General features: G+C 43.2%; 2 protein-coding genes across 2 annotated transcripts; both read left to right on the forward strand.

The window, feature by feature from the left end:
* Window positions 1-24,393: 24,393 nt before the first annotated feature.
* LOC147449421 (uncharacterized) lies at window positions 24,394-48,709 on the forward strand. The gene is made up of 7 exons (XM_086521868.1): window positions 24,394-24,701; window positions 47,279-47,335; window positions 47,416-47,502; window positions 47,636-47,716; window positions 47,839-47,951; window positions 48,344-48,393; window positions 48,489-48,709. The coding sequence occupies exons 1-7, from the start codon at window positions 24,492-24,494 to the stop codon at window positions 48,554-48,556; spliced, it is 666 nt and encodes a 221-aa protein (XP_086377994.1). The 5' UTR covers window positions 24,394-24,491; the 3' UTR covers window positions 48,557-48,709.
* A 267-nt stretch (window positions 48,710-48,976) lies between these two features.
* On the forward strand, window positions 48,977-51,945 carry LOC147449422 (uncharacterized). The gene is made up of 3 exons (XM_086521869.1): window positions 48,977-50,761; window positions 50,869-51,152; window positions 51,250-51,945. Exons 2-3 carry the CDS (start codon window positions 51,024-51,026, stop codon window positions 51,469-51,471), a joined length of 351 nt encoding a protein of 116 aa, XP_086377995.1. The 5' UTR covers window positions 48,977-50,761; window positions 50,869-51,023; the 3' UTR covers window positions 51,472-51,945.
* Window positions 51,946-72,089: the final 20,144 nt, after the last annotated feature.

A 72,089-nucleotide genomic window follows, 5' to 3' on the forward strand; every position in this document is an offset into this window, starting at 1 on the left:
CATGGGACTTGGTTGAATTGCCAGAAGGCAAGCCTGCCTTACCTTGCAAATCGGTTCACAAGAATAAGTTTACATGTAATGATTCTAAGCCTAAGTACAAGGCTAGATTGGTTGCTAAGGGATTCAAGCAGCAAAAGGGAGTTGATTTTGACAAAATCTTCTCACCAGTGGTCACGATGACTACATTGTGGACATTGCTTGGCCTAGTAGCCATAGAGGACATGGAGATTGTCTAAATCAATGGGAAGATAGCTTTTCTTCACGAGGATCTAGAAGAGGATGTTTACATGAAGCAACCTGACGGTTTTGAACAGCCTAGTAGGGAGGAGCTTGTATGCAAACTCAAGAAAGCACTTTTTGACTTGAAACAGGGTTCAAGGCAATGGTAGCAAAAGTTTGACGCTTTTATGTGGTCCCAGACTTTTAGGAGTCAAGAGGTTCACTGCTTGTGTACAAAGAAACTGAGTGATGGTTCTTTGGTCGTTCTCATTTTATAGGTAGATCACATGCTCATTGGAGAAAAGTTCATTGAGGAGATTGCCAAATTGAAGCAAATGTTGAGCAAAAACTTTGTTATGAAAGGTTTGGGCGAAAGCAAATCATGTTCTTTGTATGCATATCAAGAGAGACCGAAAAAGAGGCATTCTTGAGTTATCTTAGGTATCCTATATCCACCAAGTCTTGCAACGTTTCAATATGCAGGAGGGGAAAGCAGTGAGTACCCCACTATCGTCGTATTTGAAACTTAGCAAGGAAGATTCCCTCAAGTCAAATGCTGAGAGAGCAAAAATGGAAAGTGTACCATACTCTTTGGCTGTAGAAAGTCTTATTGCTACCATATACATGTGGTAGTGATGTGTGTGAACACACTTAGGACCACCGAGGCATTTTTTCCCTCACTAGGAGGTTTTTTTCCCCCGTGCGTTGTATATACGCCCAATCATTCTAGGGTTATCCATCTTTCCATAGCACACTAAGTAATACACTCTCTGTTGTGTGCCTTGAGCTTCCTTCATCTTCTCCAAGCTGTGTGTTTTCCTGCAACCCTAATTCCAAAAATTTGTATCAAAGCAGGTTACGTCCTCATGGGCTTAGTCACTAGCAGCTCCAACACACACATGCTCACTTTCTTTAATTTCTGTGAGATTTGGCGAGCGTTCACAGATTTTTGATTTGGGCTTATTTTTGGCCTGCTCAGATTTCTGATTTGGGCTTATTTCGGCCTTCGTTTCCCCTACATGTAGTATTGCACATGCTATTTCATCATTTTATGCAAAAATTTTGTCAGTGTCGTTTTTTGCATTACAGCTCCTTACGGTCTTCTACAGTTTGTGCTTTATATCACGTGTTGTTCCCGCTTTCCTTCTCCTCTTTTTAGGCAATTTTCATATCAAGTGCAACATTTACCATGGTTGACAACAACACAGATGTGTTCAAAAATGTTTGCTACTGAGGACAGATTGGATGGGGACAATTACCCTATGTGGGCTTATATGATGCAACATGTTCTTGTGTTAAAGGGCGTTTGGAACATTGTGCAGGGCATTGATGTACGTCCTAATTATGAGGATACAGGCAATGTTGAGGATATTGCAGGTCTTGCTCCAAGGATTGCTGCTATTAGAGTTGTTTTGCCTATGACAGAACAAGCTTGTTGGGATGTAAAGGATGTGCAGGCTCATGTGTTGATTGAGTTGTCTATGAAGCGCACCATTACTCCTCACATTCATTCAACAAAAACTGCAAAACAGGCTTGGGATATTTTGACTGGTCTTAATGCAAGCCGCAATGAGGCAAAAATTGCTTTGCTGCATAAAGACCTGGAGTCGAAGATTAGGCATGAGGAAGATGATATGGACAATTTCCTTACTGGTGTCAAGGATATCAATTAGCAACTTATTTCTGTAGGTGAAGTCATTTCAGACAGTTCCCTTGTGCAAACTGTCCTTGACGCCTTGCCAAACTCTTACCAGACTTTTGCTAGTACTTGGAGACTTATTACCCAAGGAAATTGTGAAGTTGTCAAGTTTGATGCATTGTGCACATTGTTGTTGCAAGATTTTCTTTCCAAAAAAAACAGGACTAGACAACGTGCACTTGAACAGGATTTTATTGCTACTCAAAGAAAGGGTGGTAACAACAATGCAGCCACTTCTTATGGTTCTTCTGCGAGTGGAAAAGCACATGTTATTAATGCTTCTGATGGTAGAAATTTGTCTGGAAATTCTAGTGATAAGGACAAAAAGAAGATGCGTTTCCATTATTGTAAAGCTAATGATCACTTGATCAAGCAGTGTCCTAAGTTGAAGGCCAAAGAGGCTAAGAAGAAAGAGGGTGGTTCCACTGCAAATGCTGGATCCACTACAAATGCAGCTATTGTTGAATCTTTTGTCAAAGGAGATTGTGATGTGGATGTTGATGCAGAATGGGCTTTTACTGCATAGTGTACTTATAATCGTGTTGTCCATGATGCATGCATGTCAATTGCTGTAGATTCACGTGTGTGGTATTTGGACAGTGGTGCTACAAAGCACATTACCTCACATTGTGATTTGTTCACCTCTCTTGAGTCTGTCCCTCATGACAATTCAATTACTTTTGCCAACAATGCATGTTACCCGATTCAAGGAGTTAGAAAGATTGTGCTTACTGCTACAAATGGCAGTTATTTCACACTTGTGATGCTTTTTATGTACCTAGGATCAAGAAGAATATTTTGTCTATATCTGCACTTGCTAGACTTGGTCTTGTAGTCAAATTTATCGAGGACAGATGTACAAAAAATGATCTCAGTTTCGGTGATGAAATTGCTGCATATGGCATTTTATGCCGTGGGCTGTATAAGCTCACTTTGTATGATAAGTGTGGGCAGAATTTTGCAAATGCAGTTGTGGATTCAAAGGCTATTTCATATGCAAAACTTTGGCATGCACGTTTTGGTCATTTGAATTTTTCCAATTTGCTGCGTTTGGAGAAATCTAATATGGTTGCTTCTTTGCCGCCTCTTGAAGCACCTATCAAACATGTTTGTGAAGGTTGTATTTTGGGTAAGATGCAACATTCAAAGTTTCCAAAGGATGGTTCAATTAGGGCCACATGCAAGTTGCAGCTTGTGCATAGTGATTTGTGGGCCCATGCAAACTCCGTCCTTGGGCAGTTACCTTTACTTTGTGACTTTCATTGGTGATTACTCCAGGCATTCACGGGTATTTCCGCTTAAACAAAGTCTGAAGTATTTATGTGCTTCAAACAATTCTTGGCTCTGGCTGAAAATGTCTCGACAGGTACTATGGGCACCCTCCATTCCGATCGAGGGGGGGAGTATATGTCTCATGCATTTAATGCATTTTTGGCTAGTCATGGGGTAAAACACCAATGTACAGTGCCTTATACGCCTCAACAAAATGGTGTTGCTGAGAGGAAAAACGGGTCACTTAACGGAATGGCACGATGTATGGTCAAAAGTCAAGCTTTGCCGCATTGTTTTTGGCTTGAGGCCATCATGTGTGCCGCTTATGTACTAAACAAGTGTCCTACGAAAGCTTTCCAGTCTATTACTCCATATGAAGCATGGCATGATAGAAAGCCTTCTATTGAGCACATGCGGGTTTTTGGTTGTTTGGCATATGCTTTGCTGCCACAAACACAACGCAAAAAAATGGATGATAAGGTTGTCAAATGTATTTTTGTTGGTTATAGTGCTGAAAGCAAAGGTTACAGGTTGTATCATCCACAAAAAAAGCGTATTCTGGTTTCTCTAGATGTTTTGTTTGTGGAAGATTCTGTTCAGCCCTTGCTGTCATTTACTAGAGATAGTAATGTAAGCTCACAGGACATTTATGACACTTTGTTGCCTCTTTTGGTGGTGGAAGCACGAATGTAAATTCCAATGAGGCAAATGCACAGCCTATGGGGGTTTCTAAAAATGTTTCAGATCAGCCTATTGCTGGTGCATATGTACATGATGTACTTGATGTGGAAAGGGCTGAGAATGAGCAGGCTAGAGGTATGACTAAATGGCTGGTGCATACTTTGCGTGACAGTAAATTGGATGCACCATTGTCTAGTCGTACTCGTTCAGGTTCTCGCCATGCATCTTATGCATCAGATTGTTATGCTTTGGTTGTGTCTAGCTTACATGATGTTGAGGAACCTTTGTCTTTTGATGAAGCACAGAATTCAGAAAATTGGATGGCTACCATGCAATCAGAATATGATGCACTTATAGAAAATGACACATGGACTTTATGTGATTTGTCTCTTGGCAAAAAGGCCATTGGTACAAAGTGGGTTTACAATTGAAACGCAAGCCGGATGGTGAGATTGATCGCTATAAGGCTTGACTTGTTGCAAAGGGTTATACACACCAAAAAGGCATAGATTATGAAGAGACTTTTGCTCCCACTTGTCGTATGACTACTGTGCATTTTCTATATGCATTGGCACCTTATTTTGGTTGGGATGTACATCAATCAGACATTGTTACTGCTTTCTTGAATGATGACATATTTGAGGAAGTTTATGTAACGCAGCCTCGCGGTTTTGTCAAGAAAGGTATAAGAGGATAAGGTGTGAAAATGTAACAAAGCTTTGTATGGGCTGAAGCAATCTCCTCGTGCTTGGTATGAGAAGGCTGACACTCATTTGGTCAAATGAGGCTTTCGTAACAGTCCAACAGAAAGCACATTGTATGTAAAACATGAGGGTGATGTACTTCTCATTGTGGTTCTTTATGTAGATGATTTGCTGATCACTAGACCAAATGAGAGACATATTGTTGAATTTAAGGCTAATTTGAATGCTACTTTCCAGATGAAATATTTGGGGCTGTTGCATCATTACTTGGGTATACAATTTAAGCAGTGTGATGGTGGTATTGCCTTGTGTCAAAAAAGTTACATAGAGACACTGCTATGTAAGTTTGGACTTGAGGATTGCAAACCTATTGCCACTCCCATGGAAACAGGTTTGAAATTGAGTCTTAATGATGCTGGTGATCCTACAGATGTCACTCTTTACCAAACTGCTATTGGATGCCTCATTTATGTATGCAACACGAGGCCGGATATTTAGTTTGCAATCTCACAGGCCAACAAATTTATGCATAGCCTAGGGTCTAAGCATTGGCAGGCAGTCAAGAGGATTTTTCACTACTTGAGTGACACTTTACATCTTGGCTTGTTTTATCCCAAGGGAGGATCATTGTCGCCAAATTTACATGCTTTTTCAGACTCATATTGGGCTGGTTGTTTTGACACGCGAGTGTCCACAAGTGGTTTTATTTTCATGCTTGGTAGTTCATGTATATCAGGTTGAGCAAGAAGCAACCTACTATGACCACTTCTAGTTGTAAGACTGAGTACAGGGCATAGCTACGATTGAGTGTATATGGCTCAAATGCCTTATGGCTGATTCGGGTGTTGGACAAGACACTACCAACACTATCTACACTGACATTCAGAGCACATTGGCAGTTGCGAGGAACCGAGTTTTTCATGCTCGCACAAAGCACATTGAGGTGCATTACCACTATGTCAGGGAGAGGCTCTCAACATGAGAGATCAACTTGGCTTATGTCCAACACAGGAAAACCTTGCAGATCTTTTCACAAAGGCATTGTCTCATGAGAAGTTTGAAGCTTTCTGCAAAGATTTGGGCTTACTCCCCTTTGTGGATTGGTCATGTCCTCAGGGCATGGCACTTCCCTCTACTCATGTGCCAGCTCTCGTTCACCGCATCACTCCAAGGGGGGAATTGTTACCATATACATGTGGTCGTGATGTGTGTGAACACACCTAGGACCGCCGGGGTATTTTTTTCCTCACTAGGAGGTTTTTTCCCCCCCGTGCATTGTATATACACCCATTCATTCTAGGGCTATCCATCTTTCCATAGCACACTAAGTAATACACTCTCTGTTGTGGGCCTTGAGCTTCCTTTGTCTTCTCCAAGCTATGTGTGTTTTCCTACAACCCTAATTCCAACACTTATGTATGCTATGGTAGCTACAAGGCCAAGCATTGCATTTGCAATGGAGTGGTTAGTCGATATATGGCTAATCCTGGCAAGCAGCATTGCAAAGCAGTGAAAATACATCCTTAGATATTTGAAGGGTACAATAAGAAGGTGTTTATGCTTCGATAACAATGATGCATCTATTGTTGGTTACACAGATGCATATTATGTGAGTTGCAGAGACAATAGGAGATCTACATCTGGCTATATTTTCATATTTGCACGAGGAGGCATTTCTTGGAGATCATCTCTCCAAGATTGTACGTCTTCTTCCACTATAGATGTTGAGTATGAAAGGAATCCCGTCTTTCCTACCAAGTCGAAACACATTGAGGTGAGGTATCATCTTATTCAGGATGCGTTGACGGATAAGCGCTTGGAGCTTGTCAAGGTACACACTAATGACAACCCTATAGATGCTCGTACAAAGAGGTTAGGTATGGAGCGGTTTGCACATTGCATCGAGTTAATGGGTGTAGGGTGAACATGTTTCTGTCGTGCTTCATGGTCGTACATACCTACTAGTTTTAATCGCCACTTACGACCACATCGGCCTTTAAGTGGGCGATTGTTGGGGGTAAAGGCCATGTGGATGGCCTCCCAGACACTTTCCCTACACTTGCTAACTCACTAACCCTTATTGTCATATACAAAAGAAATAAAGAGACACACACAAAGTATTCTTGACAGTGCTGTGTGTTTCCCCAAAGCTTGTGCCTACTCTCCTCTTCTCCTTCCTCCTTCCTTGCACACACGCGCATGACGATACATGCCTCACAGTTTGCCTACCATAAGATTTTTTTTGTAAATCCATGCAAACGATGGGTGCAAGCAATGCCGAAATGCGACAATAAAAGAGGTAGTTTTTTGTAGATTGCAATGATGAGTAGATCACCAAGCAAAGCTATAGTAGTTAATTGCATCCTAAAATCACTTAAATCCAGTAAAAAAATGCGAGCATTGAAGCATTGTAGGCACAAGGGTTTTTCTCATTGCAATGTGGAAGGAGAAGATGGATGCATATGAAATTTGGTGAGCTTTTTATTGACAATGTAGCTGCAAAAGTACCACTCTTTCCATTGGGCGAATATGTAGAAAAGATAAAAAGTAATAAGGCCATATAGATGACGCATATTCATCTACCTCCAAAATTAATGAAGTTTCACATGACATATATCTTTCTCTGTATGGAGTTGCATTCAATTTCCAAGATCTTTTGACCCTCAACGTCTCCCAAGTTTGCCTAGGGTAAATTCTTCTTGCAAGTGGTTGTCCCACATGTTTAGAAATAACTTAGGTAGCTATGTGATTGTAAAAGGATAATGAAAACGAGTATTGTTTTAGATGAGCAACACAATGATTATATAGAAAGGAAACTTTAAACTAGTGCAACAGATTAGTAAAGATAATTGCAACTATTTCCTAGCTATGTGGTTCAAGACGAAGGTTACATAGTTCTTGTGATGACAACTACTTTAGAATGTAGCTTGTACCATCTTTTTCGCACTTATTTTTTGTTCTAGTTGCACGAACATGGAGATAACTTGCTGAATTCCATCACCCACCTAGGCAAGGAGTAACATCGACACTGCAATCATAGCCTTAAATTCTTGCGATCAATGCTTGACGTTGGGATGGCAAGGTTGCCAAGCCATGTGGTTTGACACCATTTTGTTGGTATAATGGAATCTTTAAACCTACTAGGAACTTTTTGGACGTGAATGGACTATGTTTGAAGGTGCTTACAATAAGGCCCGTGTCACACACGGGCGCCTGGACAAAGGGTCTTGCTTTTCAGCGGGTGACAGCCCAAACACCTCAATGAGCTGGGTAGTGAGAAAAACTGTCACACGCGGGCGGACAGCCTATGGCCAATTCATGGCGCCAACCATATATCACTCTCAGTTGAAGAGCATTAGAAAGCAAAAACGAGATCCTGCTTTGCACAGAAACAGTTATCTACTTGCTGATCTTGAAGAGGGGAGAGAGAGAGAGAGAAAGAGAGAGAGAGAAAGAAGAAGGAGAGAGAAAGAAGAAGACGTGGTAGCTAAACACAAAGAGAGATATAGCGTGAAGGAGAAGCCCCTCACCAGCTCTAAAACAGAGAGAAAAGCTGAAGAAAGAGACACACATAATGGCTAACGGAACATGCCTTCTGGTGTACTCTTTCCACATCGACCTTGAACAATTGAGCTAAGCAACAACAGATACCAGGACAAGAATTAAATCTTAACAGATATTTATTTTCAAAAAATAGATTCGTCCCAACAATCTGACTCAACATCACTGCGGGATTAAAACTCAAAGGATTTAGATCTATTATCAACATAAAGAGACATGAGTACCAACATCATCAGTAAAACACGACCCAGACATACCAACACACTCACTCGACAACCAACTACCGTCTCCAAGCTCAAGAGGAGAAGTTTACTGTTGTCGTGACGACTGCATTAGTCCTCACCAATTTGCATGATTGCAACAAACAATCACATTGACTCGACGACCTTAAACCCGCCTAGACAGACATCTGTCGCAACCCTGACATACATGAACAGCTATAACAGAACCATAAAAATAAATAACTCGCATACATTGTTTGCATTTAAATACCAGAATGTGTGTCTACCCTGCAATCAAACATCGACTTCACAAAATCAGAAAAAAAAACGCAGATACCAGAATGTGTATCATCCAAGTTACCCTGCAATCAAACCTTGACTTTGCAAAATCTGAAAACAAAAAGCAGACAAGAGTTTCTCAACTATTAAGCAGCCAAAAATACATCAAATTCTGATTGGCCAACCCACACTATGCGAAATGCTGGCTACCATACATATATTATTTTTAGCTACTAGACATCTCCTCGTCATCGGATGAGCTCTCTGTTTGTGTTGATGGAGTCTCTGAGTCAGCTCCAAACACAACTGCCACATTCTTGCACGTATACTCCTTGAGTAACGCTTTAGCCAGGTTGTCTGGTTTGCTTGCACCACTGGTCTTGCGCTTTTGGCGATCTACACCCTGAGACTGCTCATATGAGTTTTCCATGTTTACATCTCCATCCCTAGATGCCACTACCAAATCCCCATCATCATCTACATCATCACCGCCCTGACCACAAGCAATACACTCATCATCTGTCAGTGGTCTAATAGCTTGCAACTCAACGAGACTTGTAGAAGCAGTTCTTCTACTTTCTTCCAGGTCACCTATCCTCCAGAGTTCATCTTCTGCCTCAGAAACCCAAGCACTATCAAAGCTCTCTTTATGCACTAGGCAGATGTTGTGCAATACCAAGCAGGCTACAATTGTGTTTGGGACATTCTCAAGATTCATGTCGCACCGCTTCAGCAAGATCCAGAAACGAGCTTTTAGCATCCCAAAAGCTCTCTCCACAGGCATACGGGTACTTGATTGGATGAAGTTCCAATGTCTTTAGGTAGGCCGTCCTTGCTCCCTTTGAAGGGGACCAACATGTACGACTGTGCCGAGTAGGCACAATCCCCTACGAGGTAGTAATTTCCCAAAACTCCACTTTCACACCACCTACCAAGCATGCTTCTCGAGAAATTGTTGGAGTCATGCATTGACCCTGCCCAACCCTTCGCTCGAGAGGCACTACATTACGCATGTTTGTGTCCTGTCTTCTCATTTGTGGAGCAACCATTTGGCAAATGTAATCAAAAGTCTCCCGACTAATTCGCAACCTGCTTCTGAACATTGCGCTTGACCACGATCCATTTAGAAAACCTTCCAAGTAATTCTGTGGTCGTGCATATGCCCAACATGCTCGTTGCTCATTACCTCAACGACGAGCAGATACTCTGCTTAGAAATGAATGAGCATGTCTTGCAGACTTTGCCAGTTGAAGCCACGCTTGAGCAATGGAGGCATTGATTCGCAATTATCCAGCCAATTCAAGCATGAGCAACACACACAAGACTGCCAAAGCTCTCTTCTCCTTGCTATGCATGGTTGGCCTGCAGGTATTTCATAAACCAGCATGAACACTCGAGATTAAGAACAAAATTGCAGGACCTCGTACCAGCCCTGAATCGAAATTTGAACAGTTGCAAAAAAGGCAGAGCTATTGAATCACATAATTGTAACATGGCATGCAAGAACAACCTAAATTTAAAACAAGGAAGCTGATTGCTTTTAAATGAGTTCTATCAGAACATGCAAAATTCTATCAGAACGTGCTCCTTTTAAAGTGGAGCATGTTGATATTTTACTAGAATCTGATAGAAAATAACCCCAAAGATAACTAGATGACTTTACAAAAAAAAAAAGCAGACTTTTTCCACCCACAAAATAGCAAGTTGAAAAACGCCACATGTAGACGGCTGGATAATCACCATGCGGGAACGTGTTCTTAGAAGATGGGCAGCAAATTACTTAGTAATTACTAGAGTAATTACTACAGTAAAACCGAAGTGTATAAATAGGGCCCATTACATTATTATCGGGTTGGCAATTGTTATCACTTGTATTAGCGCTTTGAGCGACAATTGTACTTGAGCATCAGTGGCAGTATTGTCGGCTATACTTTCTCTCTGTAATCATATTCGCTGTAATCTCAATCATGGTATATATTTCAGTGATACTTACTTCTTGACCAGTCTTCTGAATCTGAATCTGAATCTGAATCTTATTCCAGTCTATAAGTCTGATTCTTATTTCAGTATCCACATGTCAGTATAGTCTCTGATTTCTGTCTAGTCTGCTGTCTGAAATCTTCCCACACTAGTAGCTGAAATCCTTCAACACTGGAATTAGATGTCTCAAGAGATCAGCTCCAATTCCATTTTGGCGATCACGGTGGCTAGAGTTGAAGCTCGTTGACTGAAAGACTCTTCTCCCAGTTGAAGTTTTCAGCAATGGCACCAAAGTCCAATCGTGGCCGAAAATCTACCAATCGTGTGGACCCCATTCCTGACGAGTCAGGAAGAGAGTCTGACCCCAAGCAAGAGAAAATGATTGACACTGAGGCTCAGGAGGAGCATAGTCAGACTGAGGAGGCGCAGGACTCACAACACTCCAGTCATTCTCGACGCAGACGGGCAGAACGGGAAGCACGAAAGGCAAAGAGTTCCAAGAGTTCTCAGTCTCGCCAGGGAGATGAGCATATCAAGGGCAGAAAGGGAAGTCACCGTCCTTCTAGCAGACAAAACAGAGAAGATATTGATACTGAGACAAAGAGAGATTGATTGGGATGCTGACACTAACAATTGCAAGAAGGCTCCCAAGCGTCATTCTGAAGCCAAGAAGCGAAGTGGTGGGATTAGCAGTAATCGAAATGATTACACCGCTTCCCTGAAGATTTCCTTTCCCATATTCAAAGGAGGGAAAAAGGATGATGCAGATGTTCACATACAAGCTTTCGAGCAGCATGCTGAACTAAAAAACATTGATGAAAATGATTGGGGGGAATATTTTCCACAAACCTTGAAGGAAGCAGCGAGGAAATGGTATTACCATTACCCTACATGCGAGATGAGATCATATAACAAATTACTTAAGGCCTTCAAGTTGGAATATTCCGACAATCGAGGCGACGAGGATATTCTCTGTGAATTGGATCAGATCAAACAGAGGAATTTGTCAGTCCGCAGCTATGTCGAAAAGATAAAAGAACTGACCAGGCAGTTGCAAGAACCGCCGTCTGAGAAGAGATTGAGGGCATGGTTTCTGAATGGGTTCAGAAGCAAAAAGCTTAGAGAACAAGAAGTACCAGCCCTTACAAAGAAATTCAATGATCTAGTGCAGAGAGCATTAAAACTGGAACAGCAGGCTAAGAAAGAAAAGAGCCACAAGAAGCGAAGGACCAGTAGCAGTAGTTCGGCTACTGACGCTTCTGATTCCAGTGCAACGTCTAGCAGCTCCGAGAGCAGCTCCAATGAACGGACAAAGGAGAAATCAAAAAAGGAATCATGGACCAAGAAAATTGAAGAAATGGCTAGGCAGATTGCAGAAATTAGCCACACAAGACAGCCGGCCCGGAAGATGGAGACTTGGTGTTCAAGATGTAAATCCAAGGACCACATCTCCACTAAATGTCCACAATGTACCTACTGCAAGGCCTTTGGTCACCTATGGAATAATTGTGGCATCAGAATTCACCATTTTAAGAAAGGAAAGGATCTATCAGTGGTTGCCTACACTGAACCAGTGAAGGCAGAACCAATCAAAGTAGCTCAAGAAGAGAGACCAGGTACCAGTGGTACTGGTCAAGGACGTGGCGGATACCAACCAAGAATGGGCAGAGGAAGAGGAAGAGGCAACTTCCAGACCAGGAGCATGAATTGCTATACCTGTGGGAAGTATGGTCATTTTGCAGCCCAATGTCCAGATGCACCGGTAACGACTGCTATTGAAGCTAAGGCACCAGAGCCAGTCCCAGTCAGAGTAGTTACCAGGAGCAAGGGAGTGATCATTGAAGAAATTCCAGACATTTCAGAAGTACCAGTTAATCCTAACAGCACCAAGTGGGCCCAACAAAGGGAAGTTTGGAAGGCCAAAGGTAAAGAAAAGGTGGTAGATGAGTGGCAAGAGCAGCGGGAACTAGCAGCTAAAATCACAGAGGATTTAGCTAAAAAGTTGCCAGAGCAGACAGAAAGTTCCGAAGCTAGAGTCATTCAGAAGATACCAGCCCAATTGACTGATAAAGATCAGTCAGTACCGGCCATGACAGAGACCATGCTAGCTGTAGTACATGGACTAGCTGATGAAATGGGAGTGGAAGGAAAGAGTAGTATTGCTAAAGAAGAATGGCAATGTGAAGACACTAATTCTTCAAGCTCTGACAATCAGTCTGACCAGGAGCGAGAGTAAATTTAGGTGAAAATTTGTGATAGAATCCAGAAACTGACTGTAGAGCTGGACGATATAAGAAAGACCTTACCTGAGGTGACCAACTTTATCAGACAACGTAGGAAGACTGAGGCAGAGGCCAAAACAGTGGACCTGACGGTTGTCCGGGATGATGAAGTTCCACTTATTCAAGTAGACTACAAGGTCAGGAAGTAGTGGGAACCTCTCTCAAGCGTCATACTGGATGGAGGAGCAGGAGTCAACATAATGGGAGCCCATCTTTATTTCAAACACACTACACAAAGGTGTTGGGTTCAATTCGTTGGATACCTCAGAACGGGTGAGACACGTAGCCAATCGTGCACACAGCGGTAGTAGGCGGAAGGGTAAAAGTCACAAAAGTGACTGCCCTTTCGTCGAAACGCACAACACTCTTTGGTCTAGAGAGATTGTTTTATTTCAAACACACTACACAAAGAATGGGTATCACTAACATGAAACCAGCACCATTCAAAGTAAGAATGGTAGATCATCGAGTCGTACAAGCGACGGGTATGATTGAAAACATGCAGATAAGAGTTGGGAAGGAGAAATTCAAAACCAGTTTCCTAGTCTTGGATGTGCAGGGAGCATATGGAATGCTACTAGGCCGCCCATGGTTAAGAACAACACATGCTGTTCATGACTACGCAAACCAAACTTTAACCATAGAAGGGGCTAGTGGCAGAATCAAAATCCAGACCAACAACACCAAGATCTGGAAAAAGGAACTGAGGCCAAAGGAGTTGTGTCATAAATACCGAGCTAAGAAAATTGAGCGAATGCTAGCAGCTATGAACATATTTCCTTTGGCAGAAATTGATTTGAATGCAGTCCTGCTAAACAAAGAGCAATCTGACAAGCAGAAGAGACAATTCCCTGATCAGTTTACTGACAGTTTACTGAAGTCAATATAGTGGACAGAACAGTTCAGCTAACTGGAAGAATGGAGGAACCAGCTGATACTGGTATAATGGAAGAACCAGTATGTTCTAAAGAGTACCCACTTGATCAGAATAATGATTCAGAAATGAATGGACCTTCTTGAGACTACGCTGAAGAATCGACCAAACAAAAAGGAGGCGGACCAAACAGGTTTCTTCCAGATGATCAGGAAGTAGAGGATTGGAACCTGGGATCATAGGAAAATCCCAGAATGATCAAAGTCAACAAGAACCTGAAACCGGCAATGAAGGAAAAAGCACGGAAAATGTTCCAGAACTATAAATATGTATTTGCATGGGAACATACAGATTTAAAGGGAGTAGATCCTGAAGTCTGTCAGCACCGAATACCACTGAAACCGGATGTTAGGCCAGTGAGATTGCAAAGATACCGGATGAACCCCAACTATGCAAAGAAGGTCAAGGAGGAGATTGATAATCTTCTCAAGGCTGGGTTCATTACGGAAGTAGCAAGCAGTGATTGGTTATTTCCCATAGTCGTCATTCCTAAGAAGAATGGAAAATTAAGAGTGTGTGTAGACTATAGGAAACTAAATGCCCAGACCATTAAGGATCCATTTCCCTTACCTTTTACTGATATGTTGCTTGATGAGATCGCAGGATATGAGATGTATAGCTTCATGGATGGTTATAACGGCTATAACCAGTTACAGATTGCTCTGAAGATAGGGCTAAGACCACTTTCATCACTGAGTGGGGAGCATTCATGTATCTGGTGATGCCTTTTGGCCTGTGCAATGCACTAGCTACTTTTCAGCGGTGTATGATGGAGATGTTTAATGAATTTCTTCATCGGTTCCTCACCATTTTCATGGATGACTTCACTGTCTATTCAGATGAGGAACAACATCTTCTATTCCTAGAGATGGTTTTTAAACGCTGTCAGGAGAAAAGGATTTGTTTGAATCCATTCAAATCTGTATTTCTGGTTTGGAAGGGACAGCTACTGGGACATGTGGTTTCCCGCAATGGAATAGAAATGACCAATGACAAAATACAATGTGTACAGCAAGCTAAAGCACCCAGAACTGCTTCTGAGTTGAGTTCTTTCTTGGGGTATGTGAATTTCTATAGAAGATTTGTACACAAGTTTGCTTCTCAAGCAGTACCACTATATGAGCTTACAAAGAAGACTAGTAAGTTCAATTGGACTGCTGAGTGTGAGGAGAGTTTCCAAAATTTGAAAAAATCCATTACCAGTAAACCAGTTCTTAGGCAGCCGAATTGGGATATTATTTTCCATGTACATGTAGATGCTCCAGGATTGGCAATGGGGGCAATATTAGCTCAGCTAGATGGCATAACAGACTATCCGGTCTATTTTGCTAGTCGGAGATTCAGTCAGGCTGAACAAGGCTATACGACTACTGAAAGAGAGGCCCTCAGAATGGTTTTTAGCGCTACAAAGTTCAGGCATTACCTATTGGGGAAGTTATTCCATTTTTATGTGGATCATCAAGCTCTTCTGTTTCTGATTAACAAAGTTATTATTCAAGGCAGGCTGATAAGATGGATGATGTTCCTTATGGAATTTGAATTCAGAATTTTCCATAAGCCTGGCCGAAACCACTGTGGAGCTGACTTTCTCTCCAGAAGTACAGAAGGATATTCAGAATCACCTCTGAGAGATGAGCCAATGGATGCTGATTTATTTCAGTTAGAAGCAGAAGAATCAGTGGATCCTGAATGGTATGATGTTTATCAATTCCTTTCCCAAGGTGCTTTCCAGAGGATTGGAAATAGAATCAGAAGAAAGCTCTGATCATAAAAAGTCTGAAATTTACCATCATCGGAGGCGTACTTTATCGATTAGGTGTGGATGGTATACTTCGAAGATGTGTCCCTATGGAAGGAAGAATGCAAGTTATTTCAGAAGCGCATAATGGCGAGTCTGGTGGACACTTTTCCAACGAAGTGACCTACAAGAAGATTGTGCAAGCAGGTCAGTGGTGGAAAACAATGATTGCTGATGTCAGAAGCTTTTGTAAAACTTGTGACATATGCCAAAGAATGGGCCGACCAACAGCTGCAAACATGACTCCCTTAATGCCGATACAACCATTAGGAGTATTCATGAAATGGGGACTGGATTTTATGGGACCTTTTAAGAAGGTGACTCCTAAGAAGAACAAGTACATTGTGATGGCTACTTGTTATGTTACCAAGTGGGTTGAAGCTAAGGCTCTTCCTGACAACACAACCAAGTCAACTGCAAGGTTTCTGTTTGAGAATATTGTCTGCCGATATGGATGTCTAGTGAAAATTGTGACCGATCAAGGGACACATTTTATCAATGATACTATGGAAATCCTATTGGATATGCTTTCAGTCAAGCATCGGAAATCTACTCCTTACTATCCCAGATGCAATGGATAGGCTGAAAGTAGCAATAAGACAATTAAGAATATTCTCACTAAGGTGGTGCAAAAGAAACCAGACCAGTGGGATTTGAAGCTTCAGACTGCTCTATGGGCTTATAGGACAACTTTTAAGGTGACTACTGGAATGACACCATTCAGAATGGTGTATGGTACTGAAGTTGTGGTTCCTATGGAGTTTGTAATCCCCTGTCTGAGAATGGCTGTGAAGTATGGATTAGACTTCAACCATAATCTTAAGAAAATACTGAATGAACTGATGCAGTTAGATGAACTCAAGAAAAGAGCTATATTGGAACAGGAGATTGTTCAACAAAGAAGGAAGCACTGGCATGATCACCGAATTAAAGTCCAAGAATTCCAAAAAGGAGACTTAGTGCTTCTATATCAATCTAAATTGTGTCCAAAGAAGCCAAATTTGAAGATTGCCTGGGCAAGACCTTTTGAGGTCGATTGGGTCTTCTCCAATGGCACAGTCAGATTGAAAGATTTATCTGGACTGATGTTGCTAGGAATATATAATGGAGCAAAGATCAAACTTTATTATTCAGAGACTAGAGAAACTGGGTTGGAACAAGGTACTAAGGAACTGGAGGTTGTTGATCAAGAGATACCGGAATCAGACATTTTTGGTCTTTTCCATGTGCAACCATTTCCAACTTCAGAACCAGTACCAGAAGAACTAGATCAGGCTGACCTGAGAACCAGTACCAGTATGGTCCAGCCAAAGTGGGAGTCCGTTCAGAATCAGTAAGGACACACTTTCCAAATTTTAAGTGGCCAACGGTCAAGTGGTATGCCAGTGGTAATTATTACAAGGATAGGTTGCAGTCTTGTCCAATGCATGTTTGCCATGACAGCAACGGCGCACACAAGTCTAGGAGCGGCGAGTGGTGGAGCTTTTATGGCGCGAACACGTATAACAGTAAGGAGAGTTAGCATTTTTCCTCATAAATCTCCTGCGCGACGCTTTCCTCCTGTCAACCATTCGCCATCGCCGAGCTCTGAGGTTTCTTCACTACAGCCACAAACTTCTACCTTTGACGAGACAGCTGACGGTCAGACAGCCTTACCAGCAACACCAGGAAACGGCTTTGACACAAGTAAATCCTCTTCGCCTTCGCCTGTTTCATCGTCGTTGACCTCACAGTGTATGGGTAGAAGGAAACGCTTAGAGAAGATGCAAGACACTCTTGAAGAAACCCAGGCTATAGTTTCTGAGGCAAAGGCAAGCCTTCCTGTTCTTCCATATAGTAAAATCCAGCGATATATCTTTACTAATCAAGCAATGACTCTGCTACAACTCTGGGATCTGCGAGTTGTGTTGCAAGCTACAAGGATTGCTTTTGATGCAGATATCATTAAGCAAGTTCTTGATTCCTTTGATGCTGAAACTAGCAGTGCTATGATAAAGAATAGGAAGGTGTCAGTGACACCAGAAGCTATTGCATTTGCATTTCGGATGCCTAATGAGCCCAAACCGTCTGTGGCGACTGTGCAGCAAATAAGTATTGCTCTAAAGGAGGATGAAACAGCTAGAAAGAAGCGCAAGGCAAGTGCTCAAGGAGTTCCAGTAGCAGGACTGGAAGCCTCCGCTGCTTACAGGTTTGTAGCTGGAGCAGTCAGTCTTAAGAATAACCCAATGTATGTGTTAGAGAAATTATTTGCTATGCTGTTGGCCAAGATACTGGATCCACAAGTCCATATCAACCTTTGTCAAGTACTCTCGCATAATGTACTCCAACAAACTGCCAAGCTGAAATTTCAAACTGTTTTCAAGGCATGGTATGTCTGGAAATTCCTGTATTGGGCTACTGCTACAGATGTTAATGAGAAGGTAAAGCAGGCTTGGAGTGAGCAACCCATTTCTGAACCAAAGAAGATTGAATTTTCCTCAGACGACGAGGAAACAAACAGTCAAACGATTTCCAATGACCTGAAAAGGAAAGCCACTGCAGAGGAAGCTGGCAGTTCAAAGAAGCCAAGAATTACACTGACAAAAAGCAGTGAGTTCTTGAAACAAATAGAAAGCCAGGTTAAGTCAGTAAGCACTGAGAAAGCTGAGAAAAGTAAAACTGAGCAGCAACTTGTTCAGAAAACTGTGCCGGATCAGTCAGTTGTCAAACATACAGTTGCTACTGGTTCTGGGAAAGATCATGTAAAGTCAGCCACTAAGGAGAAGGTACCAGACCAGTCAGGGGACAAAGGCAAGAGTCAAATGGACAAAGGGAAAGGTCCAACGTCCTCGACTTTGTCTGGAGAAGTTCCTGTCATTTTTGGAAACCCTCTGCAACTGGTTAAAAAGGATAAGTTGCAGCAAATGCAAACCCAAAAATTGAGAGGGCATCTTTTGCTCAGCACAACTGATTATGCTACTTTACCCTACGTGGCTCCTGTGGCAATATATGAACCTGTTGATTCTGATCCAACCACGGTCAAAGACAGGTGTTCAGTACTGATACAGTCTTCTTGGAATACCATTGTCAGTTGTATGGGACAATTGGTGGAGGCTGCTGGATCAGAAGACAAAGTCAAAAAGCTTAAAGCTGACTTGGCAGAAGCACATCATCAGATTGCAACACTCCAGAAAGCCCAGAAAGTGCAGAACATACAACACAGGGTACTAGAAGCTCAATCAGACAGGGCTCAGGAGTTGTTGAACAAAAAGTTAGCTAAGGCTGAGTCTGAAATTATGATCATGAAGAGTCAAAGGAATGAAGCACTGAGAGCTACTGAGCGAGTTGAAACGATGCTCAGAATGAAGCGGGCAAAATTCAGAAAGCTGCTATTGCACCATACAGCTCTGAAGCGTTCGCTGACTGACAGATACATCTACAATAGCTTGTCTGAAATTTTAAACCCCGCAGGCAATGCTGTTTTTTACTTAGAAAATTTAAAGTCCTTGATGGAAAGTTTGCAGAGCAATTTGTAGGACAAGATGGGTGAGTTCAATAATGCTCTGATGAACCAAGCTATAATGGATTATATTGAGCAACAGACTTCCCTGGATGAAGATGAAGAAGATGAAGCTGATCAGGAGGAGGATGATCAAGAAACTGGGCATACAAAGGATGATGATGATGCCCCACCACCATCTCCACCTCCAGGACCTGGTATTGGTGGGACAGGGCCAGATGACGGAGGCCAGTCAGACCAGCCAGACCAGCCAGACCAGAATGAGGGTCAGCAGGAAGGATAGGATAAAGAGCACCAGTCGGGTCATTAGCAGACTGAAGAGCAGCAGCCCAGTAACACTTGGAATCATCCAGCTGATCAGTCCCATCACATCAGAGAGGCTAAAGGGAAAATGAAGGTTCAGGATGAGGGACCAGTGATTGATCATCAGTATTCACTACAGCTCATTACTTTGAATAAGCAGCTGAGACATCAACAGGCCTCCATCACCAGACAGTATCTAGAGGATGATGCTCTCTGGACTGATTTAGAAAGATTTCAAAGACTATGTGGGCGCCAGGGAAATGGTAGAACATTGAAAATCCGCTGCTTTCCATGATAAAGAAGCTTGTAGACTCCCTGTGCATCCCAGTACAGTTCAGCTGTTGAAACGAGTTCCGAAATGGATACTCACTGCTGATGAGAAAGTAGCAAACCCGCGCTGGCAAAGACAGTCTACTGTAGATTGTCCGTCTTTAGCTCTAGAACTGGAACTTCTGCTGGGTAACAAACCAACTTACCGCTGTATGAAGGATGTTAGGGTCCAACTCAAGGAAGTTCTGGTACAACTGCAAGCTTCCAGAGGTGTTTTGGATCAGAGAGTGAAAGCCATTCTTGAGGACCAGACAGCCACTAGCAGAGGACCTCAAACGAGAATGTCAGTAGGAGCACATGCAACTGCTCTCCGAACCTTATTTCAGCTAGTGAGAATCACTAGGAAGATGATGCAACAAGAGAACCAGGCTGTTCTCAATTTCTTGAAATTTGTGCCTGATTCTCTAGTTCTCTTGTACTGTTCCAGCAAGAGAAACTGAGCTGCCAAGATTCTTTCCAGTGTTGTATCCTCAACACCAAGAACCAGTTGATCGACTCACATATTTCAAAATAACTGATGAGCTTCAGGATTGGTATGAGCGATCAACTGTGGAATGGAAAACTTGGCAGACATTGCTCAATGATGCTCTTCAAATCAATGACATTCAGGCAATGAAAGAAGAACTACATAGGATTCAAACTGTGCATGGGCCAGTGGAAGATTCAGGTCAGAGGATTGACTAGGATTACTAATCAGTTGCTACAGCTTACGGTCGAATCTTCCAAATTGCCTGAGAAAGACATTGCACCAAAGCAGGGTCTAGCACCGCAGTACAGAGAGATGGCTGAGATTCTTTTTGCAGCTCGCGTCAAAACAAATCAGCCTCTTCTAGAAGGATGGATCCATACTGCTTCGCATTGTCATAAGCTAGCCAAAACCAGACTGACCAAGGGCAGGCGTACACTCTATGATCCTGACACCAAAACCTATCATTCTCTCACACCTTATGAGGTAGAGATGACCACAGACCGGCGGGATCAGCTTGAGCAGGAGGCCATTTACCGACTGATTCAGAAGGAGAATGCTGCTGCTGGGACTTCTCAGGCACCATCTCGATCAAAGAGCAAAGGCAAAAGGAAGACGGTCCAATGGAAGGATACTAGGTAGTTCCATCTCAGAATTCAGTGGCGACTTTTCTTCTCAACAGGCAGGGAGAGATGACAATTCTACCTTGGCCTGATGACAACTCCACCTTGGCCTAGTGAGAGCTCCACCTTGGCCTTTTCCGCTGCCTCCCGTAATCTTGGTCCTTCTTGAACTCCTGCATGCCAACACCAGAACCAGACAATGGATTTTTCAGTTCCACACCAGAACCAGACGATGTATTTTTCAGTATCACATCCGCATTCGACGGAAATTTTTCAGAAATTTTGGAATCTTGCCAAAATTCAAGAAAGAAGGGAAGGATGTAGACAGCTGGATAATCACCATGCAGGAACGTTTTGTTAGAAGATGGGCAGCGAACTACTTAGTAATTACTAGAGTAATTACTACAGTAAAACCGAAGTGTATAAATAGGGCTCATTACATTATTATCGGGTTGGCAATTGTTATCACTTGTATTAGCGCTTTGAGCTACAATTGTACTTGAGCATCAGTGTCAATATTGTCGGCTATACTTTCTCTCTGTAATCATATTCGCTGTAATCTCAATCATGGTATATATTTCAGTGATACTTACTTCTTGACGAGTCTTCTGAATCTGAATCTTAATCCAGTCTATAAGTCTGATTCTTATTTCAGTATCCACATGTCAGTATAGTCTCTGATTTCTGTCTAGTCTGCTGTCTGAAATCTTCCCACACTAGTAGCTAAAATCCTTCAACACTGGAATTAGCTGTCTCAAGAGATCAGCTCCAATTCCACCACAGTTCTGAACATTAGAAATAAAGTAGAGGACTGAACCCAAAATTAGCTGACTACTTTCAGCCAAAAAAACAACGGCTAAACATAAACCAACATACGTTGTTCTTTTTCTACCAAAACATGACAAAAAAAAAGAGGAATCTGTATTTTATCGTACTGATGACAAACAAAGGTCAAAGTTTTCAGCAAATAACAGCCAGCTGAATTTATTCCAGGACATATCGACAAAGCGAAAGTAATGACTACAAAGAACTGAACCTAAGTTGTGTCACTCCCTCCCATCTACGATAAGGTCAGCTAGATTCTTTTCCAATGCCGAAAAAATGTCCAGATTTCGTGTTTCAATTGCTTCCATCTTCTCCCTAGACAATACGAGCTCCTTGACCAAGTCCTTACCACACTCAACTAGGTGTATCAAAGAGTTGTCCGGAGCTTTCCGAAGTCTGCCTGGGCGTGAGGTCGACGAGGAGCCCACTTCATTGCTTGCGAGATTAGGATCTTCACCTGTACCAGCCGGATTTGTTGGTAAAGCAGATGCATGGCTCATGCAAGACACATGAGCCCTGCTATGCATGTACTCATCAATGATGTCGTACCACTTACAAGTCTTCCGTCTATCATTACCGGAAATGTTGTTGTGGGCCTTGTCTGCCTTGTAGTCATCGTAAACACGTCCCCACTTCTTTCTACATGCTTCACTGTCCTTGTCAAAGTTAGTGAACATAGAGGCGAGCTTCAAGGCAACCTTGCTCTAGAGGTTGACTCCCTGCTTAGATGGCTTGTTGAAGTCCTCGTGCATGGCAGCTCTAATATGAACCAAGTGTTCGACCCAATAGTCCTGCCACTTTGACTTTAAATCCTTAGCAGCCGTCACCTCATTCGAATCGCCATCATTGATTGTATTTAGCACCTTCTTGCCCTGCTTCGGTGCCACTCCTTGCGATGAACCATCCTCCCCAGTAGCAGGCTTCTTTGTCTTACTTCCTCTACGAGGCTTGGGTGGCTTTGTCGGGACCGATGGCGGACCTCTAGGGGTAGGTGTTGGAGTCGAAGCTTGTTGTGTTTGGTTAGCTTGGAGAGGAGAAGGCGGGGCTCCGTGTGAAATTGGTATCTGAGTGCCGAGAGTAGCTTGAAGTTTGCATGATTGTGTAGACATTGACGAGCATAGGCATCCCACCCTTGGACCAGCATGAGGAAAATGCGGTTGGAAGTACATTGGAGAGCCAGGTGAAGACAAGATTGCCTGATATCGTCCAAGAGGTACCATTCCTCCTATTGGTGCGCTTGTAGGTGTCCCGAAGAAGTATGACGGTTGATCTTGTCCTCCTTGAGATGCCACATAAGCTTCATTGTCACGTTGGGAGAATGCTTGGGAGTCCATAGTGGCAAGGACCTACAAGAAACAAACCCTAAATACTCCAGCAAGACATCAAGACAAAACAACCAGCTTCTCTTTTCATTAAACTCATATTGAATCTTTAATTCCAATCAATGAAGTTGCACAATCCACTAAAACCAACGCATGACATGCATCAACATCAGCCGCCTACCAAGATGTCCAAGCATATACAACATACAATCTTCAAAATCAATTTTTTCTTCATTACAAATAAAGCACCAGCCAAAGCTGAGAAAATTCTGAGGAGAAACATTCTTTCCCAGCTGTGTGTATGGTTAGTATATGGTAAAACATGATCGATCAATAAACAAGAACCTATCCTTGCAGTGGTCAGCAACAGCAACAGAAGAAGTGGAGTTGTCCACAACCCAAGAATCCAGCACCCCCAAGTCTTCTTGCCACTCATAAATGCTATATGGGCATGAACATGAATGAAAATGCCTAGTGCTACAATTCTTCACACAGATTTTCTGTTGAACATCAAGAGCTGAACATGGCAGGGATTGAATGTTGAACACAAGAATTCATACTGCAATACTTCCTGCATTCTTTCTACGTACTTCCTACTTGTGGAAAGAATAATGCATACTTCTTGCATACTTCCAATTGACTACAGAGAGGAGAAGAGTAGATGAGAATTTACCTGTGAGTTGTGTTGGCTGTCTCTTGATGATTGCGCAATGCGAGCAGGTGTAATGGTGGAGCACCGCAATGGCGGGAGTTTCATATAAGAATTGCAATGTTGGCTGTGCTTGAAAACTATTGGAGAGCTCCGAAAGGTACGCGTGTAGGCGGGCTTGACCCCTCGGACGATCTACAGTTGATCGCGGCAGTGACGAGGCAAGCCACGTCTGTTTGTTGCCCGAGTTTCCACCGCTCTGTGTGACAGCTTAAAATTGAGGCTCAAATTTTGATTGGCCGAAATGCCCTTTTGAGATGGTCAGGCACCCGTGTGTGACACGGACCTAAATCTCTCTCAATTTTGTAGTTTTTCAATTTAAAATTTTAAGGTAAATTTCAAACTTCATAGACAAGATGGCAATAAGCCCAGGTTCTTAGGAGTAATTTGGAACCTTTAGAAGATACAAGCTCTATCTACTAACATAATATGGTGGAAGGGAGAGCCCTTTCCACGTGTCGCAATCTACGACTTGAAGGCTAAAGTCCAAAACTAAGAAAGCCCCTTTGCACGCGATAAAGAGGGAGAGAGAGAGAGGCCGCCTTCGCGGCCGGACTATACGAATAATTTTGAAGCTTGTGAATTTCCTAGCCAAAGCTTGGTTTTAGCATTCTTAAATGCATCTTGCTCATTGGAAGGCCTCGTGATTTTATCACTTGCCTTGGTAATTCATTTTGCTTAAATGCAATTCAACAATCAACGCTTGGTTTGTGTAGCTGAACTGGTTTTCAATCCTCAGAACGAGGATCAAAGGCGAAGGCATTAGAGGATTTCTTCCGACCTTATGGCTATGGCGGCCGGCTCTGCTACGGTCCTCCCCTCCTCGTCTTATTCAACATCCTCTGCAGCAAGTCTTCAGGCCTCTGGGCTTCGCCATTCTTGTCTCGCCCTTTCCAGCTCACACACCCTCTTTTGCTCTCAGCTTCGCTTCACATACTCTGCCTCCCTCTCCCACCAATGCGGGCGCCTCACCCCCATTGTGCGAGCATCACAGGTACATGCTTACCCTTATGCAAACACATACTTGTACACACATTACCCACGCACATCTTGCACACACACATCTGTGTGTGTGTGTGTGTGAGAGAGAGAGAGAGAGAGAGAGAGAGAGAGAGAGAGAGAGAGAGAGAGAGAGAGAGAGAGAGAGAGAGAGAGAGAGAGAGAGAGAGAGAGAGAGAGAGAGAGAGATTGATTCTCTCTAGATCTATCACCTAACATACTTACATTATCTGCCACGGTCAATGCCCCACTCTTTCACATTCCTTTGCAGCGCTTGAATGATTTCAACCCATGGTGTGCGTGTTTCACATTCAAGAGCTCTTTGATACTGCTGCTGATAAGGCCAATCTTTAGGAAATATGTAATTACAGTGCACCTTCATAGATGGGATTCCCCTATAATGATGAGCATTGTTTTAGAAGGACAATCTACTTTCCTTCGGTCATGCTTCCTAGGCATGCCTCTTTGCTGGGCACCCCGTACATGTGTTGTTGTGCCTTTGATCCTCCCAATACCAGAAAACTTACACTAAGGTTGGTCAAGCCAATTGCTTTGATAACATCTCTACAGTTTAGATTCTAGCCTCTAGTCTCTACATATGTTTCGGATTCAAGAGCCTACACTCCTTCAGGTTTTTGGCTTGCTTTTATGGTCCTTTTTGCTTGGAGTCTACTTCATTACTTTGAGGCTCCATCTCTCCACTTTTTGTCCTTTGTCTACATGCCTTTGGGCCTTGGCCAGTCACATTTGTCTAGTTATGAATCATGATAGTCATTGATTGATTGGTGTACCGTGTGAGTTTGAGCAGTGATCTAGTCTCTAAATTCTCATTTCTAAAGTTTCTATGGTTTTGTGTTCAAGTTTTAAACATGGTGGCGTAGTATGTAGGCTCTCAAGCATCCTATGTAGTAGGCTATCTAACGTGTTTTGATCCATACTTATTCGGTACTTTCGTACCCGTGTGCATCCAATGTGTGGTTGACATGTGGAAAAACATTGTCACTGACTTGGCTGAAAATTTCATCTTGTTGTGCTTTACTGTGGTGATTTGGTGCCCTATTGGGAGCGGAGATCCAAAAATGAGGGGAATTTAACGATCTTTAGTTCGAACAGGGAGCAATACACGAGAAGGGGGTTCTTCAAAACAATCGGGATACTAGTGTGATTGACAGAAAGTGGAACAGGCTCATGAGAAGAAGTATAATTTGCATAGATCATGTACGCAAAAAGAGGTTTTTTCATAAATTTCTTAGTTGAACAAGCGGATTCAATGAGAACTAATTCTCCGCAAAACTTCATATCAACTTTAAGTTGTGTTTCTATGAGTAAGAAGTATCTTTATCACAAGAGCGAAGGAGGGAATCATAGTTATGGGACCATGGCATCCCCAACAAAACATCGCAACCAGCTAAATCCACGATATATGAGTCAAGAAATCCATGAACATGGACTTGGAGTGAGCCCACCAATAGTGTAGTAGGACCATATGTGCCATTCGCCATCTGAACTTCAACCAAGTCGCCCTTCGCGTATTCGTTGATGCCTAGCTTTGTGGCAAGGTCAGTGGAGATGAAGTTTTTGGTAGATTCTGGATCGAAGAAGATGAAAGCACCCTTGTCACGAACTCATTCACAAGCTCTGCATGGTATCACTTGATGCATCATGTCTAGGCTCTCCTACGAGATTTGGAATCAATCTCGCAGAAGAGCAAGGCCTCTTGTTGTTGTTGTTTTCATGGTTGTTAGGTCGCTTGATAGGAATATTATTCAGTGGGGTAGGGTGAGTGTTTCGATTACATTCTTTGAAGGTGTGGCTAGTGTGGCCACAAATAACACCTCCCTTGAGCTGTGTACTCAAGTCTCAGCCATCTGTTGAGGGGTTGATTAGAAATGCCGAGTTGGTGTATACAAAGGTCCGGAGATTTGCTACCTTTGAGTTGAAGAGGTGTTGGTGCAGGAAGCGACATTTTGTTGTGGAGTTGTGGTTTGAAAAACCAATTCCTTTCTCATGACGTGGTAGCCTACTTTGGCAGGTGACATCAGTTGACGCATATTTGAAACCACTTTTCCTATGCAGTATTCCCACAATGGAAAAGGCAAACCCACTATGTACTTAATTCGGTCTACAAAAGTAATGTGGCAGAAGGTGGGATTAGGTAGATAAGCATCCCAAAAGAGTTGGCTGTATGTGGCAAGGGTGTCTGAGGGGTACATCTTGAGGCTAGACCAAGCTGAAAGTATGTCTATCTCAAAGGTTTTATTAAGGAAGCTCGGTAAGAAGGCGAACTTAAAGTCACACCAAGTTTTGGGACTGTCAGGTTTCTTGGTTAGTGTAGCCCACCATGTCAAGGCACTATCTTTGAGAAAAGAGGTGACTTGCACTTTCCTTTAAGGGTGAATCTGGGCTTATCCTAGATTCATCTAGGTACATATTTTAGTCGTATAGCGGACATGCAGACTTCATATTGTGAAGTTTTCATTTGAGTTACGATTAGTTGATATTGTTATCTTTTGTGGTGCGTATGCCCTATCAACTACCTCATTTTTGTGCTAATTTTTTCGATTTAATGCTTCTTTTAGTGCTAGGCTTCATTATGGCTGAGTCTGCCCTTGATCTCCGGAGTCGTGACAAAAACTCAGTACGTTGAACTTTGTGTTGATGTATGCTCATGTGTGTGCGTGTGGTGTGTGTTGTGTTTGGGAGCATATGTTGGTACCTAGTTCTACACCCACTATTGGGCACTGACGACGTTAGTGGGGATGTCGTGGTGTTTAGTCAATACTATGCATGATGGAGCTGATGGTTATATTGTCTTGTGGGTGACTACCATGGGTCTATACCTTGCACTTTCCTTTAAGGGTGAATCTGGGCTTATCATGGATTCATCTAGGTATATTTTTAGTCGTATAGCGGACATGCAGACTTCACATTGCGAAGTTTTTGTCCAAGTTACGACCAGTTGATATTGTGCTAATTCTTTCTATCTTTTGTGGTGCGTATGCCCTATCAACTACCTCATTTTTGTGCTAATTTTTTGATTTAATGCTTCTTTTAGTGCTAGGCTTCATTATGGCCGAGTCTGCCCTTGATCTTTGGAGTCATGACAGAAACTCGATACGCTGAACTTTGTGTTGATGTATGCTCATGTGTGTGCGCGTGTGGTGTGTGTTGTCTTTGGGAGCATATGTTGGTACCTAGTTCTACACCCACTATTGGTCACTGACGACGTTAGTGGGGATGTTGTGGTATTTAGTCAATACTATGCATGATGGAGCTGATGGTTATATTGTCTTGTGGGTGACTACCATGGGTCTATACCTTGCACTTTCCTTAAGGGTGAATCTGGGCTTATCCTGGATTCATGTAGGTATATTTTTTAGTCGTATAGTGGCCGTGCAGACTTCACATTGTGAAGTTTTTGTTCGAGTTACGACCAGTTGATATTGTGCTAATACTTTCTATCTTTTGTGGTGCGTATGCCCTATCAACTACCTCATTTTTGTGCTAATTTTTTCGATTTAATGCTTCTTTTAGTGCTAGTCTTCATTATGGCTGAGTCTGCCCTTGATCTCCGGAGTCATGAAAGAAACTCAGTATGTTGAACTTTGTGTTGATGTATGCTCACGTGTGTGTGCGTGTGGTGTGTTGTGTTTGGGAGCATATTTTGGTACCTAGTTCTACACCCACTATTGGGCATTGAGGACGTTAGTGGGGATGTCGTGGTATTTAGTCAATACTATGCATGATGGAGCTAATGGTTATATTGTCTTGTGGGTGACTACCCATGGGTCTATACCTTGCACTTTCCTTTAGGGTGAATCTGGGCTCATCCTGGATTCATCTAGGTATATAGAGAGGTGACTTGCATCAACTTGGATTTCTCCATAAAGTTATCGTTATTGAACAAAACATTGAATTGTTGTAGAAACTTGAGAGCATTGTGAGAATCTTTGACGCCTGAGAAGGTGAAAAACTTAACTGTAGCACCACCATCCTTGAAGGGTTTGGGACCAGAATCCGCGGCCGCGGGTGTTGAATAATAGTAGTATGATGGTGCTCATGAGATGAATAAGAAGGCAGAGGAGGAGCAATTGGTGGTGGTGGTGGAACATAGGATGGAGGAGTAGAAGGCAATGGTGGTGGGACTTCAGAGGTGACGTGTGAATGTACTCACGAAGCCACATGCTTGAAGATACCTCCCAAGAACTGAGAAACATCTCCAGAGATTTGACACAAAGAAGCAACAAGGGGATTATGTCACAAAGTGATGACGTGGCGGACAACAGAAACCCTAATTTTTGCCAGAAACCCTAATTTCCGGAAATCGCGGAGGCGGAATATTTTATTTATTTATTTATTTTTTTGAGAAATTTTGAGCGACGCAAATCTCAGCTTTTCGCTTTGATTTGGGAGAAAGAAAGAGAAAAAGAGAACTTGCTTTTTACTGACTCTCATTGAGAGAGAGAGAGAGAATTTGCTTTTGCTTTGAAGCTTTTGGGGCTCTGCTTTTGGGCATCCCTTGTAACCTTTAAATTAGTGGTGAGGGCCTCACTTCTCAGAGCATCTGGACGCAGAGTCTGAGAGTGAAACCCTAACCGCTCTCTTGTACTTTGATGATTGATTTATACAAAAAGAAATACCGAAAGGGGCGCCAGTCTTTGGGGCCAATATCTATAGGCACGGAACTCCGCCGGGCCAGTGCAAATCTATTGTGATCTGTGAATTGTTTTGAAGTGGTTATTTGGTGCTGTCGCGGTTGATTCTTGACTTGGAGTGTCCAAGTCTGTTACAGTGGTATGAGAGCACGGCCGATTTCTCTTCTACGGGAAATCCGATCCCCGAATTTTTTTTCCGCGCCACCTATGGCTTCAAGCAATGATCAGTCGACTCCCTCTGCATCTGGAGATGCGGGCTGAGATCACAACGAAGATTCAGGCAGAGAGTATGGCCCGCCTCGGCCTACTTAGGCGGAGAGACAAGAGATGGAGCGTCGTCAATTAATCGGCGATGCAACGAAGATGATGCTCAATTTTGCCAAGGACCCGAAGATGGCAAAATATATGAACCAGACCTCTTTGGAAGAGGTACAGATGGAGTGGTAGAGAACCACAACACCACTCCCGAAACCCGCTCTCAAGAAGCCTTCTGCCTCCAAGAATATACGGAGAAAGAACTAGAGAACGTGGTTGATGCACGGATTGCTCAGCTTTTCGACGCGCGAAAGAAAGGCAAAAAGCACCACAAAAAGCAGAAGAAAGGCACAGACTTCCCAGGATATTTGGGTCGTCGGTCGACATTTGACAAGGCAAAGAAACAGAAGAAGCATGTTCGATTTGAAGGAGTATCCGGTTCTTCTTCTTCTTCTTCTTTCGACAATTCTTCTAGCTCTTCAGATTCGAGCCAAGAAGACAGAAAAGGTGAAAAGCGAAGCAAGAAGGAACGCTTCGGAAAGGGCAAGAAAAAGGCAAGGAAGTCTAAGTCTCGCCCAGTGACTGACAGTTCTATTGCGGACTGGTCTACAGACAGCTCAGATTCCGATGACGGAAACTTTTATGCGAACAAGAAGAATTTCTACAAAGCCAACCAGTATGACTTTCTCGAAGATAAAAGCAAGAAAGTCCGAGAGTTTAAGGAAGGTGGCCACTCGATCAAGTTTGATACTTTTCAGGATACTCAGATGCTTCGAAGGCTTTGTCTTTTATACAGTAGTTTGACATCGCTTTCGCGGGAGGACGCTATTCAGAGCACTCCAAGATTCGGAGAGCTGCCTCTTATTTTAAGGGGAATGCTCGCACTTGGTGGTCCACGCTTCTATTAAGCAAGACTGTGCCAGTTACATGGCTGAAATTCAAGAGGCTTTTTATTTCTTCTTGGTTGACTCAAGAGTTTGAGCGAGATATACGAACTGCTTGGAATCATCTTCGGATGACCAAGAAAGATACAATCAATGCTTATTGTGAAAGATTCTGGAGCTCTTTTCTACCCGCCTCTTCATTCAAGAAGATCTCGTTCAGAGAACAGATTGAGCGGTTTACCTTGGGTCTACCTACAGAGATCCGAGATCACTGCTTGGAACAGAAGTCATCTTCTATTCAGGAGTTGATGAGTCATGCGAAGCGGGGCTTTGCCATTCACTTTGGCAGTCTAACCTACCCCACAGATGAGGCCATGACACAACGAGCCGAACAGACGTCTGGGAATGAAAGTAGAAAGAAAAAGAGCAACCCAGAGAAAAATGATGCACGACCCAAGCTTACTCTTGAGGAGAGAGCTCGCTTCATCAGAGAGGGGAAGTGCTTTGGATGCGGGGAACATGGACATATCTCCGCGAAGTGCCCTAACAAGACACAGAAAGAACAGAATGATAAGAACGAAGACAGGCCTGAGAGTTCGAGAGCAGTTGAGGAACGTGGCAGAAAAGGCAGATAGAAAAGCAGAACTGGTACCACATGGCGTGGGACTTGCACCGAATCAAATGAATGAAAGTACAAACTTTGCTGCTTTTGGGGCAAAGTGCAGGATCAGGAAGCTCTTTTGAAGGAGCCAAGGCCAACTTCTTTTCACTTGGAATTGGCGGCTCGATTTGGAACTACGCCCGACAGACTGACGCCACATGCGGAGGTAGTTCGACTGGCACCCGGATGGGATATTGCCATTACACCGAGCATTGGCAAACTTTGTTTGCAATGACAGGGGTGTTCAGGGCACGCGAGTGACGTTCTACTCAGAATCCCTTGGTACCACAAGAACTACGCCGTGGTGGACTACCGGGCCGAGAAAGCGACTTTGATAAATGAAGGGCTTAGAGATTGTACTTGATGAACTTCAGTTTTCTTACTCATTCTTTTGGGAGAACTGAACGATGGATAAAGGTTGAATATGTTTTGACCTGAAGAAAAGAACGCCAAGATTTTTTCTCCACACTCATGCCGATTGCTTTTGAGAGGGCCTGAAGATAAAACCATTGATCTGATACTTGGAAGCACGCCACCGAATCGGCCACCTTACCGTGTGAGCTGAGTACAGAATGAAAAGATTATGAACCCAATGAAAGACCTCTTGGAAAAGAGTCTTGTCCAACCTAGTACTTCACCGTATTGCTCTCCAGTGTTGTTGGTTTTGAAGAAAGACGGATCTTGGAGAATGTGCATCGATTATAGCACTCTCAACGAAATCACCATCAAGAACAGATTTCCGATTCCTAGGAACGATGATATACTCGACAAGTTACAAGGATCCTTGTGCTTTAGCAAGATTGACTTGAAGAGTGGATATCATCAGATCAGGATAGCGCCAGGAGATGTCTACAAGACAGCCTTTCGGACGACTTTTGATTTATTTGAGATTTTGGTGATGCCTTTTGGCTTAACCAAGGCTCCTGCGACATTTAACTGGATGATGGACAGGATTTTTCGAGAGTACAGGCTATTTGTTGGCACTTTCTTTGACGACATCATTGTTTTCTCCAAGGATGAGGCAGAACACAGAGATCATCTGCTTCAAGTCTTTCAGGCATTACGAGATCACACGCTAGTGATTAATGCAAAGAAAAGTGAATTTTTCCTACCAGAGATACACTTTTTGGGACACATTGTGTCAGCAGTAGGAGTGCAAAACTATTCGTGATTGGCCCGATTTGAGGAATGTCCATGAAGCTAGAAGCTTCTTGGGACCGTGTTCGTACTACAGGCGGTTCATACGAAAGTTTGCAGAGGTTGCTTCCCCTTTGCATACCTTGACACAGAAAGGAGTACCTTTTTCGTGGGGATCCACAGAGGTGACTGCCTTTCGGACATTGAAAGAGAAATTGACTACGGGACCTATTTTGACTTTGTAGGACTTGCAGAAGTCATTTGAAGTATATTGTGATGCTTGTGGTCGTAGTCTGGGTGCGGTGTTGATGCAAGAAGGCCATGTCATAGCTTACGAGAGCCGTTTGTTCTCTAGGCCGGAGATGACAGCACAGATCTATGAGAAAGAGCTTTTGGCGGTTATCCATGCTCTTACTCAGTGGCGGCATTACCTACTCGGAGCGGATTTCACTGTCTTTACAGACCATCAGAGTTGGCGCTACTTCTTGTCACAGAAGCAGCTTTCGGAAAAGCAGATGCGGTGGGCGAACATCTTGTCACAGTTTCACTTCCAGATTGTCCATGTGCAGGGACAGAAGAATGTGGTGGCAGATGCTTTGTCTCGGAAACCGTTGGTTCTGGCTATTTCCGCGATACATCATAGGAGCTTCGAGGATATGGTCGATCAGTATGCCACAGACACAGACTTTGCAGATATTTTCACACGGCTACGGGATGGGGAGACAATAGCTGGATACTCCCTTCGGGAAGGCTACTTGATGAAAATGACTATGTTGTGCGTTACACAACCGTTGAGGGATAAGGTTATGACTGAATGCCACTGTCCACCTTTTACGGGTCACCGCGGCATTGCTACCACCATGAAGGGGGTAGAGAGATACTTCTTTGGACTGAGACTCAAAAAGGATGTGGAAGAATTTGTGCGCAGTTGCTTGGTATGCCAGAAGGTCAAGTTTGACATGCATAAGGCACAGGGATTGTTACAGCCTTTACCCATGCCCACCCACCCCTGGGAAAGTATTGCAATGGATTTCATTTTTGATCTCCCGAGAACATAGAATGATCACAATGATTTTTCGATTACATGGCACGTCTGAGACGTTTGTCTCCGGCAGAGACCCCAGATTTATGAGTTTGTTTTGGAAGGCAATTTGGGAGAACATTGGCACGCAGTTGTAGTTCTCGTCATTGTTCCACTTGCAGACTGACGTGCAATTTGAGATTGCCAATTCAGTGATTTTAGATTTATTGAAGTCTTGTATCTCGGATCAGAAGACTCAATGGGAAAAGAACTTACTTTTGGTGGAATTTGCCTACAATAACACGATACACTCTTCGACGGGGAAGACGTCATGTGAGATTGTTGAAAGTGCTGCGAAGGTTCCATCCTTCCTGAGCACGAAAGATTAGATATTTGAAGCGGATGAATATTCGCGAGATTTGGATACGGCTTTTGCCAAGGTTTGCGAGACTTTGCAGAAGTCTCAAGAACGACAGAAAAAGGCAGCGGATCGCCATCGTCGCGACATGAAATTGAAGGAGGATGATTGGGTGCTCTTACTTTTGAGAAGGCACGCCTAAGAAAGAAAAAGGGAAAGGAGAGGCTTTTTCCAAAGCTTAGTATGTGATACTACGGACCTTTCTAGATTATTGAAAAGATAAATGATGTCTCCTTCCGATTGAAACTGCCAGATACTTGGAAGATTCACAATGCATTGCATGTGAGTCTCTTGAACCCTGTTAAGGGTGATGTGCCTGATGATGGGGAGCATGATGAGCAACCCGCAGTGGAAGAAAACGAGGAGATCATTGTTCCTGAACAGATTTTGGCACATAATGATACGAAGAAAGGTAAAGTCCGAAGGCGGTTCTTGGTTTAGTTCAAGAACTTTCCTGCATTTGATGTGAAGTGGATGGAGGAGGAGGACCTAGCAGATACTCCTCGGATTGTGAAACTTTACCTCGACGTTTTGGTTTAGCATAGTCTACTCCAAATGGAACCCAAAATTCAGCTTGGCCGGAGATCTGGTGCAGTGGGATGCACAAGAGGGGAGTCACTCCATTCCTTTGTCAACAGATGCCTTGATTTTGATACTAAAGTCACTGATGTCTCTTTGAGCTTTAGGGATACTGGGAGCTGATAGTATATTGCTTGATGACTTTATGAAATGGAATTCCTGATTATGATACTGATTTGTTCTTGACTTCTTGTGAGTGCAGGAACTGATAGACGAAATGACTGCAGCATTTTGGTCTACTTGATCTCGAATAGACATGGTTGCAATAGGGGTTAGTCAATCGGACATCGATGAGGTCCCGATTGGACCTAGATGTGATTGCTAGCTACATTACCGATAAATCATGGTCTAAGATCCGAATGAATGTTGGATGTCATGTGATGTCCTGTGATGTCTGGTGATGTCCTGTGATGTCATGTGATGTGACTGTCGATTTTGTATATGTGCTAGATGTGTGTTCCTAGTACGTAGGTACTAACAGTCAGTGTCTGCTAAGACGGTTTATGGCTTTTGTCGGTTTTGCAGGCGTAATCGCGGTCGATTACAATGCTTTCAAGAGGGGGGTATGTCACAAAGTGATGATGTAGCAGACAACAGAAACCCTAATTTCCGGAAATCGCGGAGGTGGATTTTTTTTATTTTTTTTTTTGAGAAATTTTGAGCGACGCAAATCTTAGCTTTTCGCTTTGATTTGGGAGAAAGAAAGAGAAAAAGAGAACTTGCTTTTTACTGACTCTCATTGAGAGAGAGAGAGAATCTGCTTTTGCTTTGAAGCTTTTGGGCATCCCTTGTAACCTTTAAATTAGTGGTGAGGGCCTCACTTCTCAGAGTATCTGGACGCAGAGTCTGAGAGTGAAACCCTAACCGCTCTCTTGTACTTTGATGATTGATTAATACAAAAAGAAATACCGAAAGGGACGCTAGTCTTTGGGGCCAATATCTCTAGGCACGGAACTCCGCCGGGCCAGTGCAAATCTATTGTGATCTATGAATTGTTTTGAAGTGGTTATTTGGTGCTGTCGCGGTTGATTCTTGACTTGGAGTGTCCAAGTCTGTTACAGATTATGAGAAAGGGTAGGAGGAAGACAAGAGTAGATATGAGAAGGTTGTTGAGGGATAGCAGTAGTAGGAGGAGGATTGAGAGAGCCCAAAGATTTGTGCAAAGTTTCCAAATCAATGCAATCATCCATTGGGTTCTACTTTTGCTCGGCCAGGTACACCAATTGTTGAACCATGTGTTGAGCATGTCTCTCCTTTGGATGCTTTTGGGTGGAAGGACTCAGTGGATTTCTGCCTTGTCCGTTGTGATCTCCATGTTCTCCGTCCATGTTGTTAGGATTGTGCTTCGATTTGCAGAGGGCAAGGAAGCAAGCTAATGTTTTGATTCCACTGTAATCACTTCTAACGAGCGATCAAACGGAAACATAGAGGTGACTAAACTTTGCTATACTCTGTAACACTTATCATTTGAAAACAACTTGAATAACTGAATTGAGAGTGTCATAAACTGCTGACGTGTCAAGTCACTGAAGAGCAAAGCCAACCTTCAAATCATGGCCGAGGGGCCTAAACCCTAAGAAGAACAAGCAACATCAGAAGAAGAAATCCTACCAACTTATGGGACCCCGTCTGATAAGGCCCAAGTGACATAAAGGAAATAAAATAAAGCTGGATCCTCACACACACACACACACACACACACACACACACACAAAAGACAACGTAGAAATTGGTGATGTGGCAGCTGTACGGACAGCCCGGAAATAGCACTGACATGCTAATGTGGCAGCTTGTACGGATTTTCGCGATTTGCGCTGGTAACGTGGCAGTTGTACGGATTTCCGTAAATCACGCTGGCAACTTTTGGGCATTGCTTTTGGACCAGATGCTTGTGAGTTTGAAGGCTTTTCATGTAAATTGCTTTTGGGCCTAGGGCCTTTAAATATGAGGCCATGGGCTCATTCTCTGGCATGCTTCGTCGAGAAGGTGCAGAATCTGGAGTACCGGCTTGTACTGTGTTGATGCAATATAAAGAAATACCGAAAGGGGCGCCAAGGTTTGGGGCGAATACTCTCGGGGGTGAAATTCCGCCACTCCATGTCGCGTGTGCTCTCTCTCTTTTAGTTCAACAGTTATTGAAGTGCTAAAAGTCTGTTCAATCTGTTCTTTTCTATTGGCACGTGGTGCCGGTCTTGTGACAGTGGTATCAGAGCATCAGGCGTGTGCTTTTTTGAAAGCATACCAGTCCTACAAAAGAGCAGACAGACCTATTGCAATTTTACTTGAAGTATCTTCAGATCCCGACCTCGGACTTATTAGCCACTCCCACCCTTCATACATCGCGCATGGAGCGCACTCGCGTCTTCACCGCTCATGTCTTACAAGGTATAAGCCATAAAGATCACTTGCAAAGAAGGATCCAAGATTTGTTTCGAGTTGTTGTTTTTCTCAAATGCAGTATCACGTAGTGGTGGAAGTCTATATAGCTACCAAGCTGCTCACTTCAACGACTTGGGAAACTTTCAAGAAAATTTTTTCCCGAAGTTATATTGTTTCTAACAACTTCCTTCGGAGTGCAACTTTTGGCAGAGTGGGGTATCCTGAAATGTTTGCCATGGAAACCCTAGCAGATTATAACTTGAAATTTCTTGACATCTCTCAGTAGGTGTGTTACAAACTGGTGACGTTGCTACAGTACATACACACACACATTGCAGGAAATTACCCGCGCTGTAGTTGCTGACGTGGCACTGTCGTACGGATAGGCTGCCGTACTGTTGACGTGGCATCCCGTAAAATGCGGTGCAATTTGTGGCAGCAAAAGCAAGGCAGTTTGGCGGCAACTTTGCTTTTTAGCTGGCTACGCAATTGGCAAGATAGAGGGAGAGAGAGCTTTTTATTTTTAAGCCTTGCTTTATTCTCTCAAGAGAGAGAGCTAGGGAGAGAGGAACAGCTTTTGATTTTTAGCTTTTGGCCTCTACTTTTAGCATCCCTTGTAGACATTTAAATATGTGGGCAGGGCCTCCCAACTCAGAGCATCTGGACGCAGAGTCTGAGAGTGAACGCCTACCTACTCTCTTGTATTTTGAACACAGATTAATACAAAAAGAAATACCGAAAGGGGCGCTAGTCTTTGGGGCCAATATCTCTAGGCACGGAACTCCCCCGGGCCAGTGTCGAATCAATTGTGAATTGTGAACTGTTTTGAAGTGGTTATTTGTGGTGTCGTGGTAGATTCTCGACTTGGAGTGTCCAAGTCTGTTACAGTGGTAACAACCGATTTCTCTTCTACGGGAAATCCGATCCTTTTTACGCGGCACTTATGGCTTCAGGCAGAGATCGGTCGACTTCCTCTACATTCGGAGATGCGGGAAGAGATCACAAGGAAGATTTACGCGAGGAGTACGGCCCGCCTCGGCCTACTCAGGCGGAGCTCGAAGAGATGGAGTTGGTGATGCAACAAAGATGATGCTTAATTTTGTGAAGGACTCGAAATTTGCAAAATATATGAGCCAGACTTCTTTCGATGAGGTGCATGCACAGTGGCGGCAGACCACAGAGCAACCCCTCAAACCGGCCGTGAAGGAACCTCCTACTTCGAGGATGTACACAGAGCAGAATTAGAAGAGGTGGTTGATGCACGAATTGCTCAGCTTTTTGACGCGCAGAACAAAGCTAGAAAGCACGATAAAAAGCAAAAGAAATCCCGGGTTATTTGGGTCGTCAGTCTACATTGAATCGGCAAGAAAGTAGAAGAAGCGTGTTCGATTTGAAGGAGTACTTAGTTCTTCTTCTTCTTCTTCTTCTGAGAGTTCTTCTAGCTCCTCTGACTCGAGCGAAGAAGACAGAAAAGGCAAAAAGCGAAGCAAAAAGCAACGGTTCGAAAAGGGTAAGAAAAAGGCAAAGAAGCCTAAATCTCTCCTCGTGGTTGACAGTTCTACAAGGACTCGTCTTCAAACAGTTCGGACTCTGACAACAACTACTTTTATGCAAAGAAGAAGAATTTTGAAAAAGCCAACCAGTATGACTTTCTGGAAGACAAAAGCAAGAAAGTGCGAGAGTTTAAGGAAGGTGGACAGTCAATTAAATTTGACACGTTTTCTGGTTATAGAGATGCTTCGAAGGCTTTGTCTTTTATACAGCAGTTTGACATAACTTTCTTAGGAGGGCGTTACTCAGAGCACTCTAAGATTCGCAAAGCTGCCTCTTACTGAAATGCTCGAACTTGGTGGTCCATGCTTCTATTAAACAAGACAGCGCCAGTTAAATGGCTGAAATTCAAAAGGCTTTTTATTTCTTGTTGGCTGACTCGAGAGTATGAACGCGACATACGAACTGCTTGGAACCATCTTCGGATGACCAAGAAAGATACAATGGACGCTTATTGCGAGAGATTCTGGAGCTCTTTTCTACCTGCCTCTTCATTTAAGAAGATCTCGTTCAAGGAACAGATTGAGTGGTTTACCTTGGGTCTTCCTATAGAGATCTGAGATCACTGCTTGGAACAAAAGCAAGCTTCCATTCAAGAGTTGATGAGTCGTGCGAAATGGGGCTTTGCTATTCACTCGGGCAGTTTGACGTACCCCACAGATGAGATCATGAGGCAAAGGGCCGAACAGACTTCGACATATGAAAGTACAAAGAGGAAGAGCAATCCGGAAAAGAAAGAAAAGGATGTAAGACCCAAACTTACTCCTCAAGAGAGGGCTCGCTACATAAAGGAGGGGAAGTGCTTTGGATGCGGGGAAACTGGGCATATCTCCGCGAAGTGCCCTAAAAAGGCACAGAAAGAACAGAACGACAAGGACGGCGAAAGGCCTGAGAGTTCGAGAGCAGAGGACCGTGGAAGTAAAGGCAAGATGAGAAAAGGACTGGTTCCAGATTGCGTGGGTACTGATCCCAACACGATGGCTGAGAGTACAGAACTTTGCCGAGCTTGGGGCGAAGTAAAAGACCAAGAAGCCGTGATCTTCTTTGATGGAGGAGCCAAGGCCAGCTTCATTTCACCAAAATTGGCGGTGCGGCTCGAGATCACTCCCGATCGAATGGGACCTCTTGTAGAGGCTGTTCTAGCGGCACCCGACAGGGACGTAGCCATTACACCTGTCATTGGCAAACTTCGGTTGCATTGTCAGGGGCATTTGTGGCATGAGGACTTTTACATAATGCCTTTGGAAGGTTGTGATGTTCTCTTGGGAATTCCCTGGTACCACAAGAACAACGCCATGGTCGACTATCGGGCGAGGAAAGCGACTTTGACCACAGAGAAGGACAGAACAATTGTATTCTATGTAAAACTTAAGGGCGAGTTTGTCCCTATTGTATCGGCTTCGGCCATTTCCAAATTAATGAAATCCAGTCTGTTTGTTTACTCTATCTTTTTGAAAGAGTTGAGTGATGAGAATAGGACGATATGTCTGAACTTGATAAAAAACGCCAAGTTTTCTCCATGCTTACGTTGATTGGTTCTCAGAGGACCTGCCCAGCGCGTTACCACTCGCTCGTCCTGAAGATGATACCATTGATCTGATACTTGGAAGCACACCGCTGAACCCGCCACCTTACCGTGTGAGCCGAGCCCAGAACGAAGAGATTACGAACCAAGTGAAAGACCTCTTGGAAAAGGGTCTTGTCCAGCCTAATACTTCACCGTACTGCTCTCCAGTGTTGCTAGTTTTGAAGAAAGACGGATCTTGGAGAATGTGCATCGATTATAGAGCTCTCAACAAAACCACCATCAAGAACAGATTTCCTACTCCTAGAATCGATGATATGCTTGACCGACTTCAGGGATCCTCGTGCTTTAGTAGGATTGACTTGAAAAGTGGATATCATTAGATTCGAATCGCGCCGGGAGACGTCTACAAGACAGCCTTTCGGACGACTTTTGGGTTATTTGAGTTTTTGGTGATGTCTTTTGGCCTAACAAATGCTCCTGGGACATTTAATCGGATGATGGACAGGATTTTTCGAGAGTACAGACTATTCGTTGGCACTTTCTTTGACGACATCATTGTTTTTTTCAAGGATGAGGCAGAACATAGAGTACATCTACTTCAGGTCTTTCAGGCATTACGAGATCACAAGTTAGTGATTAATGCGAAGAAAAGTGAAATTTTCCTACCAGAGATACACTTTTTGGGACACATTGTGTCAGCAGCAAGAGTGCAGATGGATCCGGCCAAGATAGAGACTATCCGTGATTGGCCCGATTTAAAGAATGTCCATGAAGTTAGAAGCTTCTTGGGATTGTGTTCGTACTACAGGCGGTTCATTAGAAAGTTTGCAGAGGTTGCTTAACCTTTGCATATCTTGACACAGAAAGGAGTCCCTTTCCCGTGGGGACCCACAGAGGTGACTGCCTTTCAGACATTGAAAGAGAAATTGACTACGGGACTAGTTTTGACTTTGCCGGACTTGCAGAAGTCATTTGAAGTATATTGTGATGCTTGTGGTCGTAGTCTGGGTGCGCTCTTAATGCAAGAAGGCCATGTCATTGCTTACGAGAGCCGTTTGTTCTCTAGGCCGGAGATGACAGCACAGATCTATGAGAAAGAGCTTTTGGCGGTTATCCATGCTCTTACTCAGTGGCGGCATTACCTACTCGGAGCGGATTTCACTGTCTTTACAGACCATCAGAGTTGGCGCTACTTCTTGTCACAGAAGCAGCTTTCGGAAAAGCAGATGCGGTGGGCGAACATCTTGTCACAGTTTCACTTCCAGATTGTCCATGTGCAGGGACAGAAGAATGTGGTGGCAGATGCTTTGTCTCGGAAACCGTTGGTTCTGGCTATTTCCGCGATACATCATAGGAGCTTCGAGGATATGGTCGATTAGTATGCCACAGATACAGACTTTGCAGACATTTTCACACGGATACGGGATGAGGAGATGGTAGCGGGATATTCCATTCGAGATGGCTACTTCATGAGGAAAACCATGTCGTGCGTTACACAGCCATTGAGGGAGAAGGTTATGACCGAATGCCAGTGTCCACCTTTTACGGGTCATCGTGGCATTGCTATCACCTTGAAAGGGGTAGAGAGAGACTTCTTTTGGCCGAGACTCAAGAAGGATGTGGACGAGTTTGTGCGTAGTTGCTTGGTATGCCAGAAGGTCATGTTTGACAGGCATAAAGCACAGGGATTGTTACAGCCTTTGCCCATACCCACCTGCCCCTGGGAAAGTATTGCGATGGATTTCATTTTTGATCTCCCGAGAACACAGAGTGGTCACGATGGTATCTGGACTGATATTGACAGATTTAGCAAGCAGTCTCATTTCATTCCAGTGAAGAAAACATTCAAGCCGGATCACTTAGCGCGACTGTTTTTGGCCCATATCTTCAGATTACATGGCATGCCCGAGACGATTGTCTCCGACAGGGACCCCAGATTTACGAGTTTGTTTTGGAAGGCAATTTGGGAGAACATTGGTACGGGGTTGCAGTTCTCATCATCTTTTCACCCGTAGACTGATGGGTAATCTGAGATTGCCAATTCAATGGTTTTAGATCTATTGAAGTCTTACATCTCAGATCAAAAGACTCAATGGGAAAAGTATCTACCTTTGGTGGAATTTACCTACAACAACACGATACACTCTTCGACGGGGAAGGCGCCGTTTGAGATTATTGAAGGTGCTGTGAAGGTTCCACCCTTCCTAAGCACGAAAGGTAAGATTTTTGAAGCCGATTAGTACACGCGCGACTTGGACACGGCTTTCGCAAGGTCCGCGAGGCTTTGCAGAAATCTCTGGAAAGACAGAAAAAGGCAGTGGATTGTCATCGTCGTGATTTGAAATTGAAGGAGGATGATTGGGAGCTCTAACAAGTTACGTTTTGAGAAGGCACACTTGAGAGAGAAGAAGGGAAAGGAGAGGCTTTTTCCAAAGCTTAGTATGAGATACTACGGACCTTTCCAGATCTCCGAAAAGATCAATGATGTCTCCTTCCGACTCACAATGCATTTCATGTGAGTCTCTTGAAACCTTTTAAAGGTGATGTGCACGAAGATGGAAGAAAACGAGGAGATCCTTATTCCTGAACAGATATTGGCACATAAGGACAAAAAGAATAAGGGTAAAGTGAGAAGGCGGTTCTTGGTTAAATTCAAGAACTATCCTGCATTGGATGCGAAGTGGATGGAGCAGGACCCAACAGATACTCCTGAAATTGTGAACCTTTACCTTGAAGCTTTTGGTTTAGCATAGTCTACTCCAAATGGAACCCCGAATTCAGCTTGGCCGTAGATCTGGTGCAGTGGGTTGCACAAGACTGGAGTTACTCCGCTCCTTTGTCAACAGATGCCTCGATTTTTGAATACCAGAGTCACTGATGTCTCTTTCTTCAGGGATACCGAGAGCTGACAATATTCTGTTGTATGACTTTATGAAATGAAATTCTGGGTAATATGAAATTGATTTGTTCTTGACTTGTTTAAGTGCAAGAAGTGATAGACGAAATGAGTGCAGCATTTTGGTATGAATGATCTCGATAGACATGGTTGCAAGAGGGATTAGTCAATCGGGCATCTATGAGGTCTTCATTGGATCTATGCGATTGCTAATTGCATTGCCGATAAATCATGGTCTTAGATCTGAATAAATGTTGAATGTGATTTGTCATGTGATGTCCTGGGGATGTCAAGTGATGTCGTGTGATGTGATTGTCGATTGGTATATGTGCTAGATGTGTGTTCCTAGTGCGTCAGTACTAACAGTCAGTGTTTGATAAGACAGTTTATGGCCTCTGTCTGTTTTGCAGGCGTAATCTAGGGCGATTACAATGCTTTCAAGAGGGGGGTATGTCATAAACTGGTGACGTGGCTACAATACATACACACACAATGCAGGAAATTACCCCCGCTATAGCTACTGACGTGGCACTGTCGTATGGATAGGTTGTCGTACTACTGACGTGGCATCCCATAAAACGCGGTGCAATTTGCGGAAGCAAAAGCAGGGCAATTCGGCGGTAGCTTTGCTTTTTGGCTGGCTACGCAATTGGCAAGATAGAGAGAGAGAGAGAGAGCTTTTTATTTTTAAGCCTTGCTTTATTCTCTCAAGAGAGAGAGCTAGTGAGAGGAACAACTTTTGATTTTTCAGCTTTTGGGCTATGCTTTTAGCATCCCTTGTAAACATTTATATATGTGGGCAGGGTCTCACAACTCAGAGTATCTGGACGCAGAGTTTGAGAGTGAGCGCTTGCCTACTCTCTTGTACTTCGAACACAGATTAATACAAAAAGAAATACCGAAAGGAGTGCCAGTCTTTGGGGCCGATATCAATCGGGCTAGTGTCGAATCAATTGTGAACTCTGAGCTGTTTTGAAGTGGTTATTTGTGGTGTCGTGGTAGATTCTCGACTTGGGAGTGTCCAAATCTGTTACAAGGTGTCTCTTTTCGAGCTAAAAACCTTGGAGGCATAGTTACCAGGAACGGAAAAACGGAACGGGAACGCGGAACAAAATGCCATTCCCTGTTACGGGTACTCACGTTTGAAACACGGAACGGGGATTCGGAACGGGAACTTGGAATGGGAACGGGGAATGGGGGCCTGAAAATGGCCATTCCCTGTTACTATGCTTGGAGGTCTAGTGTGAGTGCCAGGTCTTGGGACTACCATCACCGCTACATGAACATTGCTTGTCGAGGCTTGTTTCGACTATTTAAGAGTTTGTGGATCATGCTGCGGTCGGCTACGACCTTATGGAAGGAACCTAACCCTTATTTTTGGTGCAGGTTTCAGGATGGAAAGTTAGTCGACTTTTCGAGCTCGACTGATGTCAAGATTGCTTTTTAAGTTTGAGTTCTGTTTGTAATGATCTTGTTTGGAATTTGTTTGAAATGAATGGTATTTGTTTTAAACCTGTCTCGGTGCCAATTTGAATTGTTTGACTCTGGTTTTAATACCGGTTTCAATGGTTGGTGATTTTACTCCCGAGTGGAGTAGTGAGAAATGTTGTTTTGGTATTGATCGAACCTCGGAACGACGCATATGGGATGTCTGGGGAGCATTTGATTGTATGCTTGCAAAATAATTGTTGTTGTTACTCCTGACCCGGACTTGGATGGTTATGCGGGAGGAGTATTAAGAAGTCTGAGCAGTGGTTACTCTCAGCACCTCCAAACGATGTAGGCTGCGGTCTAGGGGGTGTTTGGTCGTAAAAGGCCTCTATATCTCTTGGCCCGGACTTTTTAGGTTATGCAGGAGGAGTGATGAGGGAGTCGTTGAATATCTCCCGGCTCGGACCTTGTTAGGTTATGCGGGAGGAGTGTTCATCGGCGACTTTATGTTTCTATGTATTGTAACATGCATATGTGAGCATTTGTGTTGCATTGTGATGTGCCAACCTCTGAATGTTCCTTATTGGATGAGATTGCCTGGGTATGTAATTTTAGTGCATCAAGACACGCGTGAAAGATCAATGCGGTCTCGGTGTGATGGCTAATTTTACTACACCGGAATATGAAGAGTTTTGACTTGGAGGAAAGGAGAAGCCAACTCCTTGATCAAAAGAGCTGAAAGGAGAAGCCAACTCCTTAACCAAAAAAAAAAAGAGCAGATTGATTGTCCCTCGGAACGACCCTCAAAAATTTTGAGCTAACTTGAATTGTTTTGCAGATATGCTGTAATCGTTGACGATTACTTTCTTTCAAGAAGGGGGGATGTCACAAACTGCTGACGTGTCAAGTCATTGAAGAGCAGAGCCAACCTTCGGATCACGGCCGATGGGCCTAAACCCTAAGAAGAACAGGTAACAGCAGAAGAAGTCCTACCAACTTATGGGACCCCGTCCGATGGGGCCCAAGTGACAAAGGAATTAAAATAAAGCTGGGCCCTCACACACACAAAAAAAAAAAAGACAACGTAGAAATTGATGACATGGTAGTTGTACGGACAACCTGGAAATTGCTCCGACATGCTGACGTGGCAACCTGTACGGATTTTCGCGATTTGCATTGTTGGTGTGGCAGTTGTATAGATTTTCGTAAATCACGCTGGCAGCTTTTGGGCATTGCTTTTGGACCAGATGCTTTTGAGTTTGAAGGCTTTTCCTATAATCTGCTTTTGGGCCTAGGGCCTTTAATTTTGAGGCCATGGGCTCATTCTCTAACATGCTTCTTGGAGAAGGTGCAGAGTCTGGAGTACCGGCTTCTACTGTGTTGATGCAATATAAAGAAATACCGAAAGGGGCGCCAAGGTTTGGGGGCAATATTCTCTGGGGTGGAATTCCGCCACTTCGTGTTGTGTGTGCACTATTCTCTCTCTCTTTCAGTTCAGTTGTTATTGAAGTGCTAAAAGTTTGTTCAGTCTGTTCTTTTCTATTGGCACGTGGTGCCGGTATAGAGAGAGAGAGAGAGAGAGAGAGAGAGAGAGAGAGAGAGAGAGAGAGAGAGAGAGAGAGAGAGAAGATGTTGGAGTGGGGTGCCCCTATACATAGTTGGTGGGCCTGAATTGCCCACTGTCAGTGTCCCTGTTCTGGTGTTTCTTTAGTATGTCAACTCTTCTTGTACAAGGATCGAAGGGCTGAGAAATCAGAGAGTTGGTGCTCAGACAATCATGCGGCAAACTGTAGACAATGTGTGTGTGTGTGTGTGTGAAGGGGGGGTGTTGAGGTGCTTTTATAGCTCTTGCAAGCCCACAGTTATAGAGGGGGGGCTGCGAGAAAAGCAAGTGCCCCCTCTTCTTTGTTTGTACGAATCCCAGCCCATAAAGCAAACTTACATAATAGTTTGGGCCAGCTTTTAAACTTTGAAAAATATCAATTTTAAGAGAGACTTGGTTTTAGAGAGAGAACATCACGTCTAGTTTTGGAGAGAAAATTGCAGGTTCTAGAGAGGAGAGAGAAAATCAGAAACTCAGGTTCTAGAGAGAATTTGCAGTAGAGAGAATCAAAAATTCAAGTTTAGGAGAGAGAATCAGAGTGCGGGGTGGAGGATTTTGGCTCTAACAAAGAGATTGGCATGGACCACCTTTCTAGAGAGAGAGTGTGAACGGAGTGATCAGTTGCATCTATGACCTCGACGCAGAGACCCTAACCCTAAAACCCATCACGGATTGAATGGAGTATTGGATGCAAGCTCACTGACGTTGACCACAGGCTGAAAATTCTCGCTACAACTAGCTCTTTTGCAAACTAATTAAAGCCAAATGGGGGCCAATTTGAGCTGTGGGTGTGCCTACTATAGGTGCCAACGCCATCATGCTCCGTCGCCCCGTCGTCAGTCAAGATTGTTCAAGTTCGACTTATGGGACAGCTTGTGTGTGTTTTGTACCATGAACTAGAAGACTTGTTTGACAGTTTCAGGCATTGGGGCCTCTGTTGACCACCTTTGAACACGGTGGGCTGCATTTTTGGCCATTTTCCAGGTGCTTTGGCTCTAGCCTTTTTAGCCCTTTGTCCTAGTAAGCTCTTTTTCCTCGTGTTCATCTGCAAAGACTAGACTTTAGGCTAAAATAACAAGTCTTCTATTTTTATCGTACGTTACATTCACAGTACGTTATAGTTCGATTAATATTGCAGACCTTCGTATGTGTACTGATGGTACGTGATTGTATTTGTCAACCTTGCCATCAGTAAACTCTGACTGTGTGTCACCTCCGCAAGTCATCCTTCAATTTCTGCCAACAACTACAGTCTTTAGGGACTCTGTATATGAAATGCCATCTTCTTTTATTCCATTTTGTGAGAATACTAATCTTTTTAAACTTCTCAAGGCATGCTTTTTGTTATGCTTGTGCTGTTTATTAGATCTCGGTTGTTCATGTACTTTACATTGCTCTACTTGCTCATGCAAGCTTGGAAAATAAAGTTCTTGGTTTTAAATGCTCAGGCTGTAGGTTCCTTACACCTGCTCCAGTTTTGCAATGGTGTTATTGTACTGGATAGAGTATGCGCGGATTGTTAAAGCTCGTACATTCTATTGATGATATGTGTTCTAATATGAATCTCATTACAGAGCTCAACTGAAAGGTCATATGTCATGATAAAGCCAGATGGAGTGCAGCGTGGCCTGGTATGAGAATGCTTGCTTTTTTCAGCAGTGGTTTTAGATTCAAATGGACAAGGTATTGAATCTTTTGTTGTGTATAAAAGGTGGGAGAGATCATTTCAAGGTTTGAGAGGAAAGGGTTTACTATAAAAGGACTGAAACTTTTCAGCTGTCCTGCAGCGCTTGCGGAGGTAAATTTTGCATGTTGGTGTTGAATGCTGGTGGTCTTTTGTAATAAAGTTTGCTTACATTGTTGTTGCTGGTTCCAGAAAGAAAGATGCAATCGTGAAAATTTTGTTTTGCTGATCTAATCATGCAATGCAGGAGCACTACAAGGACCTTAGTTCTAAACCCTTCTATCCAAAGCTGGTGAAGTACATCACATCAGGACCTGTTGTTTGTTTGGTATGCAGACGTAGCTCTGTGCTTTATCTTATCTCAAACATTAGTTTTCTAACAATTGTGGGGCGCTTTTTTTTGGTTTTTACTTTTTCAGAGAATAATTTTAGTATGGAATTCTTTTGCAGGCATTGGAAGGTCCGGGTGTGGTGGCTTCGGCTAGAAAGCTTATAGGTGTTACAAATCCGCTGCAAGCTGAACCTGGCACAATTCGTGGAGATCTGGGCATTGAAACTGGGAGGTAAGATTAGGCACTTTAAACAGACTTAGAGACCCGCTTGCTAGGATAGAAAAGGGTGTTTTGGAGATTGGATCACTCCTGGGTCTCTTGGGATCGTTCCTACAACATTAAACTTCTCCTCCTCTTCTTCTTCTTCTACATCTGCACTTGAGACCAACATTTAGTTTAGCAATTCTTTTCTTTTCTTCTTTCTTTTTTCTTTATCATTTTCATTTTCTTTTATTTTGCCTTTTTAAGCTAGGGATTCAATTAGGCTCATCTATGACAGTTTATTAGGTGAGATATCATCATCTTTTGAACCTCGCGCTGGTCTCATGGGCCATTTTGGCCTCTAAGATATCTTTCTTTCTTTCTTGCACAAAGCTAATAAACGGTTGTTTGGTTTTCTGAAGGAATGTCATACATGGAAGCGACAGTCCCGAAAATGGCGAGCGTGAAATCGGTAAGCTTTAATTCTTAGGGTGACAATGTGTGAGCAGCAAATGTATTTTGAGCTTTCGATTTTTCTTCTTTCTTAACTCAGTTTTGTGTATTCAGCATTGTGGTTCAAAGAGGGCGAGTTATGTGAATGGGAGCCAACCCTAACACCATGGTTACGGGAGTAGCAACATTGTCTTCAGTTTTGATTGAGTGAGCTCTTTGGGGCTGAAATTTTGCTCTCCAATTCTGTTCTCTATGTTGAGATTCAATAAATCTTCCTTGCTTGTATTTTTTTTTGGGGCATGAGAGCGAAAGTACCCGAAGAATTCTTTGCATTTTCCAGTATTGCATGATTCATTTCCATAGTTGAACAATTGAAGGGTGGTAGCGTTGAGTAGCCCTGTCATCGAAGGATGATGACTCGGCTACTCATAATAGACGATAATATTATCAAGTTTTTAAAGGTGAGTTATTTGACTCGTCCGTTAGAAAAAGTTCCTTTCAGGGATCTGGAAAGAACGACAATTAGTCGATTTTGCACTAACTAGATTTCCAGAATGTAGGCTAGCTGGCATGCCTGTCTTGAATGGAGCTAGCAAGATTTCACACCTTTTTGTGTGAAAACCAGCAAATTCTTCAAACTTAACACACAAAATTGGTATTGTTTGAATTGTGTCCTTTTTCTCATTTTTTTTTTTTTGGTGAACACTGGATCCATTCTCAAGAGCTTCAAAAAACAAGGTTACTATTAGCCAAGTTTTTCAGCTTCAATGACCGTTGAACCAAGAACTTGGAAATGTCTGATCAGAGTCTTGAGTGCTTGTTGCTTGCTTTCTCTTAAAGCATTGGAAAGCAAGTCAAGATTGGGAAATTTATTTCCTTGTCAAGGCATTTGATACTGAATCAAAACCATGGTACAAAGTGTGAAGTGTGCCCGAGCAAAACATGCACGAAGCAAGCGGATTTATCTAAAGCACTCTGGTAACCATGTTAGGAGACTCCAATTTAGCTAGATAGTAGCCTTGTTCCAAGATCTTAATTGCAGTTGCCTTTGTGAGAAGACGGTTTTGCACGTTGGTGTAGCTAAAGTTGATCGATGCTATGTAGGGTTCAAGGCAAGGCCATGTGTGCTTACAGGTACATGCTAAAGTCGTAAGATAGGTATGAAGGTCAAGTGGCAAGCAAAGGGTAGTGGGTGTGTATGCTTTATGTGTTTCCTTGGGCCAAGGTACTTTGTTAGGGTGCCTATCGTAGGTGGTTGGTCAAAGAGTACAAAGTGCAGAAATGAAAGTATCACAGGTTGTCCTCTAAGTGTTTTCCAAGTTGGTCCAAATGGCTCCTCAATCAGAGCTATAAAGTGCAGGTTATGGCACTTTGAAGGTAAAAGGTGGTTTGTTGATCTCAGCCCGGGTGGACAATTGCAAATGGATGATCAAAGCTGAGGTGAGTGGATGGACCTCAAGTGCTTGCTTTATGTTGCATGTCACTCTTTTTGGAATGGCAATCGGAGTTCAAACGGTCAAGTTATGGGGCAATTAAAGTCTTGTCGGGGCTAGTTCTATGCCGGTTTGGTCGACTCAATAAGTGTCATCAATAATTTTTTTGAGGTCACCAGGGTTTGCAGAGTTAGTGTGCAACGTATGGAGTTCTCTGAAAGTGTCGGTACGTCAATCTGAGTTGTGGGTAGCGAGTTAACATCTCGTTGAAGGGTGGATAATTGCAACAGTGAAGGGCCAGATGACCTTTTTTCCTTTTTGCGGGACGTCATTCAAGGGCATGGAAAGGTCGGATTGCAGAGCAGGTGATGCAAATCGAAGCCGTGAATGGGGATTTTACAGAGTTACCATTTGACAACTAAGCGGGGCACATGAGACTGCCAAAGTGGGGAAAAAAAAATCTCTCAAGCTCTCTCTCAAACTCTCAAGGATCAAGCTCTCTCTCTTCCTCCGATAAACCATGGCCTCTTCTTCTTCTACAAACCCCTCCGTTTATGCGGGCAACACTCAAAAGACGAAAGAATAGTTGTGGTGGGATGAAGTGATCTCAGAGGGTACCTTGTCGACGGCGGGAGGTTCTAGTGCATGGGTATGCAAGCTATGCTCTTACACGCGGAAAGGGGGGACATGAAAAAGTGAGGGCACACTGTCTTGGAGTGTCGAGACATGAGGTGAGATTTTGCACCAACGTAAGCGTCGAGAAGGGGGAGGAGTTTGAGAAAAAGGATCGACAATTCAACCATATTTTTAAGCCAGCACACAATGGTATCGACCCAAAGACCCTCATTTCCCTTCTTCTTCTTCACTTGGTGTGGATGGCGGTGGATCTTCATCGGGTCCGATTCGATGCCGAAGGACCCTGCCACCTCTTGGGACCCAAAAAAGAAGGAATAGGTGGATGCCGTCTCATTTCTTTTGTTATCGTTGTTTCCGTGACTACGATCTCTAAAGTTTAACTTATGAATAATCATACTAACCTCTTCTATGTGTGATTGAAATAGGTCGGAGTATTGGAAAGTTATGGTGCAATGGATAGGAGAGTATGACACCGACTATGTACTGCCATCTTTAGAGGCTTTCCGAACCACTTTGCTCGATCGAGAGAAGGCGATCATGGAGCAAACAACACTCAATATTCAATGGCTTTAGGCAAAACATGTCGTTTTCCTCATTGGCGACGTGTGGAGCGATACAAGGAAGAGATATATCCATGGTCTCATCGCATACTCGAGTGGAGAGATGTACTTTGTGCACTCTCATGATGCCACTGCGAGTACCTCAAGAGGTCGGGCAGCAAAGTGTTTCTAAAGTATTTAGACACCCGCTTTGCATTCAATTTCCTTGTACGCAGACTGTTTGAATGTCAAAATGTGGTCTGACAGGTCTTCATTAGTGATGAGTTCACCACCTCCCCCTATGCAAATACTGTTGTAGGGATTCTGTGCAAGGAGAAGACAGAGGATCTTGAGTTTTGGAAGGAGCTCAAGAGTCTAAACGCACAGGTAAAACCGGTGGTTCATCTGCTTCGGGTTGTGGATGGCATGGATCCTTGCATTTGCAAAGTTTATGAGGCAATGGACCGCATGATCAAGCAACTTGCATAGCTTGAGCCGGATGCAGAGCGATAATGATGAGATCCATGCGCTTTGCAGCTTGGGGTGGAATTTATATACCTTTCCTTTACACGGACATCATACATGGTGGATCTAGAGTTCCAAAGTGTAGGGCAAGAGACAGATAAAGAAGTCATGAACCAATTTATAGAGATCTTAAATAAGATGGTTCTAAACAGAGATGGACGACGCTTTGTCAGAGATCAGTGAGATGTGTGGTCATTTGGCAAGGCCAGATGCTCAGATTGATCGCAGGAAGATATATTTAGTGCTATGGTGGGAGAATTATGGCTATGATGGCCCTGAGCTTTAGAGATTGACAATCCGTATTCTTAACCAATCAGTTAGTACCTCATGCTTGGAGCAATTGTGGAGTACCTTTAGCCACACTAGTAAAACGGCGCCGCCTTTGGTGGCGGCATGGCTCCTCTTACCCTCAAACCCCTTGCTATTGACAAATTTCATAAAGGCATATCAAGAAAAGTACTCTCTCTCTCTCTCTCTCTCTCTCTCTCTCTCTCTTCTCTTGCCATAGGTTTAGTGTAATCCCACCAAATTTGAAGGTGGAAAAGCTGACAAATCTTGAAAATTTTAGTATGTGCTTGTTAAGACAACACACGTGTGAGATCAATATAATATTGAGTACAAACGCTTTTACCATGACACACATGGTATTTATATGGTGATATTTGGGTTTAGAGCTTCTAAACCCATAGGTCATTGGTGTACGATTTAAGCTTTGGAGAGAGAGAGAGAGAGAGAGAGAGAGAGAGAGGGATAGGAATGGGAACTTGCAAGGCAAAGCTCCTAATTGGCCATTATCTGCTATATACATAGTGTTCCAAAATGGCCTACAATCAGTTTGTCCCACTTCACCTTCAATTCGAGATAGAGACATAGAGAGTGAGAAGAAGGAGATAGAGAGAGAGTACAAATAAGCACATCTTTAAAGAGTCTTTTTTTCACACATTATATTTTTACAACACAAAAATTTTAGAGAGTACATTACTTTACAATTGTGCCCCCGGTGGCGGTATGGCCCATGTGTTAGAACTATCATGTAATTTGGAAGTGAACATTTGAAAAGACAACATTCAACCCTTTATGCAATGACTCTGGAAAAAAACTTTCACAATACACACTTACGCCCAAAAATATAGCATTACCAAGACCATTTCTTGGATTTAAATTGCAAAGCAATATAACTACAACATTACGTTTCAAGTACAAAACATACAATGGAAAACCTCCTTGAACATCTAAAATGCTATCACAAAATGATCTACACACTAAGTATGCACTGGCATATTCCCTATAAGCACCAAGAAATTGTTGCAATATCAAATTGTTTGTAGCATCCTTGAAAAGTTTGCCTGGCAAGAGATTGTTGTTGAAGGTCTCCGTATACGGAGTTAAATATTCGAACGAGCTTTGGAGTGAGCTTTTTTAAAAATTTTTTTTAGGGCCGCCTTCCTTATCCCCCCTTCCTCCTCTTGTCGTCAATGTGCTTCCTCCTCTTCCATTGTTCCTCCTCCAACATCCTCCCTCTCCTCCACCTCCTCTCTCCATCTACTCATCTAGTTGCCCTCCTTCCTCCATCTCCTCCTCCAGCAACCGCCCTTCCTTCCTCAAGATCCTCCTCTTCTTCATCTCTTTCCCTATCACTATATAACCCCTCTCTCTCCCTCCCCTATCGATCATTCTCCTTGCTTGTCCCCCCCATCCCCCTCTCTCCCTCTCAGAGTCCCCCCCTCCCTCCCTCTTTCCCTCCCTTCCTCCTTTCTTTGTCTCTCTCTCTCTCCCCCCTTGCTCGCCCTCTTCAACTCCCCTATCAGAGTTTTAAAAAAACGGGGGTATAGTGTTTTTAACCGACTGGAATTGTAAAATCTCGGTTATATTTTGAGCTGTCCTTGAAGAAAACCAAAAAAATTAAATAAGTTTTAGTGTAAATATTGGCGAAACCTTCAATTTTTGACCTAAAAATTGGGGAAATTTCAAATTTGTCCTTATTTTCTTCGGTTAGGGAAAATGTATTTTCTTTCGTCTCACTGCTCAACCTTGCTCGACCTTGATGTGCCTCGCACTCGACCCTAGCCCATGCGATCGCCACATACAGTATCTTTTAGGTTTACACTAGTCTACACACTCACATACACTTCAACTGGTGTTTCTACGCTACAAGCCAACCCAGTCCCATCGTGGACGGCATGACAACTAAAGAGAAGACTACAACCCCAAAAAACCTTGTGAGGACATGGTGGAGCTTCGTGGTTGTCTTGGGCAGCTCAAAGCAAGCTTGACTGCATCGAACACCTCCAAGCGGCCCTCGATTGAGTCATGGAAGAGAATTGCGATCTCAAAGCTCGCATTAACAAGATCGAGGCACAATACGACTCAATCATCAGACTCGCCACCGATAAGGTCAAGGAAGTTGAAGCTAAAGTTACCAAAGTTCACATGGTCACACTCGCTATCCTTGAGTTTGGGAACAAGGAGGGACGACTTTGGCTACTCCAACAATCACGCCTCCTAAAAGACACCGGATTTTTGATTGCTCAGGAACTTACCCTGGCTCAACTCAAACGCAAAGATGAGGAGTTCAAGAAAGGGCGAGTGGCACGAGCCAAGGCAAGTGAGTGGTATACCGTGGAAAGAAGTCCATCATACAAGAGTTTCGCTCTCCTAATGCCCCCATCATGGCGATAAACATCACCCCTTAGCCTCTTAGTTCCCCCCATCCTTAAAAAAAAAATGTATCGCATTCAAAGGTTTTCCTTTTCAAATAATCAGATCCTATCCTAGCCCTATCAACCCTTGGGTTGCTCAATGCCAATGTAACAACCATTACCTTCTACGTCTTGAGAGGAGACACCCTTTGTATGCATGTTTTTGGTCCCATGGGTCATATGTGACCTTCGATGGAGGATATGTATCTCTCTCTCTCTCTCTCTCTCTCTCTCTCTCTCTCATGGGTCATATGTGACCTTCCGTGGACGGGTAGAGAGAGATAGGGGGATCAGAGAGAGAGAGAGAGAGAGAGAGAGAGAGAGAGAGAGAGAGGGGGGGGGGGGGGGGGGGGGGAAGGGGAAGGATTGGAGAGAGGGAAGAGGGAGGGGTGAGCAGAGAGAAAGAGGTAGGGGGGCTAATAGAGAGAGAGAGAGAGAGAGAGAGAGAGAGAGAGAGAGAGAGAGAGAGAGAGAGAGAGAGAGAGGGGGGGGGGGGGGGGGGGGGGGGCAAAAATTGTGAGAGGGAGAGAGGGGGGTGCATTGTTTTGTTGTTATAAAGAGGGAAAGAGGGGGGAGTGAGCTCACAGTGGAAAGAGTGCGGTGGTGGTAGGATTAGGGGCGGCTCACGGTGGCAGTAAGCTAGCACCGCTAACCACCAGTGGTGGACTTAGGTGGTGGTGGTGATGGGTGCTAAGGGGCGGCAATGGGAGGTAGTGGTGGCTGCCCTTTAAAAAAAAAGGATCTCGCTCCAAAGCTTGCTCTGTTGAGCTCGCTCCATAACCATCACCCCATATACGTAATCAAGAATATACAATGTCCAAAATAATAGTATAGATGTGTAGTACATAGAGATGCACGCTTTCTACATCCTAAAGCGCATCCTATGACATGCTTTACCATGATATCGAACCACCCGTGGTTTGCGATGTACACATCGACCAATCATTGGGGGGAGAGACCCAAGAACAAAAATGCGCAGGGACCAACTACCATGGGTTAAACTTTGAGAAAACACAGCATTCATTGGGAGGGTTCTTCCTAGCTCTACAATAGTGATACGTGCTCTGAATCCTCTCTGGATAGCAACTTGGACGTAGCAAAGCAAGCTCGGAGCATATGAGGCCTCAAAAAATCCCACCAGCAAGAACTGTGGATAATTTTGTAATCTATATCCAATAAAAAATCTATTAGTATAAACAATAAATACAACGTAAAACCTGGTTACTTTACTACAAACTATCTTGTTACCTTACTACATCCAAAATCTTGAGAAGATGAATAACCTGCATGACTGTGATAAGGTCCCTCCATAGTAGTGGATCTAAAAGTTGGTGATTGTGAGATTCAAATTCTCTATTTTTGAGAGAGAGAGAGAGAGAGAGAGAGAGAGAGAGAGAGAGAGAGAGTAGAATCTTTTACCTTGGATGTGTCGTCCTAGCGTGTAAGTGACAGAGGTGTTAGGATCCATCTTTTCATACAAAAAAGATTAGGAACTCACAAAAAATAACATGAAGTAAATGAAGGTCAAAGATTGGTGAAATCTTTTGTGTGTATATATATATATAATTATATATATATATATATATATATATATATATATATATAGAGAGAGAGAGAGAGAGAGAGAGAGAGAGAGAGAGAGAGAGAGAGAGAGATCACGGTGTGTGCGTCAAAAGACATATTCGCAAAACACATAGCACGATTCATGGAGATCCCCTATCATATCACTATATAAGGCCTCAAAATGCAATATCGAAAGAAGACACCCACGAAATTCGTGAGCAAATTGGTAGGCCAAAAATGTAGGTTTATAAAGCTTATAAACATATATATCTATAAAGCTACTACATAATTCACTTCTTGCAAGGGTAAATGGGTTGTAATCAATGCATTTAATTTCATAAGGTCAATTGCAACACTTCCTAGTAGACAACGTTAGAAGTGTATGTCCTCTGGTCTCCCCCTTTCCTAACACTTGTGGGGTGACCATCACCAACGACAACCTTGATGGCAGAAGATGATCTCACGCGAGACATTGCCACATATAATTGACCATGGGTGAAAACAGGTGTTGGGAGATACAATCCAAGCATTCTCAATGTCTGGCCTTGCACCTTGTTGATCGTCATCCCAAAAGCACATTTTACGGGAAATTGTCAACGTTTCAACTCAAAAGGGAGGCCTTCTTTAGCTCCCATGAGAAAATCAATCCTTAGGATGAAGACCACTTCTTGGATCCAAATTGTGGAGAAACATAACAAGAGCATTTTGTTTCAGATGCAAAACATGTGGTGGAAAACCTCCTCCAAGATCTAAACTATTCAAGAACTCAGTTGTGAATAAATTGCTATTACAATCTGATTCACACACTAGGTCTGACATACATATTCCTTATAAGTACCAGGAAATTTTTGCAATACCAAATTGTTTATAGCATCCACATCCTTGTTGCGAGGTGCCAAAATTGCCCTGTGCTTGAAAAAGGTTGCATGGCAAGAGAGTGTTTCAAAGTCTCCATACATGCAATCAATAAGTGCTTGCAAACTATTTGGTGGTAGCATCATGCATGACATCTCTTAGTGTCTTATCAAGAGCCTCAAAAGCGTGTCTATGAGTCATGGGAGCATCATCCCATATGATCAATAAAGCCATTTGCAACAACTCAGCAAGTTGGCTATTTACTTTAATATTGCATGTCGAGTTAGAAGTTATATCGATAGGGATCTTGAATGTAGAGTGTGCGGTCCTTCCATTGTCGAGAAGTTGTGTTGCAATACCAGATGATGCACATGCCAAAGCAGCTTTTCTCTCTCCGCGAATGCGAGAGAGCAAGGCATTATAAAGATAGGTCTTTTCTGTTCCACCTGGCCCATCCAAGAAGAACACATTCTCACTATTCATGCCAATGGCTTGTAAAACCCGATTGTAAGCTTCCCTTTTTGTTCCTCTACATTATACATTAACTCTTCAACAAGCACTCCATGCTCACTCACTATTTGCAATGTACGATCCACTTGGGGCACTCCAGAGTAATCTGAGAGCCTCTTTCCATACTATTGACGCATTGTCTCTAAGTTCGACAATGCTTGGTTTTGTGCCATGCGTTCATAGATACACACATTAGTTGTGCAAGTCCTCATATGATATACATAGTTCTCAAAAAACTCCTTACAAAAGTGATTCCATAATGCACTAGGACATATCGGCTCACAAAATACCAAAATGACTACAAATGGTAGCTTCTTTAAACGTTTCATATAATCGTTCATTGGAGGTTCAAATATCCTCAAAAGACCTACATCCTTTGCACTTGTTGAGTAACATGCACAAATAGTATAACTCTCCGGCAGTGGGAACTATATGGTACATTCTTCCAATCACATCTCCCTTCTGTCTTGGAGTCCATGTTCTACTTGCTGACTTCCAAACCCACTTTGTTGGGAAATCTATGTACAACAAATCATTGGCCTTTGGATATCTTTGAATTGCAACAAACTACTCAGTGAGCGTAGTCTTTTTGTTGGCCTCTCTCCTTGGAGTCCATGTTCTACTTGCTGACTTCCAAACCCACTTTGTTGGGAAATCTATGTACAACAAATCATTGGCCTTTGGATATCTTTGAATTGCAACAAACTACTCAGTGAGCGTAGTCTTTTTGTTGGCCTCTCTCTCCAGCACACTCTGTATAGTCGCTCTGTCATTAGAGAAGACTTGATTCTGATGAGGTAAATAAACATGGAGACATTGTAGGTCAGGTTTCTCTTGATGCAAGTCAAACCCAAATATCTGCCAGATAGTTTTATATGATGATACATATCGTGCACTTACATAGTTTGTAAATTCATCTAAAATCCCTTCAGTGTCTTGCAGAGCAATAGTCACCCTCTCATGGCCTTTTACACATACTTGTAGAGATATTTCATAGCGGATATAGTGGAGCAAACCTCCACATTGATATGTGCATTGTACCTTAATGACAAAAATGGATTGTATAGAACAATCCATTTATTCATTTGCACATTCTTATAAACAGTGTCATTTCCATCATCTCTCCTCATGTATGTTGGGTATCCTTCCCTATCCACAATAGTTGATCCATTGAAGCCCCGAGGGTATTTAAACTTGCACTTTCCCTCTACCATACATTGAGCATTTTTATTCAAGTTTCCACACGGACCATGTACATTACACTGGCTGATAATGTCATACAACTGTGGAAACATCGCCTGATTAGGAAGCTTTGCATACACCATCTTATCATAATGGGATGTCTCTGCTGATTTGTGCTCGAGAGAAAGTATCAATAGAATGTGGGCATGAGGAAGGTCTCTCTTTTGAAACTCAATCACATAGATGTGTCCAATGACCTTACCAAAAATCTCTTTTTTAATTAGCAAGCCCATCAAATCCTTGAACTTATGGTAGAAAACATGTGCAGTAAGGTCAAGACGATCATTGGACTCTTGTGCAGGCAATAACGCGTTCTCTATCTCCTTCCATTTAGGATTGCATGTGAATGTTATGAAGAGATCGAGCTTGCCTCTTTTTCGTAAAATTGCCATGGCATCCTGATAAAGTTGGTTCATATAGCGAGGACCACCAATATATAATGAAGGCAATGCAACCCTCCTTCCAACATTTGCACCCAATAACGGCTCTCTATCACCCCCTGTTCCATCACTTGCTCCGATCACGTCTGTCAAACCTTGATACACCTCACTGCCGCGTAGATCACTCTGATGATTTTGAACCCATAAAAGCCTCAACTCCTCCATACACCTATATGCATCAACGATATATTGTTGCAATAGCCTACCACCACATAGAAGACATTGTGTCGTGTCATCCTTGATTTACAACTTGTACTTGTAGAAATCCATTGTAGAAATATACCTTGTATTCTCATCTGCTCTCTCTCTTTTTTCTTGCGGTCTGTCCAATCGTGGTATGTAGGGATTCCAACCTTCTTCACCACTTGGAAATAGCAACACATATAAGAGAGGCATGTACGACTTGTGGAAATTTGAGATTCTTTTTAGACCACCACCAGAAAGATTCAACACAATATTACGATGGCCAATGTTTCTCTCATCCCCTTGACCACGCATGATTGCAGCAACTTCCGCACCAGTTGGAGCAAGGTACTGCTAGCCATTTGTACGTTTCTCAGCGATGACCATCCTTATGTCAAGAATATTGGAAGTTTGAACCATTGTAGCAAACTGTTTGAAAGCTTGAACATGCGGATTTACGTGATTTATCATTGATTGCAAGATTTTCAAAACATCTGGTTTGATTTTTAGGAACATGATGCATCCTGTTTTGCAACTCATTCTCAGTGTCAAAAAAATACAAATGAGCAAAGAGAGGGATATGACCTGATTGTTATTCTGGCATCAATGGACCAATTTTATTATAGATAGATCCATGCACTTTGAAGGTATAGAATCCTTTTCTTTGACAAAGAGACTCATCTATATCAGCTCTCAAAGAAGCAAATGCCAACACACTATTGTATGCTCTGATATGTTTTAGGAATTTCTTGCTTCTAGTATTACCTCTGTGCATTAACGCTCTTAATTCTAAAGGAGGTTCACATAATGGCGGCAAGAAACACTCCCTGAGTTGCAACAACTCTTTCCCACAAATGTGCAAATGGTCTTTGCTTCTATCTTCCAAGCGAAAGCACCACAAAGGGAACATGAAAAATTCAAGCTGCCTATGCTGTGAAGTATATACTTTTTGTGAAAAAGTGACAACATAGAGAGATGCATCAAGGATGTGTTTTCAAAATATATGTAGGTGATGGATAGGCAATGTGTCTTGACTTTGGAGTAATCTCCCTCTCTAGAGACAATTATGGGCTCCTCATGAACATCTCCATTATTGACTTCCAAATTGCTTCTCACTTCAATCTCCTCAAAATTTTGTGGAAGCATTGGATCAATATCTACATTTGTTGCAACCCTTCTTTTAGAAAAATCATGGCATTGATTCACATTTATCAAATGTTGGCAATCTTCCAAGCGAGCTACATTAATCCCCCATAGAGAGCACCCAACTCTATTTCTTGCTGCCTCACGTCGCGTAGCTCGAGAGGCTTGACAAATCCTACTATGTCTTGCATGCCAAGGAGACAACACCTTCGGACCAATAGCCATCTGTCCAAAAAAGAACTCTTATAAGTACTCTTAAATGTAAAAAATTAAGGAGAGAGAGTGGATTTTCCAACTATGTCCATCTCTCCTTCATGGTGGAAACGATGAGAGAGAGAGAGAGAGAGAGAGAGAGAGAGAGAGAGAGAGAGAGAGAGAGTATGTCCAAGGTTGTGGAAGGAAGAAAGGATTCCCCTTCTCCCACCTGAACTCTTACCCTCTCTCTCTCTCTCTTTCTCTCTCTATCTCAAGTATGTTTTGAGGGAGAGAGGAGAGACAAAGGGTCTCTCCCTCTCAAGTATGCTAAGAATGCATCTAACCACCATAAGAGAGAGAGAGAGAGAGAGAGAGAGAAAGAGTTGGTGCATAAAACAACTTTGGAGAGAGTATGGCCAAAGTTGTGAAAGAAAGAGAGGATTTTCCACATATGCCCATCTCTCTTTGGAGAGAGAGAGAGAGAGAGAGAGAGAGAGAGAGAGAGAGTTAGTTGTTGCGTAAGACAATTTTGGCGAGTATGGCCAAAGTTGTTCAAGGAAGAGAAGATTTTCCAACTATGTCCCATCTCTCTTTGATGATGGATGTGTGTGTGTGTGTGTGTGAGTGTGAGTGTGTGTGTGTGTGTGTGTGTGTGTGTGTGAGAGAGAGAGAGAGAGAGAGAGAGAGAGAGAGAGATCCATTTATATCTATATACACCTTGAAAGAGGCAAGAGAGAGAGAGGGGGGGAGGATTTTATGCACCAAATTAGCATGACCACTTTGAGAGAGAGAGAGAGAGAGAGAGAGAGAGAGTGAGTGAGTGAGGATCTAATAGAAATAAAGAGAGATGGTGCATAACACAACTTTGGAGAGCACTTCTTTCAACATCTTATGGCCACAGTTTTAGACTGAGAGAGAGAGAGAGGGAGGGGGATAGCCCTTTCACGAAGACCACTAGTTCAGACAAACACACACACACACACACACACACACACACACAAAGAGAGAGAGAGAGAGAGAGAGAGAGAGAGAGAGAGAGAGAGAGAGAGAGAGAGAGAGAGAGAGAGAGGATGTGACTCAAGAGACATAATGGCAATAATACCTAGAAAAGAGAGCTTATATAGAGCTCATCATGTATCCAAAAAACACAACCAAGAATTGTGAGCAAATTTGTATCCACTACATACATGAGATAAAACCCCAAAATGTAGATCCGCAAAGCCTATAAATGAGAGAGACGAACATGTAGATCCGCAAAGCCTATAAATGAGGAAGATGTGAATATTATCATCCAATACATAATTCGCTTCCTGTGAGGGGCCCCCTGCTTTGAACTCGATGGAACATCTTCAGTCACATTAAGCCCATTCTTCGGCCAATGGGTCGACACCAATACATTGAGCTTGTTTGTAATAGATCTGACTTTAGAGACACCTGTATTATGTTGTATTGCTACGGCCATCAATTTGTTGCTGGTGCTTTGCAATTCACAGACAATTCTTTTTAAATCCATGCTATCCTTGTGAGGTTTGTTCTCAAGAAGAGACCTCTCTAAGAGACGAGACTCATGATTTTGTCCTGGTTGCTTTTTATGTCAAAAAGTTGTTCTTGCAATGAGTTTTGTTGCTGCAAAACACCATTGATCTATAGTTGCATCTGCACCTCTAAGTGATGAAGATAAACCCCTTGCTCACGTTGTAGATGGATCAACCCGAGAATGCTGTCTTTGTAGGAATCATATGCTGCCTCCACTCTCTCACATGAGGCTTGAATGTTGGAGTATACTGTGCGGATGGTGCCTAGTCCATCTGCAATCTTCCTCTTTGAAGGTCCACCCCCCCCCCCCGGCAACATGCTTGGCATTTCGCACATTGTTGATTTTATCTCTCTTTGGGGTAGAAAAGACCACCTCCAAAGAATCTCCTCCTGAGGTAAGGGCTTGCTCCATTACTGTGAGAAGATTATGATAGGTTATACATGTTTTTCTCTCTATCTATAACTCATTTTTACTTCGTTAGCGTAGGAGCCAATTTCCAATTCCTGGCCTCTCAGTAACCCACGTGGTAGAGCTTTAAAACGGATGTATCCCTTTATTTATCATCGTGCGGCTTTTTAAATTGCAGTGAATCTCAACGCAGATTTATATAGCAGTTGTTGCGATTCTCTATCACTCGCAGATTCAAACAACGATTGCGACAATCAGTAGAATTTTCACCTCAGCTCTCCACTCCTATGAGCAGATGCTAAGTGATGGCTTCTTTGCTGATGCCGTTACTTACTCTTTGCATCTTGAAGGCCTGCGGCATCACCCAAAATCTTGACATCGACACACAAATTCATGATGAGATTTCTAGCCCCAGGGGCTATTGAGAGGAGATATTGTGCTTGGCAGTTCTTTGGTCGTATGCCAAATATGGTGCGCTTGAGAAAGCATAAAACCTGTTTGAGGAGCTTCCTGCATTAAAATTTGCCTCTTGGAATGCATTGAATACGGGACGTGCATAACAAGAGCAAAGCCAGAAAGCTCTAAGCTGCTTTCAACAGATGGAAAGCATTGGAATGCATTGGTCGTGGGATACACACAACAAGAGTAGGCCAAAAATTGTTTTCAGCAGATGCAAAGCAAGGGCCTCTCTATAGATGAAATCACCTATGCATGCATCTTGAAGGCATGTGGCACAAGATGCTGATATGGACACAAAAAGATGTTATGTTGATATGGATACAAAAATCAATCATGTTGTTTGTCAGAGTTTGTTGGAAAAAGTTGTCATGCTTGGCACTATCTTGGTTGATATGTATGCCAAATTTGGTGCGCTTGAGAAAGATGTCGTACTTGGCATTGTCTTGGTCGATATGTATGCCAAATGTGGTGCACTTTAAAAAGCACAAAAAGTGCTTGAGGAGCTTTTTGTCTGGAATGTCGCCTCTCGGACTGCACTGATTGGGGATGTGCACAACAATAGTAGCGCTAGAGTTCGGAGTGTGGACTCTTGGAATGTAGTGATTTTAGGATGCTCTAGATTGTTCTCAGCAGATGCAATCACCTGCACATGCATCTTGAAGGCATGTGGCTCTACGCACAACAAGAGCAAGGCTAGAAAGATTTTGTGCTTGGCACTACCTTGGTCGATATGTATGCCCAATGTGGTGCGCTTGAGAAAGCACAAAAACTGCTTGAGGAGCTTCTGTTCTGAAATGTCGCCTCTTGGAACGCATTGAATGTGGGATGTGCATAACAAGAGCAAAGCCTTCAAGCTCTAGGCTGTTTTCAACGGATGCAAATGCTTAGAATGCGCTAGTCTTGGGATACACACTACAGAAGCAGGGCCAAAAAGCTCTAGTCTATTTTCAGCTTCCTATCCGGAGTGTGGACTCTTGGAATGCATTGATTGTAGGATTCGTCCCACAGGAGAAAGATCTGGTTTGTTTTTAGTAGATGCAATCACCGACGCATGCATCTTGAAGGCATGTACAAAAAACCACAATTATGTTGTTTGTCAGTGCTTGTTGAAGAAAGATGTCGTGCTAGGCACTGTCTTTGTTGATACGTATGCCGAATGTGGTGCGCTTGAGAAAGATGTCGAGCTTTACACTGTCTTGGTCGATATGTATGCCAAATGTGGTGCGCTTGAGAAAGCAAAAAAAGTGCTTGAGGAGCTTCCTATTCAGAATGTCGCCTCTTGGAATGCACTGACTGTGGGCTTCCTTTTGTGAAGCGTTTCTAGCCATTTTCTTGCTTGCTGGCTCAATTCATTGCAACTTGAAGTTTTCTCAAGTTTTTGGGTTCTCTCTTTGTGAGTAGCAAAGCTAAGTTTCCTGCTTCTCGCAACATTGCCCACAAATTATTTTGATAGAGGTTGTCTGTCTTGAAGAGTTACGAGCTCGCTCTTTGCAGACGTCTCGGATCAGGTCACGGTAAGGATGTCGTTAATTTAATACCTTCCATCCCTTCTCAAACACTGACATACTGGTGGCTTCATTATTATATTCATTTCACCACAGATTCTTGCTAATCTCATGCTCCCCCTTATGAAGGCCTTATCTTATAAAAGGAATGGAGGGGAATTCAACTCAGGCCCCTCAGCGAGTAGCATTTCAAATCCTCAAGCCTAACCACATGCACCAACATGTCGAGCTGCAATTGCAGTCGATTCAGCAAACTAAAAAACAAATACAGCCACCTCTGCTCAATGCTTTGTCTCCGCCTCAACATTCGGCTTCGTATCTTGTTTGTTGCACCCCCCCCCCCCCCCTGTTGTTGATTCGTCACTGAGCTTGAGGCCACCCAGGCTGGCTCCGCCCCTCCTTGCCTCTACTCGCTGGTCGTTCGTCCTTACCTTCGCAGCATCTTCAAAAGATTCTGATTTATGTATCATTTTTTGAAATCGTAGGTGCATACTCGAGCAATATTGCAATACACAGGTGTTGAGGGTTCATTGCCATCATCTGGCTGTAGATTGTCAATTCAAAAGATTTTTTTAGCATTTGGAAACAAATAAGTGATTGGTGTAATGAGCATACATATCCTCATTTGTTTACCAATTGTTGACTCCTAATTATCCCACACATCCAAGGAGATGCAACGATGGCCCGTGTGCTAGTCCAACGAGAGGAAGGTTCCTCAAATGTCAGGCCAACCTTGACATTTTGAGCTTCCTCTGCGTTGGAGACTTCACCTGCCTTACATGACTCTCTCTCTCTATATTATATAATATATAGAGAGAGAGAGTCATGTAAGGGCATGGTCACGTGAGGCTTAGTTATCAGTTATTGATAACTATGCCAACTATGCGAAGACAAAGCATTAAATGAATAACTAAGCCTCTTGGATGGTCACATGAAGCTTAGTTATTCATTCATCCTCTCAACTATGCCAAAATTGGCATAGTTACAAAGTGTATGCTTAGTAACTCATTTAATGCTCCTTTCTACGTGTAACCAAGAATAAGGCTTAGTTATTTGTTCAAATAACTGATAACTAAGCCTCACGTCACCATTGCCTAAGGCAGGTGAAGTCTCCAACGCAGAGGAAGCTCAAAATGTCAAGGTTGACTTTGTGCACTATAAAAGAACCATGCAAATGAAATGGAGCATGCACGCACTGTTACAACACGCAGACCTTGAAAAAAACTGCAGGTACCTCAAAAAATTGTGTGATGTCAGGAACTGGGGGAGCTGCTACAGTGACGATGCAGTTGCAGTTGCAGCTGCTACGCCCTCTCTCTCTCTCTCTCTCTCTCTCTCTCTCTCTCTCTCTCTCTCTCTCTCTCTCTCTCTCTCTCTCTCTGTGTCTCTCCCCGATTTGGCAGGCCCGCCCAGCTCTTCGAGGCCGAAAAGGTGTTGTTGTCTCTCTCAAACACACCCATGACTTGCACGAAAGCTCGCGCGAACTAAAGTCGACGGTCCTCTCATCTAATGATTAGACTCACCCAATACTTGGACAATTAACGCACGACGTCTCTCTTTGTAACTTGCTCTCTCTCTCTCTCTTCGTCTTCAACCGGTTCATGCTGTTGCTGCCATGTGTCACGGCCCAGGGGACCGGAATCCCTCTGTGCTTTATATAGTATAGATTGCTTCCAAGAAGAGGAATCAGCTTGGAGTAGATAAGACAAATGATCTTGTTTTTGTCAGTGCAAATTGAAAATGCTTTGCAAGAGTACAAGTAAACAAACAAATCCTTTTACACAGTGGGAGATGTAGCAAGAGGTTCCTCAGGGAGGTGGGGATACAGAGGCACCGACACCAGGTGCTTCGTCCATGGCCGAGGTCGAGCCAGACCTAGAGCTCAATTATGAGGAATGGGAGGATGTGCATGACATACAATCGGCTACTACTAATTGGGAGGCTCTCAAGCTAATGGCTCTTGAGTCTTGAGTACTCTTGAGAGTCGAGACTTAAGAACTTCCATTATCCATATCCTTTTGTATTGGCTTGGCCCCTTTGTATCATCTTTATGGTATTTGTCACCTTTGATCTTTTGGTATTGTGGCTTGCCCCCCTTATAGTCTCATTATGGTATATGTCACCTTTGGGTTTTTTTGTAGTACCTTGGCGGCCTTGTTAGCCAAAATTAAGCAAAAAGTATGTTTTGCTCAATGTTATGGCTCAACTTCAAGTCTTATCTCTTCATTTCTACTCTTGCAATTATTTGAGAGCTCTAATCTATAATTGCATGTGTTATTGTGTATGGGCATTGTGTCTGTTGTGTATGTACTATGACCGCAGCACCGCACATCAAAATCAAGTATAATAAGGTTAAATGGTCTTCAAATCGTGTTTTTTGTGGGTATTAGAGTCAAAGGACTCTAGTACTACTTGTATTCAAATACATAACACTAAAAATTGCATTATTTGGGTGTTTTTTATGCCTCCCGTCCCGTGCCATTCCTGTTCCAGATCCCTTGCTGTTCCCTCGTTTCATAGGGAGGCCTGTCGCCATTCTCGTTCCGCGTTTCGAGTAACTCTGGTGGGCAGCTCTCGGAATTTGGTGGCATGCTCACTTACGCGGCATTCATACGGGGAGTGCCCACGAGCCCCTCACATTATAATTGAGGATGTGTGCTTGGATCCTGAGGCGTCGGGCGCTACTCCTATACATAGGAGGTCTCTTTTGCATGTGTGGGTGGGTGGGGGGTTATCAAGAAAAGTCGGTTGCTAAAATAAGAAAAATCCACCCTAATAAGGGTCTCCCTTTGCCAATTTGGAGTTTTGCAGAGAAAAAAATGAGGAGGTCTTGTACAATTTTTTTCTTGAAATCAAAGCTCTCATTACCCTTTTGCTTCCAATTTCCCCACCCTCCATCTCTTCTCCATTGTTCCCACTCTTTGGTGTCGGTGCTAGCGCGCGTGTGTTCCCTCGGACTGTGTTTGGTGTGCTGCAAAGAGAGAGAAAGGGAGAAGTGTTGTGCAATGGTGGTGTGTGATTGAAGCTTGGTGAGTATTGTACGGGTGTTGATTCTCTGAGGAGTGTGTGTGCGTTTGTTGGTGTGCTGCAAAAGGTGTATGTTGTAGGAATTGTGTTATTTTGAAGGTGTTTTTGAGAGGAGTGGGATGTATCTTGAGATACAAAGAGACAATCTGGTGTGTTTTCGACTGTGTTTTTTTCTGCTCTCCATCTTATGGTACCCCCACAAAGGAGCATCTGGTTGCTCCTAATTGAAGGTGGAAATAGGATTTTGGCGATGTCGGATGTGTTGTTTTTGAAGAGCAAGTGCTACTGAAGAAGGTGTGACTGGGTTTTCTAGTTTTCACTGGGGTGGAAGATGCGGAAACATGGCTACAAGACTATGGATTGTTTCTGCGAAGAGCAGCTTGTCGAGGGCAGAGGGTGCGGTTCAGGCTTTTTCGCTCCCTGTTCATGGTAAAGCGAAGAGGTGGGGGCCCTTTTAATCGACGATGTGTTCCTTTGCTTGGGCTCTTTGCTTGGGCTCTAAGATGTCAGGCGCTACTGCTATACATAGGAGGTCTTTCCTGCACGTGGGGGGGGGGGGGGGGGGGGGAGACAAGAAAATTCAGTTGCTAAAATAAGAAAATCTGCTCTAATAAGGGTCCCCCTTTGCGGATTTGAGGAGAGGTTGATTGGAGTTCTACAGAGATAAAACAAAGAAGGTCTTGTACACATTTTTTCTTGAAATGAAGCGGTCACAAGACGAGCATCACATGCCAACAGAAAAGGACATATTGAACAACTTCAGGCACTTTAAATAACAACTGAACTGAAAGAGATAGATGACATAGGGAGTGGCAGAATTCCACCTTGAGAGAGCATTGACCCCAAACCTTGGCGCCTCTTTTGGTATTTCTTTATATTACTTGAACTTGGCACAATGCCGGTACTCACGCTCTGCACCTTCACCTAGAAGAGTGCCAGAGACTGAGCCCTATGCACATATTTAAAAGCCCTTGGCCTATGAAAAGCAGTTTACATGAAAAGCGTCAAACTATAAATTATATGGCCCCAAAAGCACTAGCGCCTAAAAGCTGCCAGCGCATTTTGCAGAAATCCATATAGGTGCCACATCAGCATAGCCAACGCAAATTGTGGAAATTCGTATTGGTCTGCCACGTTAGCATGTTAGCGAAAAATCCAAAAATCCGTACAGATCTACCACATCATTGCATGTGTATGTGTGGACTTGCTTTATTTTTAGAGCCTTTGTGTCACTTGGGCCCCATCGGATAGGGTCCCATAAGTTGGTGGGAACTTCCTCCACTTCTTTTGCTTCTTAGGGTTTAGGCCCCTCGATGGGGGATGTGCAGGTTGGCTCCGTTCTTTAGTGGCTTGACACATCAACAGTTTATGACATACCCCCCTTCTTGAAAGAAAGTAATCGTCCGCGATTACAACATATCTGCAAAAAAAACTCATTTTAGCTCAAATTTTTTTGAGGGTCATTCTGAGGGACAATCGGTTTTCTCATTCCAAATTGGAGCTCTTGATTTCCTAGGTCGTTGGATTCCCAACAGAACCTCACCCAATAAGGAGTCTCATTCCAGATTGGAGCTCTTGATATCGTGGGTTGTTGGTTTCCCAAAAGTATCTCATCTAATAAGTTGTCTCATTCCAAATTGGAGCTCTTGATATCGTGGGTCGTTGGTTTCCCAAAAGTATCTCATGTAATAAGGAATATTCAATGGTTGGCACATCATAATGCAACACAAATGCTCACATATGCATGTTACAAGATGCAACGAACAACGCCGTTGAGCACTACCCCGAGATAGACGATCTGCGGTATGAAGCTACTCAATGACTACATTGTCACTCCCCCTGCAAATAACCTAAAATGGTTCGGCCATGAGTTTAGAGGACCGGTACAACCAAACGCTCCCCAAAACGCAGCCTGCATCGCTCAGAGGTTCAAGCATACAACCAAACGCTCCCCAGACATCTTGACGCGTCGTGCAAAGGTTTTCCAACATACAATGAAATGCTCCCCAGACATCCTGTCTGCGTCGTTCCAAGGTTCAAACAATATCAAAACAACATTTTTCCCTACTCCATCCCGAAGTAAATTACCAATCAATGAAACCAATATTTAAAACCAAAGTTAAATAGTCAAATTGGCACCAAGACAGGTTTGAAAGAGATACCATCCATTTCAAACAACTTTCAAACAATACTTCCTCAAACAGAGTTCAAAAGTATCTAACTATAAAACAACTCAAAAATTCAATCAGGTTTTTGTTTAGTCAACCGAACTTTGAGGACGACTAGCTTGTAATTCTGCATTAGGGTAATGGTTTGTTTCCTGGTGTGAAGAATCGCATCATTCTTGTCGTGCCAAGGCATGCCCAAGAGAACGTTGCAGTTGCCCAACTTCATAATGTGGAAATTGGCTCTTCCGTGATAATCTTCGTGGAAGAGCACCAATGAGTGGTACTACTTTCTGAATTTCCCCGTGGATAGATCGACTTCTACTTCTCTACCGTCTGCATCATAATCAAAGTGCATATGCTTCAAGAATTATAGATGGATGAAGTTCATTGTAGCTCCGAGGTCAAAGAAAATAAGGGTTTTCAAGCCGTTGACTTTGCCATATGCTCGACATAATTCATTTGTACTTTCAAGGCGTATGCGATAGATTTCAGGAACTAGTCCAATAGCGGGTCTAGCTCTCTTAGCTAGAGGTGGCCCTGAGGATCGTTCTGTCGTGGGAGCAGAAGGTTGCTCTAAAGACGTCGATGCTCGCTCAAGACATGTCGTGAATGTATGCCCTATTTGAAAACATTCAAAGCATCGGGCTTCTTGTAAAAGGGTTTCTCGTTGACACAATGTTAGACGAGGCCTTTGAGATTGGGTTTTGACGAGACTACCGAGAATTTGTTTGTTGTTGCCGAGAGGTTTGGTTGGTGGCCGGAGTTGGTTCTGTGGAAAACTCCAACTTTTCCTTTATCAGTTTGTAGCCAACCGTGGCATGGTTCATAAGTTCTTGCATGGTTGAGACTTGCTTGTATAGACAATATTCTTGCAACGGTGATGGTAGTCCAATGGTGTATTGCTTGCATTGGTCCTCCAAGGAAATAAACTTAAAGGACACCAAAAGATAGACGTCAAGAAACCTTTGGTTATAGTTGTCCATGGTCTCTGTGGCAAGCATTTTCAAGTTGCCCCATTCTGCCAAGATCTGGACTTCAAAGAGAGAAGTTAGATAACTGCGTGCAAATATTGTCTTGAAATTTGCTAGGTCCTTGGAGCGTGCGGTTGCGTCGTGATAGAACTAAACCATTGCATGGCATTATCTTTAAGAAATATCGTTGCTCAAGAAATCTTGGATTCTTTGTATAGCTCCCCAAAAGCATAGATGTTGTCAAATTGCGGCTAGGAACTGCAATACTTTCTTTTGATCTTTCATCCCGAAAAAGGTGAGGAATTCGAATGTCGTGCCACCATTCTTGAAATCTTTTGGTTGGTTAGGCGTGTATCTCGGGTACGGATAATAAGGGTATCCATATGGGCTCCGACCATTGTGGCATATGACGGTGGTGGTGGGAGCAACGATGGTTGCACAAGATTAGGGTCAGATGGCTGCACCATATTCTTGAAGACTCCCCCAATTGAAACAGATGGCTGAGAAGGTTGTTGGTTGGAAGCTCTTGTACTTTCTGGTGCCAGTGGAGGATGTACCACCTGGGGCATTAGAGGTGGTAACATGTAATTCAGAAACTATTGAAAACTTTGCAGCATCGAAAGATTTTGCTGAGGATGCCACGTAAGAATGTTGTGAAGCTCGTCGAGGAGAAACCGCAAGTATTCTGCTGAATCCATGAACGCCATGTCTTGGGTTCTTTATAGATGATGCCCTATAAAACAGAGCGGTGATGACAGGAGCACACGCGATGCGCGATGAAGTGAGGCTGGGAGTGGCTAATAAGTCCGGGGTCAAGCCACGAAGATTATTTGAATAAAAATCTAGTAGACTTTGGAAGCGTCAGTTTTCTCCGTCTGCTCTTTGGTGGGACTGATATGCTTTTAGAAAAGCACACGCCTGAAGCTTTGATACCATTGTCACTAGACGGGCCCCACATGCCAACGGAAAAGAACAAACTGAACAACTTTAAGCACTTCAAAACTGAACTGAAAGAGATAGATGACACAGGGAGTGGTGAAGTTCCACCCCGAGAGACCATTGGCCCCAAACCTTGGTGCCCCTTTTGGTATTTCTTTATATTACTTGAACTCAACACAATGCCGGTACTCACACTCTGCACCTTCACCTAGAGATCAGTGATAGAGACTGAGCCCTCTACACATATTTAAAGGCCCTTGGCCTATGGAAAGCAATTTATATGAAAAGCTTCAAACTCAAAATCATCTGAATCCAAAAGCACTAGCGTCCAAAAGCTGCCAGTACATTTTACGCAAATCCGTATAGGTGCCACGTCAATTTTCCATCGCAAATTGCAAAAATCCATATTGGTCTGCTACGTCAGCATGTTAGTGAAGAATCTAGGAATCTGTACAAATCTGCCAGGTCATCATCTCTCCTCACACGAGTGTGTGGGCTTGATTTAGTTTTAATGGCTTTATGTTACTTGGACCCCATCGGACAGGGTCCCATAAGTTGGTGGGAACTTCTTTCACTTCTTCTGCTTCTTAGGGTTTAGGCCCCTCGGTCGGGGATGTGCAGGTTGGCTCTGTTCTTTAGTGGCTTGTTGACACGTCAGAAATTTGTGATACATGCTCTCATTACCCTTTTGCTTCCAATTTCCCCACTCTCCTCTTCTCCATTGTTCCCACTCTTTGG

Source organism: Adiantum capillus-veneris, chromosome 10 (assembly GCF_014529385.1).
Source record: "Adiantum capillus-veneris isolate H3 chromosome 10, ASM1452938v2, whole genome shotgun sequence".
In the NCBI taxonomy this organism is placed as follows: Eukaryota; Viridiplantae; Streptophyta; class Polypodiopsida; order Polypodiales; family Pteridaceae; genus Adiantum; species Adiantum capillus-veneris.

What these genes read in the sequence shown, in the direction of transcription:
- LOC147449421 (XM_086521868.1), top strand. Translation starts at nt 24,492, where the DNA reads ATGGCTATGGCGGCCGGCTCTGCTACGGTCCTCCCCTCCTCGTCTTAT. An exon ending in ATGGAGTGCAGCGTGGCCTG is followed by an intron (nt 47,336 to 47,415) that starts GTATGAGAATGC and finishes TGTGTATAAAAG; the next exon opens with GTGGGAGAGATCATTTCAAG. An exon ending in CAGGACCTGTTGTTTGTTTG is followed by an intron (nt 47,717 to 47,838) that starts GTATGCAGACGT and finishes ATTCTTTTGCAG; the next exon opens with GCATTGGAAGGTCCGGGTGT.
- LOC147449422 (XM_086521869.1), top strand. Translation starts at nt 51,024, where the DNA reads ATGTCGTTTTCCTCATTGGCGACGTGTGGAGCGATACAAGGAAGAGAT. An exon ending in CACTGCGAGTACCTCAAGAG is followed by an intron (nt 51,153 to 51,249) that starts GTCGGGCAGCAA and finishes GTGGTCTGACAG; the next exon opens with GTCTTCATTAGTGATGAGTT.